The 61,186-nt window shown below is 50.1% G+C and overlaps 3 protein-coding genes across 6 annotated transcripts; all 3 read right to left on the reverse strand.

Annotated features, from left to right (window-relative positions):
- Positions 1 to 17,156: 17,156 nt before the first annotated feature.
- Positions 17,157 to 18,000, reverse strand: LOC100277705 (uncharacterized). The gene is made up of 2 exons (NM_001372520.1): positions 17,901 to 18,000; positions 17,157 to 17,769 (listed from the first exon to the last, which is right to left on the reverse strand). Exons 1-2 carry the CDS (start codon positions 17,948 to 17,950, stop codon positions 17,385 to 17,387), a joined length of 435 nt encoding a protein of 144 aa, NP_001359449.1. The 5' UTR covers positions 17,951 to 18,000; the 3' UTR covers positions 17,157 to 17,384.
- A 16,101-nt stretch (positions 18,001 to 34,101) lies between these two features.
- On the reverse strand, positions 34,102 to 41,221 carry LOC100501203 (uncharacterized). Of its 4 annotated transcripts, XM_035959808.1 has the most exons (9): positions 40,682 to 41,146; positions 39,904 to 40,500; positions 38,940 to 39,106; positions 38,809 to 38,855; positions 38,444 to 38,723; positions 37,951 to 38,058; positions 37,413 to 37,691; positions 36,536 to 36,679; positions 35,689 to 36,313 (listed from the first exon to the last, which is right to left on the reverse strand). In XM_035959808.1, exons 1-9 carry the CDS (start codon positions 40,827 to 40,829, stop codon positions 36,113 to 36,115), a joined length of 1,971 nt encoding a protein of 656 aa, XP_035815701.1. In that variant the 5' UTR covers positions 40,830 to 41,146; the 3' UTR covers positions 35,689 to 36,112. The 4 variants fall into 4 exon arrangements, with proteins under 4 accessions (XP_035815702.1, XP_035815701.1, XP_035815703.1 ...); XM_035959809.1 differs by lacking the exon at positions 35,689 to 36,313 and adding an exon at positions 34,102 to 34,174 and having other exon boundaries at positions 38,809 to 39,106; positions 40,682 to 41,221; NM_001195988.1 differs by having other exon boundaries at positions 35,915 to 36,313; positions 38,809 to 39,106; positions 40,682 to 40,990.
- Positions 41,222 to 42,447: 1,226 nt separating this feature from the next.
- On the reverse strand, positions 42,448 to 46,901 carry LOC100381434 (uncharacterized). Its single transcript, NM_001174275.2, has 7 exons — positions 46,102 to 46,901; positions 45,209 to 45,352; positions 44,975 to 45,127; positions 43,889 to 44,004; positions 43,613 to 43,780; positions 42,976 to 43,206; positions 42,448 to 42,876 (listed from the first exon to the last, which is right to left on the reverse strand). The coding sequence occupies exons 1-7, from the start codon at positions 46,760 to 46,762 to the stop codon at positions 42,727 to 42,729; spliced, it is 1,623 nt and encodes a 540-aa protein (NP_001167746.2). The 5' UTR covers positions 46,763 to 46,901; the 3' UTR covers positions 42,448 to 42,726.
- Between the last annotated feature and the right edge of the window lie 14,285 nt (positions 46,902 to 61,186).

The raw sequence follows: 61,186 nt of genomic DNA on the forward strand, positions 1-61,186 counted from the left end.
AGAGCCGGAGGCCCGAAGCGCGGATGGTGGCGGTGATCCCGTCGGCGACGGGGACTTCTCGAGCCGCCTCCGCCTCGGCACCGACGGTAGGGGCCATCAGCCCTCCGGCAGATCCCCACTCAAATCCTCCCGGACGAGTGGGGCGCCGGCCTCCGCGTGAAGATGCCACGCCGGTGCAAAGGCAGGACCACCCCAGAACACGAACACCGCCCTAGCAGCGTGCGGCATCTGGAGCGGTCCTCCCGTGCACGCGGCGCGGCAGCCGCCCTCCGGCAGAAGGGGCCGCCGAGAGCCAAGCCGACGAGCCCGACACGCTAGAGGTGACGACGTCCGCCGTCGACCAGCCCCGCGTTGTCGAAGTCCGGGCCGCCCGCAGGGCCAGTGAGCGCCCTCTCCCTCGAACGCCGCGGGAGAGGGTAACCCACGAACCCGCGCGGGAGGTAGAGCGCCGGCTCAGCCCGGCCCCCACCCCAGCGAGGATGATGAACATCCTTGAAGCTGAGGGTGGGACCAAGATCGCAGCCCGGCTTGCTTCTCCCCACCCAGGAGCTGGTGGTCACCGTCTCGAGTGACCGCCGGCGAGGGGGTACAGCCGGGCTGGCTGATGAAAATCCTTGAAGCCGAACGATGGCTGAAAGGTACCAACTCCCACGGAGTCGCGTTCCTCCAATGATGAGGCGAAAAGACGGCGGGTATCCCCCATCCGGGGGCTTGGAAGGTGGAAAGACGCGATGCATAAGGGAGCGAGAAGACATGGTCGCCTTCTGAAAGGGGTCGCCCTCCTTTTAAAGGCAACTCTCCCTACTTGCGCCCCCAACCGTCACGGGCTGAGTCTTCTCCAACACGCTCCAAGGCCCTCCCCTACGGCGCGGGGGCTGGGTCCCGCATGTCATGCAAACCGGCTCAGAGCAGAAGAAGCCAAACCGCCGCGCGTGGTGCACACAACCGCCCAGCGGTAACAAGTGACCCTCCACTTTTGCCCAGACCAACGGGCGAAAGAGGCGGGCAGCCATGCAGGCGGCATGCAACCGCGCCAAGTGGACACGCTTCTCCGACCCCCGACACGCCAGCATGGAGGCCCAGGCCACGCGTCATGCAACCGGCGCGTCGGATGCTGCATGCAAGCAACTGCACCGCCACTTGCGCCACCACCGCGCCTCCTCGATTGCGGAACCAATACCGCGACTCGAGGCGACCCAGCGCACGACCCAGCAGCGCTAGCCTGACGCGGCGGTCAATGCGGCCAAAAGTGGGCCGGCAGTAATGACGGTGGCAGGCGGGCGGGAGCAGCGGTCACGTCGTCAGCCAAGCTCACGTCCCATCCGGGGGCAGCAAGAGAACCCCCTCTCACGGCGTGACGACAACGCGCTCGTGATCCGTTCCTCGAACGGCTCGCGCACGCACAGCGGCCGCCCCGCCAACCACTCGCTCCGTCGCATTAACTCCGCGGCGGGACAGGCGGCGCTTCTGGCAGGAGCAGTGGGTGACGCTTCACCTTCGCCGTAATAACCGCGCCAAAAAAGGTACGCCGCGTCATTCAATTTTGTATCCTTTTCCTTTTTTCCTCTTTCTCTATCTCTTGCAACAGGGACTGGGAAAGGGGGATACCCCGAAAAGGATCCTTCCCCGTGAAGGAACCAGGCTCCGAGCCTCCCTACTGATCAGAGGTTCGAAGGCTGGCCCCCCGAAGGGTTCAACAGCCGCCTCAGATCGCGTGGGCCCTACACCCACTACTGGTCAGAGGTTCGAAGGCCGGCCCCCCGAAGGGTTCCACGGCCGCCTCAGGCTACCCGGGCTCCGCGCCCATTACTGATCAGGGGTTCGAAGGCTGGCCCCCGAAGGGTTCACAGCCGCCTCAGACGCCGAGCGAGGGATGACCAGGGGTACGTTCGATACATAACCAAGGCTCGGGCTGCGCTCCCGAGGTACCCTAGGACATTTCCGAGACCAGCGGGAGCGATCTTGTAACGGAATCCCATCAGAGGGAGGCATCGAGCCCTCGGACCCCGTCGCCAGGGGACCGGGTCCGGCAGATCACCCGCAGGTACTTTTGGGCATGCCTCCGGGCCCCTAGCCGACCCCTAACGAACGGGGCACGGACGTCCACTCGGATTACCCGCTTGCAGCTCACCAGAGACACCATGTTCAGCGCCCATCGAGGGTAACATGGCGCTTTCCCCCCTCCTCCTTGCGGAAAGGCGACGCAGGGGCGTATGTAAAAAGCCGAGTCTGTCCCTGATCGCCCTCTCGCCCTGTGCAGAGGCTCGGGGGCTGCTCTCGCAAACCCGGCTCCGGCCGAACCGTTGACAGCGTCAACATACCAGCCCGAGAACTTGGGCCCCGACCGTACACCCGGGCTACGGCCAGTTCGCATGAGGGAACAACCAGACCAGCCGAAGCATTACGCAAGGCATTAAGACCTCGAAGGAGTGAAACCACTCCTCCGAGGCCTCGAGGGCTACACCCGGCGGGTGCGCTCGCGCGCACCCACCGGAACAAAATGCAACCGAGAAAGGCTGGTCCCCTTGCAAAAAAGTGCGACGAAAGCCTCCAAGCGAGTGCTAACACTCCCTTCGAGGCTCGGGGGCTACTGTCGGGGACCATAATTAGGGGTACCCTCAAGACTCCTAATTCTCAGCTGGTAACCCCCATCAGCATAAAGCTGCAAAGGCCTGATGGGTGCGATTAAGTCAGGGATCAGTCCATTCGAGCGACTCGATCACGCCTCGCCCGAGCCTAGCCTCGGACAAGGACAGCCGACCTCGGAGGATTTCTGTCTCGCCCAAGGCCCCCCTCCGACGGCGGACACATCTCCGGCTCGCCCGAGGCCCTGCCTTCGCTAAGAAGCAACCCTGACTAAATCGCCGCACCAACCGACCGAATCGCAGGAGCATTTAACGCAAAGGTGGCCTGACACCTTTATCCTGACGCACGCCCCCCCGGCAGAGCCGAAGTGACCGCCGTCACTTCACCGCTCCACTAACCGGCCTGACAGAAGGACAGCGCCGCCTGCGCCACTCCGACTGCAGTGCCATTTGACAGAGTGAGACTAACAGGCAGTCAGGCCCTGCCAAAGGCACCATAGGAAGCTCCGCTCCGCCCGACCCAGGGCTCGGACTCGGGCTAAGTCCCGGAAGACGGCGAACTCCGCTCCGCCCCACCCAGGGCTCGGACTCGGGCTAGGTCCCGGAAGACGGCGAACTCCGCTTCGCCCGGCCCAGGGCTCGGACTCGGGCTAAGTCCCGGAAGACGGCGAACTCCGCTCCGCCCGACCCGGGGCTCGGACTCGGGCTAGGTCCCGGAAGACGGCGAACTCCGCTCCGCCCGACCCAGGGCTCGGACTCGGGCTAAGTCCCGGAAGACGGCGAACTCCGCTCCGCCCGACCCAGGGCTCGGACTCGGGCTCAGCCCTAGAAGACGACGAACTCCACTCCGCCCGACCCCAGGGCTCGGACTCGGGCTCAGCCCCAGAAGACGACGAACTCCGCTTCGCCCGACCCCAGGGCTCGGACTCCGCCCTAGCCTCTGCCGAACGACCTCCGCCTCGCCCGACCCAGGGGCTCAGACTCGGCCTCGGCCATGGAAGACAGACTCGACCTCGGCTTCGGAGGAGCCTCCACGTCGCCCAACCTAGGGCGCAGGCCAGCCACGTCAACAGGAAGCGCCATCATCACCCTACCCTGAGCTGACTCGGGCCGCAGAGAACAAGACCGGTGTCCCATCTGGCTAGCTCCGCCAGATAGGCAATGATGGCGCCCCGCATGCTCTGTGACGACGGTGGCTCTCAGCTCTCTTACGAAAGCAGGAGGACGTCAGCAAGGACTCAACCGCTCCGACAGCTGTCCCTCCGCCAGGCTCCGTCGCTCCTCCGACGGCCACGACATCACACTAGCTGGGTGCCAAAATCTCTCCGGCTGCCACATTGGCATGTACTTAGGGCACTAGCTCTCCCCCGCTAGACACGTAGCACTCTGCTACACCCCCATTGTACACCTGGATCCTCTCCTTACGCCTATAAAAGGAAGGACCAGGGCCCTCTTAGAGAAGGTTGGCCGCGCGGGGACGAGGACAGGACATGCGCTCTCTTGGGGCCGCTCGCTTCCCTCTCCCGCGTGGACGCTTGTAACCCCCTACTGCAAGCGCACCCGACCTGGGCGCGGGACGAACACGAAGGCCGCGGGATTCCCACCTCTCTCACGCCGGTCTCCGGCCGCCTCGCTCCTTCCCCCCTTCGCGCTCGCCCATGCGCTCGACCCATCTGGGCTGGGGCACGCGGCACTCACTCGTCGGCCCGAGGGACCCCCCGGTCTCGAAACGCCGACAAATAGGTACTAGTCCATGAATAAAAGAAATCCCCCATGCCTGGGGTGGTAGCCTCGATGCACCTTCCCGTCGAGGTGGGCTCGACGGTCGTGGCGGTGGTGCTCGTTGCCGAGGCGACCTGGGGCCGCAGGTGACGTGTTCTGCGTGCGCCTGGTGTGGACCGAGGCTTCCCGTATGAATCAGGAAGTCGCGGTGCGATGCTCCGGGGGGTACCCTTGCCTTCGGGAGGCAGAGCTTTTTGGCCCGTTGGACCGCGACATCCTCCAGGAGATTCTTGAGCTCTCCCTGGATACGCCGCCCCTCGGTGGTGGATGGTTCTGGCATCACTCGGAGTAGTATTGCCGCTGCAGCCAGGTTCTGGCCAACCCCACTGGAAGCTGGGGGTAGCCTTGCCCTGGCATCGTCGGCGATGCGGTGCTGGACGTCCTGGGCCAGATGACGCGCTTCTCCGGCCGGTGCTCGGCCTGCCCACTCCTGCCCGATATTCTGCCGGAGCTACACAAGTTGTCCTGCTTCCTCGTCGAGCCTGGCCTGCATCTCGCGGATTTGCTCGAGCTGTGCATCCTGACCCCCCGCAGGGACTGGGACCACAGCTAGCTCCCGAAAGATGTCAATGCAAGGCGCAGGCCTAGGGGGATCGCCGTCCTCCGGCATACCAAGGTGGTTGCCTTCGTCGAGACCCCCTAGATCGACGTGGAAACATTCGCGACTTGGGCCACAGTCCTCGTCGCCGAGGCTGTGGCTACTATCGGAGCAATCGGAGAGGCAGTAGTCACATACGGTCATGAAGTCCCGCATGGCACTGGGGTCACCGAGCCCGAAGAAATCCCAACCAGAGTCAGGCTCGTCATCTTCCTCGGAACCCGGGGGCCCGTAGGTCGAGACGACCATCAGTCGGTCCCAGGTTGACCACATATGATACCCCGGAAGGCTCGGATATGCCTTTATGAAAGCATCCACCAAAGCGGGGTCGCTTGGTGGGTCGAAGCTGAATCTAAAAGGCACAGGATGGGAAACGGATCGTACCTCCTGATCGACAGATGGTGACGAAGTCGCGTCGGGGACGGACTGCACTGTTATCTCAGGTACGAGGCTAACGTTCAGCAAGTCCTTCGCGAGTGTGCTGGCGTCGTCCGTCTGCTTGGGGTTGGCATGTTGCGGGAAAACGACGCTCGTCTTCGTCTCAGACGCGAGGTCAACGCCCGACGTATCCCCCGCTGGGGCACCGGTACCGTCGACTCGTTCGACAGCCAACGAGGTGTCGCCTCCTGCTTGGCCATGGTTGCCCCGCCTCCTCCTCCGTCGGCGGGGAAGGCGACGGGACAAACCCGAATGTTGCTCTTCCGCCACGTGGGGAAGACGTCGTCGATTCCGCCGCCGGCGGGCGGGCTGACGACCGCCATTGTCGTTGTCGCGCGGCGGAGGAAGGAGTATCATGTCGTAGCTGCCGTCGAGGGACATGAACTCGAGACTCCCGAAACGGAGCATCGTCCCGGGTTGGAGAGGTTGCTGGAGACTACCCATCTGGAGCTTGACGGGAAGCTGTTCGTCAACACGCAGCAGACCCCTACCTGGCGCGCCAACTGTCGGCGTTTCGACCCCGGGGGTCCCTGGACCGACGAGTAAATTGTCGCTGCGTGTCCCAGCCCAGATGGGTCGGCGCGAGACAGAACACAAGGGGGAAAACAGTAAGGGGAAACCACGACCTCGTGTTGTCCTACGCCCAGGGCGGATGCGCTTGCAGTAGGGGGTTACAAGCGTTTGCGAGGGAGAGAGAGAGAGCGAGAGCCTTGTGCGTCGGCTCGTTCTCCCGCACGGCCACCCTCTCGTACGAGGGCCCTGGATCTTCCTTTTATAGATGTAAGGAGAAGGCCCAGGTGTACAATGGGGGGTGTAGCAATGTGCTAACGTGTCTAGTAGAGGGAAGCCAGAGTCCTATGTACAGGCCGACGTGGCTGTCGGAGAGGTTTTGGTGCCCTGTTCATGTGATGTCGTGGCCGTCGGAGGAGCGCTTGAGCCCTGTAGGAACACAGCTGTCGGAGCTGTCGTGTCCTTGCTGACATCTCCTTGCTTCCGTAGGGGGCTGAGAACCGCTGTCGTCATGGAGCATGCGGGGTGCCATCATTACTTGTTTTACCGGGACGAGCCAGATGGGACGCCGGTCTTGTTCCCCGTAGCCTGAGCTAGCTAGGGGTAGGGTAATGATGTGCCCCCCTGCGACGTGGTCGGTCTGAGCCTAAGGTCGGGCGAGGCGGAGGCTCCTCCGAGGTTGAGGCTGAGTCCGAGCCCTAGGGTCGGGCGAGGCGAAGACCGTCGTCCGAGGTCGAGGTTGAGTCCGAGCCCTGGGGTCGGGAGAGGCGGAGTCCGTCGTCCGAGGTCGAGGTTGAGTCCGAGCCCTGGGGTCGGGCGAGGCGGAGACCGTCGTCTAAGGTCGAGGTTGAGTCCGAGCCCTGGGGTCGGGCGAGGCGGAGTCCGTCGTCCGAGGTCGAGGTTGAGTCCGAGCCCTAGGGTCGGGCGAGGCGGAGTCCGTCGTCCGAGGTCGAGGTTGAGTCCGAGCCCTAGGGTCGGGCGAGGCGGAGCTTCCTATGGCGCCTGAGGCCGGACTTGGCGGCTGTTAGCCTCACCCTGACGGGTGGCACAGCAGTCGGAGTAGTGAAGACGACGCTGTTTTCCTGTCAGGTCAGCCAGTGGAGGGGCGAAGTGACTGCGGTCACTTCAGCTCTGTCGACTGAGGAGCACGCGTCAGGATAAGGTGTCAGGCGATCCTTGCATTGAATGCTCCTGCGATCCGGTCGGTTGGCGTGGCGATCTGGCCAAGGCTGCTTCTCCGCGAAGCCTGCCCGAGCTGGGCCTCAGGCGAGTCAAAGGTGTGCCCGTTGCTTGAGGGGACCCTCGGGCGAGACGTGAATCCTCCTGGGTCGGCTGTCTTCGCCCGAGGCTGGGCTCGGGCCAGGTGAGATCGTGTCCCTTGAGTGGACGGAGCCTTTACCTGAATTGCGCCCATCAGGCCTTTGCACCTTTGTGCTGATAGGGGTTACCAGTTGAGATTAGGAGTCTTGGGGGTACCCCTAATTATGGTCCCCGACAACATCGTTGTCAAAACAAGGAAAGCCTCCGACCTCCTCTCTGACCTTGAAGTGACATTTAGGTGCCTATAAGCGAAGAGCGTAAAACTCAATCCAGAGAAGTGTGTCTTCGGAGTCCCCCGATGCATGCTCCTAGGGTTCATCGTCTCCGAACGAGGCATCGAGGCCAACCCGGAAAAAATCGCGGCCATCACCAACATGGGACCCATCAAAGATTTAAAAGGAGTACAAAGGGTCATGGGATGCCTTGCGGCTCTGAGCCGCTTCATCTCGCGCCTTGGCGAGAAAGGATTGCCCTTGTACCGTCTCTTAAGAAAGGCCGAGCGCTTCACTTGGAATCCCGAGGCCGAAGAAGCCCTCAGAAACTTAAAGGCACTTCTTACTAATGCACCCATCTTGGTGCCCCCCATTGCGAGAGAGAATCTCTTGATTTACGTAGCCGCAACCACTCAGGTGGTCAGCGCTGCGGTTGTAGTCGAGAGACGAGAAGAGGGGCATGCACTGCTCATCCAGAGGCCAGTCTACTTCATCAGCGAGGTGCTATCCGAGACCAAAATCCGCTACCCACAAATCCAGAAGCTACTGTACGCGGTGATTCTAACACGGCGAAAGCTGCGACACTACTTCGAGTCTCATCCGGTGACTGTGGTGTCATCCTTCCCCCTGGGAGAGATCATCCAGTGCCGGGAGGCCTCGATTAGGATAGCAAAATGGGCAGTGGAACTCATGGGGGAAACACTTTCATTCGTCCTCGGAAGGCCATAAAATCTCAAGTCTTGGTAGACTTCCTGGCTGAATGGGTCGACACCCAATTGCCGACAGCTCCAATCCAGGCCGAACTTTGGACCATGTACTTTGATGGGTCGCTTATGAAAACCGGAGCAGGTGCTGGCTTGCTCTTCATCTCACCCCTCGGGAAACATGTGCGCTACGTAATACGCCTCCATTTTCCGACGTCAAACAACGTGGCCGAGTACGAGGCCTTGGTTAATGGATTGCGCATCGCCGTCGAGCTAGGGGTTCGGCGCCTCGATGCTCGTGGCGACTCGCAGCTCGTTATTGACCAAGTCATGAAGAACTCTCACTGCCGCGATCAAAAAATGGAGGCCTACTGCGACGAAGTTCGGCGCTTGGAAGATAAGTTCTACGGGCTGGAACTCGACCATGTTGCTCGACGGTACAACGAGACCGCGGATGAGCTGGCTAAAATAGTCTCGGGACGAACGACGGTTCCCCCGAATGTCTTCTCCAGGGATATATATCAACCATCTGTCAAACTCAACGATGCACCCGAGTCCGAGGAGACCTCGGTCCAGCCCGAGGTACCCTCGGCCGCCGAGGGTGAGGCCCTGCGCGTCGAGATAGAGCAGAGTGGGGTCACACCAAACCTAAACTGGTGGACCCCGTACCGGGAATATCTCCTCCGAGGAGAGCTGCCCCTCGACAAGGCCGAAGCTCGGTGACTGGCTCAACGTGCCAAGTCGTTCGTTTTACTGGGTGATGAAAAAGCGTTGTACCACCGCAGCCCCTCAGGCATTCTCCAACGATGCATATCCGTCGCCCAAGGACGAGGGCTGTTACAAGAAATACACTCGGGGGCTTGCGGTCACCACGCAGCACCTCGAGCCCTCGTAGGAAACGCTTTCCGACAAGGTTTCTACTGGCCAACCGCAGTGGCCGACGCCACTAGGATTGTATGCTCCTGCCGATGGTGTCAATTCTACACGAGACGGACGCACCTGCCCGCTCAGGCCCTACAGACAATACCTATCACTTGGTCGTTTGCTGTATGGGGTCTGGACCTCGTCGGTCCCTTGCAGAAGGCACCCGGAGGCTTCACGCACCTGCTGGTCGCCATCGACAAATTCTCCAAATGGATCGAAGTCCAACCCCTAACCAGCATCGGGTCCGAGCAGGCGGTGGCGTTCTTTACAAATATCATCCACCGCTTTGGGATCCCAAACTCCATCATCACTGACAATGGCACGTAATTCACTGGGAAAAAGTTCCTAGACTTCTGCGAAGGCCACCACATCCGTGTGGACTGGGCCGCCGTAGCTCACCCAATGACAAACGGGCAGGTGGAGCGCGCCAATGGCATGATTTTGCAGGGACTATAATCGAGGATCTACAACGACCTCAACAAGTTTGGCAAGCGGTGGATAAAAGAGCTACCCTCAGTGGTTTGGAGTCTGAGGACGACGCCGAGCCGGGCCACGGGTTTCTCACCGTTTTTTCTAGTCTATGGGGCCGAGGCCGTCCTACCCACAGACTTAGAATACGGTTCCCCGAGGACAAAGGCATACGATGACCAAAACAACCAGACCAGCCGAGAAGATTCACTGGACCAGCTAGAAGAGGCTCGGGACGTAGCCTTACTACACTCGGCACGGTATCAGCAGTCTCTGCGACGCCACCACGCCCGAAGGATTCGGCCCAGAGGCTTCCAAGTGGGAGATTTGGTGCTTCGGCTACGACAAGACGCCCGAGGGCGCCACAAGCTTACTCCTCCCTGGGAAGGGCCGTTCATCATTGCCAAAATTTTGAAGCCCGAGACATACAAGCTGGCCAACGATCAAGGCGAGGTCTACAGCAACGCTTGGAACATCGAATAGCTACGTCGCTTTTACCCTTAAAGTGTTTCAAGTCGTTCATGTATCTCGATCCCTTTACATGTATAAATAAAAAGTCTAACCATCAAGGGAGGATCGACCTTGCCTTAGCAAAAACCGAACCTCCCTCGGGGGCTAGAAGGGGGGAACCCCCTCTGTGTCAAAATTTTCCTCGGAAAAGTTTTCTACCAAAACGACTTTTGTGCCTTTCGACTATATCGATAACGGAATCCTAAAAACGAGCTAGAGAGACCTTGAACGGCAAGGCCGACCGAGCCGAGGGACTCCTACGCCTCCGGGATACGGATACCTCACTCATCACCTTCCGCGAAAAGTAACTCACGCTCGGATAAGTGATTCTGCTACCGAACAAGTCCTAACGTTCGAAACAAGAGGAAAGAAAACGCATCTTTATACTCTAACACTAAAAAAGTTTAGGCCTCAGCGGCCGCAAGAAACATACACATACTTAAAACAAATTGTTCCCTATAGGCTCAGGTGTCGGCAGGGGAAGGAGCAGCACCCTCGGCGTCGTTACCGCCCGTGGCAGAATCTGGCCCGGCTTCGGACGGCGACACAAGCGGAAGGATCTCCACCTTGAAGAAGGAAGCCAATGCCGCGCCTGGGCCCTCGGCAGCCGCGTCAAGCCTTCAGACCTCGGACAGGGCAGCCTCCTCTTTGTCGGGTAAGCAGTAGCCCTCGCTGACCCGCTCCAAATCCACGTCATAGTGGGAAGCGAGGACGGCGAAGGCCCACCTAACACCGTGATGCAGCGCCCCGCGGAGTCTGCTACGCACGTGGTCGCCCAAGGCCCACAGATGACTCTGGGGGGAGCTGCCCGAGGGGACGTCTTCGAGGCCGAAGGTCCGGCAAAAGGCCGAGATGGCCTCGGACATGGCCACGCGGTCGACCTCCTTCTGCTTGGCCGCCTGGGCAAGCGCCTTACAGTTCTTGACAGACTCGTTAAGAGCCGTCTCGAACCCTGAAGACAGCCAGACAATATCCTTCAGACGCAAGGAGAAGAATGAAGCTAAAACAAAGTCACAAAGCAGGCAAAACATACCTTCGGCCCAGGCACGCTGCTGTGAGGCCACGACTCAGGCGGACCAGGCAGACCCAACGGCCACAGCCAGGCCCTCCGCAAGGGTCCCGGCCCGAGCGATCACCTCGGTTAGCCACTCTGTAACCTCAGCCAGCTGTCCCCTAAGGGCCTCAGCCCGACTCACAGCCTCGGCAGCTTGGCTCTGTAATTGGTCCCACTCACTGGTGACCTGGCCAAGCTCCAGCTGCCACTGATGCATCTCCTCGGCCTGAGAAGCCACCTGCTCCTGTGCCGACGAAGCCTCCTTTCGTGCCAACGCCGCCTCTGTCCGCGCCGCCGCTGCCTCCGACTTCAGCTCATCACAGAGCAACCGAAGGTCTGCCACCTCGACGCTCCGTTGGGCGAGGTGCTCATTGGCCTCGGTAAGCGCGACCCACTGGGACCACAGCGACTCCCAAACGTCGCTCTCGCGACGGATGAACAGCGACTTAGCGGTGCTCACGTCCGCAAGCTCCTGAGGGAGGAAATAGGATATCACAAAGAATGCCCTGATCACACAAGGCGTACGTCTAAATCCTTACCTGTAAGACCCTGGGAACGTCCCTAGAAAGGATTTCCATGGTCGTCCGAAGCGACCTCATCGCCGCCTCGGTATATTCATGGAAATTATCTTGGAACTGCTCCTCCAGCTCATCGTTAAGGGAAAGGAGAGGCTCCGAGGTGTCGCGGCTCCAGAACAGGAGTGGCTGCCCACACCACTCATTGGGATTGAGCTGCGTGGGGATAAGGCCGCTGCTCCCCAAGACGGGCCACGGTTCTGCGTGCCCCGTGACCGAGGCGCCGGGTCCCCCTGCAGTTGATGCATCGGGTGCCACCACAGTCAACGTATCGGGCCTCCGCTCACCGACCTCGGCAACAACGGTCGCCCCATCCTCATGGTCGAAAATGGGGAGATTGGGGATGACCAAGGGCGGAGGCGCCTCAGCCGTCTCAACATCGGCGATGACGAGCGGTCCACGGGCGAATCAGCGACGGCCCCGGTAGGAATCGATGCCGGCGCCGGCAACAAGACAGGCAGACTCGGGGCCGCAGCTGCGTCAACTGCCTCCCCCGGTATGACGGCCGCTCCAGCAGGGGGCTCGACCTGGGAGGCTTGCCCCATGACATCCTGTGCCGCCTGGGCCCCCCGCCAGAGGGCGCCTTGCGCGGAGGCCAACCAACCAGCGTGGCACGCCGCAACCCCGGCTGCAGAGGTCGGCCTCATCTTAAGGGCCTTCGAGGGGGCCAGACCAGCCGAGCCCTGCCTCCACTTGCTGAAAAAGAGAAGGGGCAAATTCAAGACACACAGCGAAATAACTGAAATAGGGGTACCCTCAGATACTTACCCGCTCCTGGGCAAGACCAATCGTGCCTGCGGGGAGACGCCTCGGGCCCCGGTCTTCGCAGGCGCTTCCAAGGGTTGTCCCGCAGCTGGCTTCGACGCCGCTTCCACCTTGGACGCCGAGGCGCCGAGGGGGCGGCCTGCCCAGGCGACATCGCGACAGCCGGGGGACCAACTTCCCGTACGGCCGGCATAGGCACCTACTCTTGGGGGACATGCGGTTCGGTCTGACCTCCCGGAGTCACCCCAATTATCTCGGCCAAGGAGTCAAGTACCCCCTCGGCCCGCCTCCGCTCTTCGGACCGGGACCCCGGCGCCCCAACCCCGAACGTTGGTGACGCCAGCCCACCTGGAAGCTGGCTCGACGACCTCTAGCCCAGCCTCGGATCCAGACTGAGGCCAAGCTGGGCCGCCATGTCATCGTCTTCGTCATCATCATCATCATCGTCGCCGTCGTCGTCAGGCGTGTCCGGCGACGGCTCCAACGGGAGCCCATCCCTTGCTTGCCTCCAACGACGCTTCTCCAAAGCTTCCCGAGCTCGCATCCTCTCGCGAGCTCGGGCCTTTTCTGCGTCCTTCTTTTCCTTGTCCTTCTCCGCGGTGAGCCTACGCGCGGTCCGGCCCGCTACATCCTCCAGGACCGGTGGTCGGGAGAGTTTAAAATTCCTCAACCCCTGGGGACGAACGAAAATCCCAACAGTAAGAACTAAAGACGTAAGAAACACGACACAAAACAGAAGGAGGGTGAGACACTTACCAGGGACACATACCATGGTCGGGACGCATCGGGGGTTGGCTAAGGACGCCAGCGTCCAGCCTCCCTACCGTGCCCGCTACCCGTCTGAGGAGGTCGTCGGCGGAGAGGGAGGTCGAGGACATCCGTGAACCCTCCAAATCAACCCCCGGCTTCATCTCCGAAAGCCGCAACCGCCGCTCTGCCAACGGGAGCACCCTCCGGCGGTGGATAGCGGCGATGACCCCCGCGGCGATAAGGCCCTCGGTTTATAACTTCTACAGGGCACGGAGAATGGACTGGAGCTTCTCCTGGTTTTTGCGTGTGCCCCCCCAGTGCCAGTTGTCACCGGCGGCGGTCACCACTCATTGAGAAAACGGCGGGAGCATCTCGTCGTCGTTCCGGAGATAAAACCACCGGTTCTGCCCCCTTGTTCGAAGACACAAGGGAGGCAGGGATGTACTGTCGTGCCCGCCCCGACCTCAGCTGGAGGGTGCACCCACCAGCCCGCACCGCCATACGGACCTTCTTCACGTCCGTCAACGCGGTGAAGAACTCCGTGGAGAAGAGATGGGTCCACAGGTCCCAATGGGGGTCAATCCCCAGAAACCCCTCACAAACCACCACGAAAATAGTCGCCTGCATGATGGAGTTGGGGTTGAAGTTATGCAGCTCCACCCCGTAGTAGTGCGGGAGCGCCAGCATGAAGCGGCACGCCGGCATCCCAAACCCCCGCTCATGGAAAGGGGTGAAACTGACCACGTACCCCGGCGGCGGAGTCGGGTCGGCCTCGCTCCCGAGGGCCAACCACTCAGGCTACGACCCGTCGGAGAGAGGATGGAGCAAACCCTCGGTAACAAGGGCCTGCAAATTCTCCACAGTGACGGTGGAGAAAGGCCACGGGTCGCGCGGCGGAATGACGGTCGCCTTATCGGCCATCGCCGAACGGGAGCGGTAGGAGCAGAGGAGACGAGGTGCACGGTTTTCTCTTCTCTGTCTACTCCCTCAGGTTGCGAAAACAAAGGCAGAAGGCAAGCGCAAATGGCAGGGTAAGAAACAACTGTCGGCCCCTCTTCCAGGTATATAAAGGCCCGGGCGAGATCCACCCATAACTTCGCCTGAACCCTTCGTGAATTTCAAACTCGAAGGCAAAGCGGTTTTTTCCATCCCTCGAACGACTCGCGCACACGCAACAGATACCCCACGAGTCGCCCGTCCCGTCGCATTAACTCCCTGGCAGGGCACGCGACACCTTTGGCAGGCGAAGCGGGCACCGTTTCGCCTCCGTCATGATGACCACCTCAAAAAAGGTGCGCCACATTGTTTAAATTTATATCCTTTTTCCTTTTCCCTCTCTCTCTCTTGCCACAGGGATCGGGAAAGGGGATATTTCGAAAAGATCCTTCTCAGCGAAGGAAACGGGCCCCGAGCCCTCCTACTGATCAGGGGTTCAAAGGTTGCGCCCTGTGGGGTTCGGCAACCGCCCAAGAGCACTCGGGCTCTGAGACCTTTACTGATCAGGGGGTCGAAGGCTGGCCCCTCGGAAGGGTTCGACAGCCGCCCCAGAGCATGTAGAGACAGGGATGACCCTGGGTACGTCCGTTACATGGCCGAGGCTCGGGCTACGCTCCCGAGGTACCCTAAGACATTTCTGAGACCAGCGGGAACGGTTTGTAATGTAATCCCACCGAAGGGAGGCATCGAGCCCTTGGACCCTATCAAATGGGTCTAGGTCCAGCTAATCACCTGCAGGTACTTTTGGAGCGCGCCTCTGGGCCACTAGCTGACCCTTATCGAACAGGGCTCAGGCGTCCGCTCGGATTACCTAATAGCAACTCACTGGAAACACCATGTTCAGTGCCCACCGAGGGTAACATGGTGCGTTCCCCCCTCCTCCTTGCGGAAAGGCGACGAAGGGGCATACAATAAAAAGCCGAGACGGTCCTCGATCATCCTCTCGCTCCGTGCAGTGGCTCGGAGGCTGCTCTCGCACTAGGCTATGGCCAAATTGTTGACCACGTCGACAAACCAGCTTAAAAACTTGGAGCCTGACCATGCACCCGGGCTGCGGCCAGACCGCATGAGGGAACAACAAGGCCGACCGAGAAATCACAAAAAGAATTAAGACCTCAGAGGAGTCAAACCACTCCTCCGAGGCCTCGAGGGCTACACCCGACGGGTGCGCTCGTGCGCACCCATCGGAACAAAATATAACCGAGAAAGGCTGGTCCCCCTGCAAAAATTTGGCAGAACCTCCAAGTGAGTGCCTACACTCCCTTTGAGGCTCGGGGGCTAGGGTACCGTAATTAGGGGTACCCCCAATACTCCTAAGCATGGCTGGAAAACATCTTCAAAATAGACCGTAAAGACTGGTAAGCACAGCTCAAAGTTAAAGCCTCATCTACCAAGGGACGCGATCTCGTCTTGCCCGAGCCCAACCTCGAGCAAGAACAGTAGTCCCGGACGGATTCACGCCTCGCCCGAGGGCCTCCTCAGGTAGTGGGCGCACCCCCGGCTCGCCCGAGGACAAGCTCGGGCAAACTTTGTCGTACAGCAACCTCGGCCAAATCGCCTTACCACCGACCGTATCGCATGCGCATTTAATGCGGGGATCACCTGACACCTTATCCCGACACGCGCGCCTCAGTTGGCAAGGTCGAAATGACCGCAGTCACTTCGCCCCTTTACTGATCGTTCTGACAGGAAAACAACACTATTCACCCCGTTCTGACTACTGTGCCAACCACCAGGGTAAAACTAATGACAGTAAGTCATGACCTCCCCTGAGTTCAGCCTCGGGCGCAACAGGGAGCTCCGCCTCGCCCGACCCCAGGCCTCGGCCTCAGCCTTGGCCCCGGGAGAAGGTCTTCGCCTCACCCGACCCCAGGCCTCGGCCTCAGCCTCGGCCTCGGGAGGAGTCACAACCTCGCCCGACCTCAGCCTCGGTCTCAAGAGAAGTCACCGCCTCGCCCGACCTCGGGCTCGGACCGACTACGCCACAGGAGATACATCATTACCCTATCCCTAGCTAGCTGCCTCAGGCTACGAAGGAACAAGACCCGTGTCCCATCTAGATTACTCCGGCAACAGGTAATGATGGTTCCCTGCATGCGTCCATGACGTCGATTGTTCTCAACTCTCTACGAAGGCAAAGAAACGTCAGCAGGACCCAAGGCCGCACCGCGAGCTACGCTTCTACAGGGCTCAAGCACTTCCCCGCCTGCCACGTTAGCATATAGCTACACCCCCATATGTACATCTGGATCATCTCCTTGTATCTATAAAAGGGGATGCCCAGGGCCTTCCTCGAGGGGGGCGAAGGCGAAGGAGGCTAGCTCAGACGGCTCACTCCAAGGCCAAACCCTCTCCCGCGAAGCTTGTAACCCTTACTACGAGCACCCCGGTGCAAGATAATATAAGCCTCATCCCACCTCTCGTGTTTCATCTTGCATCAACCCATCTGGGCAGGGACATGCAGCGTCAAATTCACTAGTCGGTTGAGGGTCCTCGCGGGTCCAAAACGCCGACAGTTCCCTCGCTCATATTAATTTGAGTGTGCTCTCAAACGTTATCCTCATTGATTGAGCAACTCTAAGCAAGGAGAACCATCTTCCGTACTCCGATTTAATTCTAAACGCTAACCTCGACTTTAGTACGTGTTTAAAGTTTGTAAATTTTAGGTTTCGTCTATTCACCCCTTGTAGGCGACTTTCACACCTCCTATGTATGTTTGGGCGCATGACATACATCATGGTGGTGAAGCCACACCTAAATAAGCTTGGTGATCATGGTATTTCAACTATCTTCCTTAGGGTATCTGTGAAACCAAACGCCCTGTATATGTGTCCTCACTTCTTAGCGACTAAAGCAGTGAGGATACGTCTAAATAAAAGTTTTAAGTTTGATTTTAGTAATCAAATGATAATTAGTGAACTAACGTTTTTTAATTAGTTGTGATTAATCAAATGAAAAGAAAAAAACTGACTAGCAAACAGGAACATCAATGCTAAAGCTAGATGTCTATTATCTCCATGACCTAATCATAAACAAGATATTACATCAACCACACCTTATTACACAAAATAAATCTGAACATGATGTAACTTGTAACGTATAATAAACCAAAAAAATTCTGCTCACGAAGTAACTGAAGAGAACCACTATCCCTTAATTTACACATGGTTGCAGCTCAGAATCCAGATCGCCATCACGGGGAGAGGAGAGCACCAGAGTCGTCTGATGACGGCCGCAGCGCACTGATCTTGATAACATACTTCTTCCGAGGGGACGTGCTGCTTCCCCTGGAGCTCATGTCCAGGTCATCTGCTGGCCCCTCGTCTTCGTAGGCATGACCAGTGTGGCCACCGCACTTCCGGCAGAGCAGCCGCGTCCTGTTCCTGAAGAAGCCCCACGAACGGCTGGAGCGGAAGTACGGCGTGCAGCTCACCTCGTCGGCCTGCGTGAAGCGGCTCTCGTCGATCGCGAAGAAGGAGACGACGCCTTTCCTGATGTGCTTGCCGTACTTGGACCCAATGTTGGCCGTGTTCCGCGTGGAGGAGCTCAAGTTCAACGCGAAGCCGCAGTATCCACAGCTGGCCGAAAGAAAGTAGAATTGTCGCCAGATCGATCGAGCAACGTGCTGTAAGAATTGAGACTACAACGACACCCGACCCGAGCATACTATACTAGAGAGAGCAGCCAGCCGGGGCCGAGGGCGGCGAACCTGTAGGCGACATCCTTGCCGGAGGAGTAGCGGTCGAGGGCCCTCACCATGCTCGCCCTCCGCTCGGCGGACCGACACCCCCGCTTGGTTGCTTGGCTTGGCCATCCCAGCCGAGGGAGGAAGTCGTCTGGTTTGGGTCGGCTTTCCCACTTCTTTTCTCTTCCTTTCCGTAGGGAAAAAAATAAAAAAGAGAAGACGAGGCGGCAGCCGGCAGGGCGCGAGGCCACGACACAATGACGGAGACGGGCCACATCCGACGCGGCAGCTGGTGGTGGTCTCGCGTTGACCACAGCGGCGGTGCCGTGATCTCTGCCCTGCTCGTGATCGTACCGATGATGATGGTACGTGTCCGCGAATGGGCCACAGGGCATTCGTGACGTTGGAGTGGACTGAACGTGAGCATGAACGAACAGTGTGTTCACTTACAGTTGATGAAATTAAGGGCTACTTTGGTAGGGCTTATTTTTCAGCTTCGGATTTGGCTCATGTAAAAGTTGTGCTAAACAACTCTTTTTCAAATGGCTTCACCAGTGAAGTGCTTTTTCAAAATGAACTAGAGGGCATGAGCCAAAAAAAGTGGCTCACCCGGCTTCAGCTCACGTCATTTTTGCACAATAGCCCTCCCATCAGTCCAAATTATTTTTTTTGGTCCTGCCCTCAATCCCTAGCCACGTACAGGAGAGATAAACTATACAAGGGTCTTTCTAAAAAACAACCTATAAGCCGTTTTGCCAAATGATTTTTCAGAATGGCTTTGGCTCATCTAAAGAAGTGGCTTCACCTCATGAGCTAGAGCTAAAGCCGTTTTTGGAGAAGCCAGAGCCCTGCCAAAGAGTCCATAAGTGTTAAGGACACGTGTCACTACGTTAAAGATGGACCAGCCTGATCATAGAGCCCTGACGTAGACGGCAAGTCGGCAAATGGCCCACGCGATGCAACACCCGAATGCTTAGCTGACACAAACCTGATCTTTGTTGGTTGTAGCGCTGTGTTGTGGTCTATATATGGAGAATTAGGAATGATTTCTGAAACAACAGAATTCTGGTTGATTCCCGCTGAGGCTATCCGCACTCATTTTACCTTATTTCTCTACTGTAAAAGAAATATTCTGTCCTGGTCAGCGAGATTCTTTACCCCATACTAAAATCATCTGCAGCCATATTTACCCTATATCTCTACTCTATACCAACCACTACAATTTTTATTTCCAATTTAATATTCTCCCTCTCTCGTCCCATGGCGGGAGATGGAGCCGTTGGCCACGTGCACGAAAGAGAAGAAGATAGGGTAGGAGAGAGAGGACGCTGGATATGAGGTAAGAGAAGAGCAAATTTACGGTAGGGATGACTTTTGAGTTCGCGCGTGCAGGGCTTCAGTCTACTCTAAATATTTACGGTACCTTTTCGCGTTTGCGAGTGCGGCCAGCCTGATGTTATTTTCCTTTGTTGTGGCTGGCTGGAGTCTTGGTCTTTGTTGGAGAGAAAGAGAGACGGAAAAAAAATGAACGCTGTCTCTGCTGTTCGCGGCCACGGTTTGTGATCAGTCTTAGATCGAGTATTGTCTTAGTTGCAGATCTTGGCTTCTTCCGGTGCAGATCCTGCTTGTTCAGAGGTCTCAAGTCTGAATAGGGTTGTCAGTTCGGTTTCCCCTAGCCTCGTTCTACTTAAGACATGTATGTTTGGTTCTGTAAAGATACTCGTCTTCTGAAGGGGCGGCGCCAGGGCCTTTTATTGGAGTCACCTGACCCCTATAAAATTTGGAAAATACTATATATATGTATTGTTATCTAGTGCATCTAGATGATGATTAGTGAAACTGACCTCAATAACTTTATTATCTGGCTTCGCCCTGCTTCTGATACCTATTTCATTACAATCAAATGGGGGTACACCCTTTTTTAAAAAAAAACAAGAATGGTACGGCGATGCCGGTTTTTTTTTCATTTTTCTCTACTTTTGTTTTAAATAATTTTTTTGACGACTTTGTATAACAAATTAGTCTAAGTAAATTGTTAGTTCCGTAATTCATTATTTATCTTTATATTGTAACATGTCATTTTTTGTCTTTGTCTTGCCATAAAAATAATTGTAAATTGTTAAGTGTCTTTGTGCCTATATGAATCAGATTTTGTCGAGTTTACGATTTTGTCTAACGATTTTTTAAATATATTTAATAATTTCCCTAACTCAATTTTGTTTATTTTAACTAAAGTTAGGAGAAGAAAATATCAACACCAACAATAACTAGATAACTATACACTGGTATTATATTTATAGTGTATTTATTGTAGACTTTATCAAAGTTATAGAAATTTGATTTAGCATAAAAAACAATTCATTTATTTTTGACAAGGAAGGGCGGTAAACTAGGACCTTGAATGATTGGAAGTTGGAAGGAAGAATGTTAGCAAGAAACCCAAAGTGCAAGTGTATTATTATTCTTTACCTAATTCATAGGTAGTTATTTAAAAAATTTATTAGCAAAGTGTCTATACATTACTGGTTACTACTATTTTCATTTATAAGTATAGGGTATAAAACACAAAGACATGCGAGTTTTGTTAGTTACATGTGTGTGAATATGGGTAGAGTCACCAACCATGGTTTGAATTCTCATTTATGCATAATTTTAGTTTTTTTTACCATTTAATTATGGAAACGGCTATGGAAATTAGTGCTTTCTACATTAGAGATGTTTTTAAGAGAACTTATTTTCGTTTAGTTGTATTATAATTTATTACAAGTTCGAAGGTTTTCTATTGTAGATTTGTAATACAAGGACTCTTGTCATTTCTAATTGCATAGGCGTGGAGATATGTGGAGGAACTGAAAGTCACTGACGTGTGTGTTGGACGAAGCTCGAAACAGACCTTGAACCAACCATCGAGTGACTTCGTCTAGAACCAAGCTGATCGTCTGTGAATGCAGGACACAAATGTAATCGGAGACCTGGGGACCCTTCACACTGTCGGTGCAGGCCATGGTGTCGGGGAGCCCTCGCACTCCCCCTCACGCAACACAACACCAATGGCGCAAAGGTTGTTCGTCTCAGGGGCTCGCCGCCTTGATGACGTAGGGCAATGAGGGTAATCACGCGAGCGTCGGTGTCGCCCCCCCTCGCACAAGTGTTAGGAATGTGAGCCCAAATGGCCCATACGGCCCAGGTTGCTAAAGGAACACTACAAAGAGAGACAGTCACCAGAAAGGCAGGGGGAATGAGATTACGCAGTTCATCTTGCTTCTCAAGTTTACTCCCTCCCATATATTCTCTACTTCCCTCTCTAGGATCTTCTAGACCCTTGTAGAGTGGCTTCGGCATTCTTCTCCCATCCCTAACCTCATGTTGTTCTTCTTTCCGGGATTCTAATTCTCTGTAATCGCTACTGTTAAGTTGAATCAATACACTCCGGTGGTGTGGTTGTTGACAATTGGTATCAAAGGTCACCGATCTCGGAGTCCATGGAGCCCAACCTGCAGTCCGCAATGGAGGAACAGTCGAAGATCCTTCGCGAGATCAGTGACCGCCTCGCTGCCCAGGAAGCGTGGTGGCACGGTCTGGAGTCGACAGTGGCGCAACATTCGGTGTCGATCCACAACCTGACGGTAGCTGTGGCCACTGCGCCTTCCGCGACATTGAGGACGGAACTCGACTCTCAGGTCGCCGTGACCTACGCGCGGCTGGATGCACTGGAACTGGAAGCGGCCCCGGCAGCACGCGTCGGTGCCCTAGAGTCCGCCAAAGCAACCTTCGAAAAGCTGTTCGACGACTCCGACGTTGTTGAGCAGTTCGATACAGAGGTGGTCGTCGATGGTTGGGGTGAGCTGTTCGAACAACCTGCTCACCCTCTGGAGGAGCGTGTCTTCGATTCTTCCACTGCTCTCCCCTTCGCGTCTGCGGCCGATGCTGCCTTCTCCAACACTGACGACGTCGAGTGTGGCGCGATCCGCAGTTATGCGGAGGATGATTTTGCGTTGCTGCTCGCGGAGTTGGCAGCATCCGAGAAGCGTCTCACTGCTTGCATCAGATGTATGCCTGCCAAGTGTTCGGCAAAATGCTTGAACGTCTCGTCGACGACCAAGCTGGCGCTGGCCGTCCCAGAGGAGCCGGAGAATAACGTCGCGTCGGAGACCATTGTGGACAAGCCAGTGACCAGCGCCAACACCAAGGCGCTGGCGGACTACGTCCACGGTAAGGGCTCAAGCTCGGGATCTACTCCAACGCCTGGTTCGAGACCTGCGCCAAGGCCCAGCCCGGGTCCCTCGGTCATGAGGAGCAGGACGCCTGCATTCAACAACCTTATTTGTGGGCATGCAAAAGGAATGCCGAAAGCAGCACATGAGGTTCCTACCATTATGACACGCTCTGAGGTCTCAACTGACTCTACATCACATGAGCTCCTAGTTGATAGCTTTCAGAAGAAGAACAAGCCTGCTGATGCAAAGACGGCATTGGACAGCATGACGCGACAGGGTCATCTGCCAGGCCTAGCTCTATTCAAGTCTGTTATGGAGGACGCCGTGAAGGTGTTCGACGAAATGCTGATTAAGGGAGAGGTGTCACCATCAGCAGTGATGTACACTGCTCTGATCAATAGCTACTGCACATGTGGAAATATGGAAGGTGCATATGAGATCATGCTAGAGATGGAGAAGAAGAGGATTTTCATAGATGATGTGACACACAATATGCTGATGAGGGTGTTTTGCTGGCTTGGGTGGCTTGATGAAGCTCGCAGGCTCATTGACGAGATGAAAAGGATGGGTATTCATCCAGACTTTGTCATCCATAACATGCTGATCAGTGGCTATAGCTTGAAGGGTGGCAGGAGCAATGTGATAGTGGAAAGCGCTGTCACACACTTCTTTGGTGCTTTAGAAGTTGCGTACAAGCGTAATGGGGTGCCTGCATTGCTTGCTGAGGTCAATAAAGCATCCCCGAGTAGGGGCGTGCTCAGGGAGGACTTTAATCCTGTTGAAATTGTTCAACCTTATGAAAAGAATGGAACTGCATGTTTGAGCATTTTAACGGATAAAAAAATACTTTCAGGGAAGCCTTGAGAATCTTGAGAAGATTTGTGAAGAGTTGGGAATAACAGCTCTTATTGAGGTTCATGATGGAAGAGAGATGGAGCATCTGCTGAACATAAATGGAGTTAAGCTTACTGGTCTGTTTACTCCAGAAGATGTTGCTTATGTTCAGAATGCTGGCCAAGTCTGCAATACTACTTCGTGTCTACAGTTGCATAAGGAAATTGCAAAGCAATTCTTGGATAGATTGGTTGGATGGGCAAAGAATATGAACGTATCAGATCCAGTTGAGGACGGCTGCAGACTAGGTTCAGTTGTCAGTGAAGAACAATGCGAGAAGATAAAGAAGTTGATCTCGGCTGTAAGAAGTGAAGGTGCCACAATTCTGTATGGAGATGACCGACCACAGCATCTCATAAGAGGGCTCTTTCTTGCACATACAATTATAACAGCTGTTAGTACGTCCATGCAAATTGGGCAAGAGGAAGTTTTTGGACCAGTCATCCGTGTTAAGGAGTACAAGACAGAGAGTGAAGCTGTGGAACTTGCAAATGATACTTACTTTGGCTTAGCTGATGATGTGATCTTCCATGACCAAGAGAGGTGTGATGGGATTCGTGTCTTGCACTTGCAATGGGATCCCGGTGGAAACAATGCTATGTATCGGCTTGAGGGCAAGCCGATTTTTAAGAAGGGGGGAATGTTAGGAATGTGAGCCCAAATGGCCCATACGGCCCAGGTTGCTAAAGGAACACTACAAAGAGAGGCAGTCACCAGAAAGGCAGGGGGAATGAGATTACGCAGTTCATCTTGCTTCTCAAGTTTACTCCCTCCCATATATTCTCTACTTCCCTCTCTAGGATCTTCTAGACCCTTGTAGAGTGGCTTCGGCATTCTTCTCCCATCCCTAACCTCATGTTGTTCTTCTTTCCGGGATTCTAATTCTCTGTAATCGCTACTGTTAAGTTGAATCAATACACTCCGGTGGTGTGGTTGTTGACAACAAGTGGCACCTGTAGAAATATGCGAAGACGCTGGATCCCGAAGCTGGCAAAGGTCGAAGGTAACCGGACTTAGACCCTCGGTCAGAGTCCCTGAAATGACAGGAAGGGAGGCAAAGACCGAGGGACAAAGAGGGCCCACTCGTCGGGCCCACAAGTCAGGCTCCGAGGAGGGTAGGAATCTCAGTGTAATTAGGCGCGGTCTAGCACTATATTGTAATTACCCCGTTGCATATCATGTTCTTCGAATATAGTAGGTAACCAAGGTACAAATGTGTTTAGATCTCTGTCTCTCTAGTTGTCCTATAAATATCCTCATCTTGTAGCTGAATGGGATACGCTTGACAAGACATTTTGAGCTCTGAGCCAACCGTTTTGTTGTGCCATCCATCTCTTCTGTTCTCGAATGCTTGGGCCCACGATTCCGGTCCCAACAATATGCACTCACCCATTCGACTCGCAAGTGTTGCTTCGGATTCTCTTTTTACTCTCCATTCTATAGAACACATTTTTTGCCTTTTAAGAATTTAAACAGAGTAAACTTTAGCTAGATTTATTAAAAGTACTAGTGTTTTATATATTTTTATAATTATCATAAATTTACTTAGATAGATAATGTTAATACTATTTACTATAAATTTGTTTAAATTTGATTAATCCGGCCGAAATGAATACGGTAATTTTCTGGACTGTTGGCTCGGTATCTTCCATGTAAGGGCTTGTTCGGTTAGCTCTCAATCCATGTGGATTGAGTGGGATTGGATGAGTTTGAATCCCAAACAAGTCAAACTTCTTCTCAATGTTTTCCAATCCCATCCAATCCATATGTATTGAGAATAACCGAACAAGCCCTAACTGTCGTCTCCCTTTAGTATATAAAAGGACGACTGAGTAACCCCTATAGATCAAGGTACAACAGATCCACCATATATAGGATGTAGGGTATTGTCTTATATTGAGAATCTAAATCGTCTCGTGCTCTAACATTTAACTTTTGATCTCGTGACATACCTTGTGAAATCAACGTTAAACAATCGTCAATAGTAAGTTGTCATTGGCATTTCCATAAGCTATTAGTGATGGGTTGTTAGTAGGGCTGGGCAAAAAACTCGTAACCCGAAACCCGAACCCGGAATATCCGAATCCGAAATACCCGAAACCCGAATTTTGTTCGGGAATTTCGGGTAGCAACTTACAAAACCCGAATTTATTTCGGGTAATTCGGGTATCACAATCGGGTACCCGAAATACCCGAATTACCCGAACGTTCATGTGTCATGTACTCATGTCATGCTTAATTATTAATTTGTGCATTAATAATTATGTGTAAGTGTGCATAACTTGTGATTGTAGATTGCTTGTGTTTTATATGTCCATGTATATCATTATTCAAACTATATTTTTATACTAATTTAATAGGGTGTATGTGTTTTTATGAAGCCGACACAATAGTTCGGGTAGTTCGGGAATACCCGAACCCAAAATTCCGGGTACCCGAATTTTCGGGTATTGCAAAACCCGTTGTAATTTCGGGTATCGATTGTCAAAACCCGAATTTTTAAAAATCTGAAATACCCGATCCGAAATTTTTGGGTAACCCGAACGCCCCCTAGTTGTTAGTACTAATTTTCATCTCCCTAGTGATTCATCAACAGCATATTAGCATTATAGCACTCTGTTCATGTCGATTGGTTAGATTCAGTTCATCCTTTTTTGTTTGCTTTTTTGATTTGCTGCTGACTTCAGTATCTTATGTGGTTATTTTCTTGTCCATATCCACTTCATGTGAACATAGCACGTGAAGGAATACAATTAAAATGATGATAGTGTGACTATTCAAATTTGAACACAAGAATTTGATCAGTTGTTTGATGAATTAGATGAAGTACCTCATAGGTCAAGAACCAGAAATTTGGTTGAGAACACACAAAGTGCATCAGATTAAATGTCAAAGGTAAATCTATGAATTCCATTTGCTATACCATGAGTTGGATCAACATCGTAGTGCATGGCAACTGAAAAAAAGCAACTTTTCTCATATTTACATGCACGAACTAGTGTGTATACACGATTGGTTCGCCTTGCAAAGCAGGGTTTTCGATGCCAAGTGTTGACCTAAAAAAACACGAAGCCAAATCCTGCGGCAGAATGAATGTAACACCCGGTTTTAAAGAACAAAGCCGGGTGCATCTCATACATGCGCCAAAGAAGACAACATATATAATAACAGAGTGTATAGAGATAAATGTCATAAAACATCAGAGTATTTATTACATAGCGGAAGACTTATTACAAAATAAAAGTGTAAACATAAAACGAACTAAGGATCGTCGGCGCCAATGTCGACTGAGAAACGTCACCTAGATCAGATCAAACTCCTCGCCTTGTAGCTCCTCCTGAACCACCTGCTCTTCTCCTGTGGGGGGGGGGGGTGTGAGACAGCAAGAGTGAGCTCACATACGTTCATCGCTCAACAAGTTGTGGGGAATAATGTGGCATAAACTCACCAAAGGTGGGAGTTCATGTAGTGTAAGGCTAATCAATGGAATAAAGGCTGAGGCTGAGCATTGCTTTTATAAGTTGGTCAAAATTTTATTAGCAATTACTAAGTGTAAGTAAATACCAAACCTTAATAATAATAAAGAACAGTAATAGTAAAATAATCCCAAATGCGATGCAAATGTCAAATTGAATTTAAGTTCCATAATTAATCATGTGAGGGTCCGAGCCGCTCTTGACCGTGAGCACGGCTAGTATACTAGTTTTACACTCTGCAGAGGTTGCGCATCTTTACCCACAAGTCGTGTATCCCATGTCGCCTGGGTTTGCAAGGCCCTTAGACACTACCGAGGTGAATGGCTAGGGATCCACTACGAGGCCTTTACAAAGTTCCACTAGCTTCCGAAAACCCGCTACAGTTTATGGGAAGATCCAGTAAAGGGTTCCTGGCTGATAGCCATCGCAGCAAAATCAACCAGGGACCTCCCCGCACTGACCTCTCCCCTACTGCCCTTGCCCCTTTCGGGTAAGGTAGTCTTCCACTAGCTTTCCTAGTTAATCAGCCAAGGGCGTCCCATTAAACCCTTGTGGTAGCACTGTTTTCCCGGGTGGTCGCTCCATGTTCCCATTAATTTAATGATCTTAACATGAACAATAATAATAACAAGATCATAACAGAATAATCATGAATAATGAATCTCCATACCCAATCCACATAAAGCAATAGCAAGTACTACCCAAAAATATTCCAGGGGTGAACAAGGTATAGAGTAATCAAAACTGGGGTACATAAAGGATCCCATCAAAATTAACCTATGCAGATCATTAAAATTAATAAGAACATGGCTGGGAAAGTAAGTGATCAAGGGCACAACTTGCCTGTAATGAGCTCCTGCTCAGCTATCTCTACTTGCTGAACCTCAGTTTCCACAGTAGCTTGCTCGTCTACTCGCATCAACACAATACATACATAGTATAGCCAAAATCAACATCACACCAAACAGATGAATGAAATATACAGTAAAAATCTACACATTAAAATGAAACCATAGAAACTGGAATCACTGAATTTGGAGTTTTAGAATTTAAGTTATGAATTTCCTAAGATTTAAGGTGATTATAATAGGATTAGATGATAAATAAATTTTCTGACAGAGTTCTTGTCAAAACAGAGACACTAAATGATGAAGAATATTATTACAAAATTTTAGAAATTGGAATGACTCAATTTGGAGCTAAAATGAATTTTCTATGAATTAACTAAGTTTCTAGATTTGTTTTTGTATTAAAAACAAATTTTTATAATAAATTCTCTGTTTTAATTGTCTCTGGACTGGGCCTCGATTTCTAGAAAAGTCAGGGGCTACGGGGTAAAACTCCTAAGACTCAGGAAACAGTGGGGAGGACGGCGGGTTGAATACTTAAAACTATAGGGTCTCTTTAGAAAAATTGCCACGGCGAAGGGTTACGGGCGATTCTCGGCCGATGGATCGCAAACGAACGGCCACGATTAGATCCACACCCGGCCGAAACGGTACATAATCTACACCGTCAGATCTGAGTTCAACGGTCGCGATTTAATTATGCTAGATCTAACCCCATCCATTAGATCTGAGATCGACGGTACCCGAGCAACGAGACGAAGGGGTACACCTGCTTCTAATCTGAGCCGTTCACTGGGAGATCGACGGCCACCGCGTGTTCCCCCAACCCCCAGCTCGGGACGGCGGCGCCGCCCAAGCCACACGGCGGACCATCGCCGGAGGAAACCCAATCCGACGACCAGGCGCGTTATTCTAGAAATTAAACGGTGCGCCACGCAGCCGAGGGTATGGCGAACAAGGTAGAAGGGTTATTACCGACAATCTCGGCGCGCAGAGGATCCGGCGACGACGAAGGCGGATCCGCGGCGGATGACGAAGTGCGACGAGCAATTCGGCGCTCCCGGGACGAAGACGAGCCCAGGCAAACTCCGCACCGGCTTCAAGGGGTCCCGGAGATGGATCCCGCACACCAAATCGAGGATGAGTCGACGGCGAGCGAGTCTTGGCGCGCGGCGGATTTGAGCTCTAACCTGGCGGCGGCGCTCTCGGGTTTTAAGGGGTGGATAGGCGGTCGAGGTGGCACGGACGGGTCCCAGGGACGCTGATATGGGCACGAGTGCGGCCGAGGAGTCCGGGAGGTGGGCGTTAGCTGGTCAATCCCGGAGGATTCGCGACGGCCGTTGCGGTCGGGTTGGTTGAAGACGACGCCTGACTTCCCGGGCCCACGCGTCAATGAGACACGCGAGAGCGAGCGCGATTGTGAGGCTGTGTCGTGGGGCCAGGGTGTCGGCACCCGATCGCTGGGCTGTGTGCACGCGAGAGGGAAACAAGGGAGTGGGCCGAATTGGGTTCCTGCGGCCCAGCTAGGATTTTTATCTTTTTCTTTTTATTTTTCCTTCCTTTTTCTTCATTTTCAAACTCAATTTGAATTACTTCAAACTTTTGTGGATCTTTATTTATAAACTCTAGTTTTGCACTTAAACATACTAAGGCTGAAGATAATTATTTATACATTTTATTTATATTTTCCTATCTCTTCTCTTCTCCTTATTTTCAAAACCCTAATTTCAAATTTTGGGTTAAATCAAGTTTCAAATAATTAATACCTCATTATTTTATTTAATGCACAACACATAAAACTCCAACAAATGCACTTTTTCTTTATTTTAGAATAATTGTTTTATTTAGTCACTCTCCATTACATAGGTGCTCTTTTTATGATGCAAATAAGACACACAAAATGAGGAGCTCTCTTTATTATTCTTGGTATACAACTTGAGTATTACAAATCCTACCCCCCTTAAAAATAATCTCGTCCTCGAGATTTAAGAAGAACTAGAGAAAAGGTGGGGAAAATCTATACGAAGCTCTTCTTCTCTTTCCCAAGTTGCTTCATCTTCACCGTGGTGGCTCCATTGCACTTTGCACATCTTTATAACCTTATTCCTCGTAACTCGAGTCAAAGTATCCAAAATCTTGATGGGGTACTCAGCATAAGTCAAATCCTCTTGAACACTAAGGTCTTCCATTGGTAACTGTTCTTCAGGCACCCTGAGACATTTCTTCAGCTGAGATACATGGAATACATCATGAACATCCGCGAGATGATCTGGTAACTCCAATTGATATGCAACCTCTCCCACTCGCTTTAAGATTAAGAAGGGTCCAATAAAGCGAGGGGACAACTTTCCTTTGACTCTGAACCTTCTCATGCCCCGGAGTGGTGACACCTTCAAATAGACATAATCTCCCTCCTTAAACTCAAGTATTCTTCTCCGGGTATCAGCATAACTTTTCTGCCTGGATTGTGCAGTTCTCAAATTCTCCCTTATTTGCTGAACTTGTTCTTCTGCTTCTTGTATAATCTCAGGTCCAAACAACTGCCTTTCACCAGTTTGATTCCAATACAAGGGAGTCCTGCACTTTCTGCCATACAAAGCCTCAAACGGTGACATCTTCAAGCTGGCCTGATAGCTATTATTATATGAGAACTCCGCATACGGTAGACTCTTATCCCAACTCCCACCATGTTTAAGAGCACAAGCTCTTAACATATCTTCCAGTACTTGGTTAGTCCTCTCAGTCTGCCCATCAGTCTGGGGATGGTAAGCCGAACTAAAATTCAATCTCGTATCCAATGACTCGTGCAACTGCTTCCAAAATCGAGAGGTAAACTGTGATCCTCGATCTGACACAATCTTCTTTGGCACACCATGCAGGCATACAATCCGTGCCATGTACAACTCCGCCAACTTAGCTCCTGAATAAGTGGTCTTCACTGGAATAAAGTGGGCTACTTTAGTTAGCCTGTCCACAATCACCCATATAGAATCATATCCAGCAGACGTGCGGGGTAATCCAACAATGAAGTCCATGCCAATCTCTTCCCATTTCCACTCAGGTATCTTCAGTGGGTGCAATAGTCCGGCTGGCCTCTGGTGTTCAGCCTTAACTCTTTGGCATACATCGCACATAGCCACATGTGCAGCAACATCTCTTTTCAATCCATACCACCAATATTTTTGCTTTAAATCCTGATACATCTTAGTGCTCCCAGGGTGGATAGAGTAAACTGAATCATGTGCTTCCTTCAATATGGTTTCCCGCAGACTATTAATATCGGGAACACAGATCCGATTCTTGAACCATATCGTGCCTTGCTCATCTTCCGTGAACTCTGGGCCTCTACCTTCAGTAATAAGATCCTTGATCTCTTGAATCTTAGCATCACCAATCTGACCTTTACGAATTTCTTGCTCCAAGGTAGGTTCCAATTCAATAGTCACTCCTTCCGTATGTGTAACAATTCCCAGGTTGAGTCTCTCAAAATCCTTTGCTAATTCATCAGGTAGTTGAACAACGAAAGCGGAGTGAACATGCTCCTTCCGACTCAAGGCATCTGCAACCAAATTCGCCTTGCCTGGGTGATAGTGAATCTCCAAGTCATAATCCTTAATGAGCTCCAACCAACGGCGTTGCCTGAGGTTGAGATCCTTCTGAGTGAATATATACTTCAAACTCTTATGATCCGTGTATACTTGGCACTTAGTTCCCATAATGTAGTGTCTCCAAATCTTCAGTGCATGGACAACGGCAGCCAATTCCAAGTCATGGGTGGGGTAGTTCAGTTCATGCTTCCTCAACTGACGAGATGCATAGGCAATCACATGTCCCTCTTGCATAAGCACACATCCAAGTCCTTGGCCACATGCATCACAATAAATGTCAAACCCCTTCTGCAGATCTGGCATAATCAATACTGGAGGTGACATCAATCTTTCCTTCAATTGATCAAAGCTCTCTTGACATTTCTCATCCCACTTAAATTCTCTTCCTTTCTCCAAAAGTGAGGTCATAGGCTTGGCAATCTTAGAGAATCCCTCAATAAATCTCCGATAATATCCTGCGAGTCCCAAGAAACTCCGAATCTCAGTAACTGTAGTGGGCACTCTCCACTCCATTATCTCCTTCACTTTAGCAGGATCCACTGCTATTCCTCCATTAGAAATAATATGACCAAGGAATGGCACCTTGTCAATCCAAAACTCGCACTTGCTGAACTTAGCATAGAGTTGATTATCTCGTAACTTCTGTAGCACCAACCTCAGATGTTCCTCATGATCACTTTCATTCCTAGAATAGATAAGAATATCGTCGATGAATACCACGACGAAACTGTCCAAATACTCCATAAACACCTTATTCATCAAATTCATGAAGTAAGCTGGTGCATTGGTTAGTCCAAATGACATAACAGTAAACTCATATAATCCATATCGAGTCGAGAAAGCCGTCTTGGGAATATCCGATGGTCTAATCCTCATCTGATGGTAACCCGATCGGAGATCAATCTTCGAAAATACTCTTGCACCTCTCATCTGATCAAATAAATCCTCAATACGGGGCAATGGATACTTGTTCTTCACTGTAACATCATTAAGAGATCTATAATCCACACACATCCGTTGCGATCCATCCTTCTTCTGTACAAACAAGACCGGTGCTCCCCAAGGTGAGGAACTCGGACGAATGTACCCGGCCTCTTGTAACTCAGTTAACTGCTTCTTAAGTTCCTTCAACTCCTCTACGGACATCCTATATGGCCGTTTAGAAATAGGGGCGGTTCCAGGTAAGAGGTCAATAACAAACTCAACTTCTCTCTCAGGTGGCATCCCTGGTAACTCCTCTGGAAAGACATCCGGAAAATCTCTAACCACCCGGATATTGTCACCAACAAACTCCTCAGGCATAAAGAACATTGCACGCATAGATGAGGAGGTTACTGCAACATTAACTTGAAACCTTTCTCCTTTAGTAGTAGTGAGTTCTACGGTACCTCTACCACATGCTATAACGGCCTTTGCCTTTCTTAGCCATGACATACCAAGGATCACGTCCATAGTGCTCTCTTCTAACACTATAGGGGTAGCCCATCTGGGTTAGAAACACAGGGTAAGAAAGGAAGAATTGTAGACAAGGCGAGTAATTACGAGGAATGTTACTGCGGAAGATTTATTAGCTAAGTAGATTAGTGTGTTATCCACTAAAGCTAATACATTACCTTATGGTGGTACATGCTAAGATGCCCGTCTATACTATTTCAATCAATCAAAGAAGCAAATCAAACATTGATCATCAGTACAATCAACCAACATTTTTAATAGAGAAAATAATTTTAATTTCGTCTTAGGTTCCCTATCTCTGAAAAAGTTCATAGTTGTAGGATTCCAAGGTGTGCAATCCATCTTGTCTCAGAGTAGAAAAGGTAAGAATGATCAGAGTAGAGTAGCAAAAGGTGAGACAAGATCAAGATGAGATAAGTATGAAATGAATCAGAGTAAGGTAAGTAGGAAAGGTTTGTCCATTTCTATCTAGGTTTCGTCCTACAGTCAACATTTCCTCTGATACCACTTCTGTAACACCCGGTTTTAAAGAACAAAGCCGGGTGCATCTCATACATGCGCCAAAGAAGACAACATATATAATAACAGAGTGTATAGAGATAAATGTCATAAAACATCAGAGTATTTATTACATAGCGGAAGACTTATTACAAAATAAAAGTGTAAACATAAAACGAACTAAGGATCGTCGGCGCCAATGTCGACTGAGAAACGTCACCTAGATCAGATCAAACTCCTCGCCTTGTAGCTCCTCCTGAACCACCTGCTCTTCTCCTGTGGGGGGGGGGTGTGAGACAGCAAGAGTGAGCTCACATACGTTCATCGCTCAACAAGTTGTGGGGAATAATGTGGCATAAACTCACCAAAGGTGGGAGTTCATGTAGTGTAAGGCTAATCAATGGAATAAAGGCTGAGGCTGAGCATTGCTTTTATAAGTTGGTCAAAATTTTATTAGCAATTACTAAGTGTAAGTAAATACCAAACCTTAATAATAATAAAGAACAGTAATAGTAAAATAATCCCAAATGCGATGCAAATGTCAAATTGAATTTAAGTTCCATAATTAATCATGTGAGGGTCCGAGCCGCTCTTGACCGTGAGCACGGCTAGTATACTAGTTTTACACTCTGCAGAGGTTGCGCATCTTTACCCACAAGTCGTGTATCCCATGTCGCCTGGGTTTGCAAGGCCCTTAGACACTACCGAGGTGAATGGCTAGGGATCCACTACGAGGCCTTTACAAAGTTCCACTAGCTTCCGAAAACCCGCTACAGTTTATGGGAAGATCCAGTAAAGGGTTCCTGGCTGATAGCCATCGCAGCAAAATCAACCAGGGACCTCCCCGCACTGACCTCTCCCCTACTGCCCTTGCCCCTTTCGGGTAAGGTAGTCTTCCACTAGCTTTCCTAGTTAATCAGCCAAGGGCGTCCCATTAAACCCTTGTGGTAGCACTGTTTTCCCGGGTGGTCGCTCCATGTTCCCATTAATTTAATGATCTTAACATGAACAATAATAATAACAAGATCATAACAGAATAATCATGAATAATGAATCTCCATACCCAATCCACATAAAGCAATAGCAAGTACTACCCAAAAATATTCCAGGGGTGAACAAGGTATAGAGTAATCAAAACTGGGGTACATAAAGGATCCCATCAAAATTAACCTATGCAGATCATTAAAATTAATAAGAACATGGCTGGGAAAGTAAGTGATCAAGGGCACAACTTGCCTGTAATGAGCTCCTGCTCAGCTATCTCTACTTGCTGAACCTCAGTTTCCACAGTAGCTTGCTCGTCTACTCGCATCAACACAATACATACATAGTATAGCCAAAATCAACATCACACCAAACAGATGAATGAAATATACAGTAAAAATCTACACATTAAAATGAAACCATAGAAACTGGAATCACTGAATTTGGAGTTTTAGAATTTAAGTTATGAATTTCCTAAGATTTAAGGTGATTATAATAGGATTAGATGATAAATAAATTTTCTGACAGAGTTCTTGTCAAAACAGAGACACTAAATGATGAAGAATATTATTACAAAATTTTAGAAATTGGAATGACTCAATTTGGAGCTAAAATGAATTTTCTATGAATTAACTAAGTTTCTAGATTTGTTTTTGTATTAAAAACAAATTTTTATAATAAATTCTCTGTTTTAATTGTCTCTGGACTGGGCCTCGATTTCTAGAAAAGTCAGGGGCTACGGGGTAAAACTCCTAAGACTCAGGAAACAGTGGGGAGGACGGCGGGTTGAATACTTAAAACTATAGGGTCTCTTTAGAAAAATTGCCACGGCGAAGGGTTACGGGCGATTCTCGGCCGATGGATCGCAAACGAACGGCCACGATTAGATCCACACCCGGCCGAAACGGTACATAATCTACACCGTCAGATCTGAGTTCAACGGTCGCGATTTAATTATGCTAGATCTAACCCCATCCATTAGATCTGAGATCGACGGTACCCGAGCAACGAGACGAAGGGGTACACCTGCTTCTAATCTGAGCCGTTCACTGGGAGATCGACGGCCACCGCGTGTTCCCCCAACCCCCAGCTCGGGACGGCGGCGCCGCCCAAGCCACACGGCGGACCATCGCCGGAGGAAACCCAATCCGACGACCAGGCGCGTTATTCTAGAAATTAAACGGTGCGCCACGCAGCCGAGGGTATGGCGAACAAGGTAGAAGGGTTATTACCGACAATCTCGGCGCGCAGAGGATCCGGCGACGACGAAGGCGGATCCGCGGCGGATGACGAAGTGCGACGAGCAATTCGGCGCTCCCGGGACGAAGACGAGCCCAGGCAAACTCCGCACCGGCTTCAAGGGGTCCCGGAGATGGATCCCGCACACCAAATCGAGGATGAGTCGACGGCGAGCGAGTCTTGGCGCGCGGCGGATTTGAGCTCTAACCTGGCGGCGGCGCTCTCGGGTTTTAAGGGGTGGATAGGCGGTCGAGGTGGCACGGACGGGTCCCAGGGACGCTGATATGGGCACGAGTGCGGCCGAGGAGTCCGGGAGGTGGGCGTTAGCTGGTCAATCCCGGAGGATTCGCGACGGCCGTTGCGGTCGGGTTGGTTGAAGACGACGCCTGACTTCCCGGGCCCACGCGTCAATGAGACACGCGAGAGCGAGCGCGATTGTGAGGCTGTGTCGTGGGGCCAGGGTGTCGGCACCCGATCGCTGGGCTGTGTGCACGCGAGAGGGAAACAAGGGAGTGGGCCGAATTGGGTTCCTGCGGCCCAGCTAGGATTTTTATCTTTTTCTTTTTATTTTTCCTTCCTTTTTCTTCATTTTCAAACTCAATTTGAATTACTTCAAACTTTTGTGGATCTTTATTTATAAACTCTAGTTTTGCACTTAAACATACTAAGGCTGAAGATAATTATTTATACATTTTATTTATATTTTCCTATCTCTTCTCTTCTCCTTATTTTCAAAACCCTAATTTCAAATTTTGGGTTAAATCAAGTTTCAAATAATTAATACCTCATTATTTTATTTAATGCACAACACATAAAACTCCAACAAATGCACTTTTTCTTTATTTTAGAATAATTGTTTTATTTAGTCACTCTCCATTACATAGGTGCTCTTTTTATGATGCAAATAAGACACACAAAATGAGGAGCTCTCTTTATTATTCTTGGTATACAACTTGAGTATTACAATGAAACATGTTGTTTCAAGGGCCAATAGCTTCAGAAAGTGAAGCCTACTTGTCAGTAACGAGTTTGATTGGCCGTTGGACTATATTTGAACGAAAGCCATCGGTGTTGCAATGCTTCGCTAGCCGTTGGTCTGTTTCTGGGATTTATTTGCAGCAGGTAAGACAGAAATTCAACAAATTTCTTGTCCGGACACTGCAAGTGGCGCCGCAAAGAGGATTTCTCTGGGATCAAATACTCCAACTGACCCGTTTCCTATTTTTTAGCAGGAAAAGTAATAGGAAAAATAAGTATCCAGTGATGCATGAAAATTGCACAAAGAACAAACAACTAAAACTCTTATGCCAAAGATCTCATGGTGATAACAAACTACTGCCTTTAAGGACAAGTGCAGTGCTAAATTGTCTTACTGCGCCTCAACTAGTGCATACTGAAGCAAAGTTATGTTGGTAATCTTGCATATCATCCAATAATTACCTCGTCCTTGTGGAAAAGGTCATAGTCATCTGTGAAGTACTTCTGGGTCTCCTGTCCTGAGGCAAGCATTTCCATATCAATTGGACCAATTGTCCCAATCATACGAGCAAGAATGATTGGTACTGATTCATTAGGAAAGAGCACCTGTGACATGCCAAAGAGATCGCAGTCACATATATGACTTCTTTCAGAAAGCAGGAGAACATGTTAACCAATACTAGTTTCAGTTTCAAGTTTTTAAGTCGTCATTTTAATCACGATTAGCCGCGATTGATCGTCCAAGTCGGTTTGGACCAATCACGATTAATCGTCCAAGTCGTCCGACTAATCGTGATTAATCGCCCTAGTCGGTCAGCCAGAACGACCAGCAAGTCGTCCGACTTGAAAACATTGGTTTCAATAGACAACGATTCACCATTATATGTATTCTGAAATTGCAAACATTTTCCAGATGTTTAATAATACAAGCTTTTGAATCCGTGGGAACATAACTACCACCCAAGCTTAGAATCTTCTTCCACTCCGATTTGGGTGTATTTCTTCCTAATGCAATGCCACCTAAGGTTCAACCAACATGTCAAGCACCTACAGAGTTCAGGCATATATTCACCTCCTCTCGATGAAATGATTAACAAAACAAGGTAAAACAACATAATGAGAACCTCAAATGCCAACAGTTATTTAGCACAGTAAATACCAACACAAAGGCAAATCAGGTTTTGTAGTTTCACAATAAGCTTAAAAGACATGCAAAGATTTAACTGTCAGCACAGTCTTATTTGACATTTGTTTTTTAATCATCTCAGTTGGTTCACATGCTGAGATTTCAATATTATACCAAGCAAACAGAGAACAGGAAGTCAAGATATAAACTTACTTCCCCAGTGTACAGTTCAGCTAAGATGCAGCCAAGAGACCAAATGTCAATTTTCTGATCATATGGCAAACCCAGGATGACCTCAGGAGATCGATAAGAACGTGACTGAACATATAAGTTTAAGTTGTCTGACAAGAAGCAGCTGCTTCCAAGATCAATGACTTTGATTTCACATCTGCTGTAGCTCTTCAGAAGGATATTCTCTGGTTTCAGATCACAGTGAACTATGTTTAGATGATGCAAGTACACCAAAGCCTCCAAACATTGTTGAGCTATAGCCTGAAAGCAAGAGAAAAAGGTGTTATTTTAGCAGGCCTTTTTTGTTTCCACCTAATAAAATTTAATGACACTTCAGTATTTATTCCAACCTTTTAAAAAGTATGCTGAGATATAGATGATCAACAAATACCAAAAAAAACTTTATAGAAGTTGGGCATTACAAGGGTAGCTGTAAATGCTTATCTGATTACTTGAATTAGAGTAAACTAATCCATATGACAGCTGTAAGGAGTGATTTGATCACAACAGTTGCATATACCTGTATTCTGGGCAGTGAAAAGTACACCTCATCACCAGACTGCTGATTATATTTCTGAAACTCATAAAGGTTTGCACGTAGTAATTCAGTGACAATGAAGAGATGTTCCTGTCAAAATGTTTCGCCATTAGCAGTTTTTAAGTTCAAAAATGAGCTTGAACAAATATCAAACAGGTAAATTATTGAATAATACATAACGGACAAGAAAAACTTGTATCTTTATTCTTTAATGGATCTTTAGGACTTGGAATGAATAACCTCACTAAGATTATCTCCAGCAGCTTATCTATCCACATCCTTGTATTAAAACTCTACTCTGCGAACAATGTAGTTTACATTGCAGAATAGTGCAAAACAGTGTTTTGGGTAACCATATAGGTAAACAGCTCGACACGGTCTAAGAGCAATATGACTGACTGTTCATTGAATTCTATGGTGTAAAGGACAGCACAAGGCCTAGTTCACTGAATCAGTGAATATGTTCAGCACACACCTGATAATAAAAATAATCATAGAGACGCAGTATATGATGATCATCATCTGGATCATATTTATTGACAAACTTGAGGAGCTTTATCTCATCCAAACTCTGGTCAAAGAAATCCTTGTCATTTTTTATTATTTTAAGGCATACATCAACTCCAGTGTGGAGGTCGTGTGCCCGGACAACCTTGCTGAATGCAGCAGAACCAAGATACTCAGTGATACGATATCTTCCAGCTACAACTGAATCCATGACAATAGCGAATTCTTTGTTTTCCTCAAAGCCTGTCCTGCAGTGGACATCTTAGCATGAGTACAGTACCGCTAAAAATATTTGGCAGAAGAAGAAAATAAGAAAGGTATCTGATGGTGAACCTGCTCTTCCGGTGGAAAATTTTCAGGTCAAATACCTCATACTCCTGCTGAAACTTAGAGACTGCAGGATCAGTTTTTGGATCTTCCTGAAATTTGTGAGTAGTAGGGTTTTGAACATATGTATCTTCTACCTTGAAGTCTTCCACACCATAAACATCAAAAGGGATTGCACTCTCAGGTAAAGAATGTATGCAGTAAGTATCTTTTAGAAATTCTTTGCCATCAGCATTTTTCTCGTTTGTTACCATACAGACATCTAGGTTGATATTCCCTCTCAAGTCATCTTCAAGTCCAGTATCTGAAAAAGATAACTAGAGTTAAAATAAAAATCATTAATGCCCCGTTTGGATCATTGGAATTTAATTTCATTCTAATATTAGTAATTTAAGCATATATTTATTAAGCTAATTCGGTTTTATGCAAAATATATTTATATACTATTATTAACAAGATGTCGGAGATATTTATGTGCTACATTTTTAATATAGATGAGTGAGACGAAGAGTGTCATGTAAGTTATGGATTAGAAACAAATTCTACTAATGCATAAAATTATTTCACATCCTCCACCCCATGAATTTGAGATAAGCTTATATATGAACTCTGGAAAGTGGTGGAATGTTAAATTCCAAACTAAATAAGTTACTTTATTAAGTGAATTCCAATTTTTCTAAAATGAAGGGATCCAAACGTCCCGTAAGAAAAAAAATCCTTAGGGTTAGGTGAATGATGAATTTCAGATTTATAAAGGCATACAGACGTGGATTAAGAAGCAAATTTCATCGTGGACATGTGGAACTAGATTCAACGTTCCCTTGTTACAATAATACCCACTGTTGCGTATAGCAGTGACTCTAAACTCAATTCACCATTACAAACCCTGAACTTAATGCCAAGAAAATTCAGGATTTACTTTATATTATGAGAAAAGGCACTTATGTGAAGCAAATTGGCAGCCATGGATTAGCGTAAAATTCCAATCTATCAGAGTGATCCGATTACAATGTCATGAAGTGACCTCCACTAAATTAGCTTAGAAAATTACAAATAAGAGAAATGAAACTGAGCAAAAGGAAAGAGGTCAGAACTACTTACTCTCAAGAGCATCTGCATCAGCCAAGTGCGGAGTAAGCATTTGAAGTTCCTTCTCCAGAACAGTAAGATCCAGCCAGTCGTCCTGTCCTTTCTTGGAAGCCACTGACTGGTCGCCAGCATCAACAAACGCATTCAGTCTGAACCGGAACGCTTCTGCAACGCACTCATCAAGCCCCTCCGCGTGGTCCTCCATGATCTGACACCTCCCATAAACAGCGGAGCAAGAATCTCTCACCACCAACTCCTCATTATAGCAGCAACCGCAAGGTGGCGACGAGCAAGCATTCGCATCTGTGCACCCATCAGAGTCCGCATTGCGGTCTGTACGTACGTGCCCGCGACCGCATCCGTCGCCAAGCTCCCGCACCTCACTCCGCTGCAAGCTGACGTCAGGACCAACAACGAACTTGTCCTCCCCTTCGCTGCCGTCGCTCTCTAGCTTGCTGTGGAACAGGTGGTTGTCGTACAGCCAGTAGTCACTGAAGAACGGATCAGTGGTGTCGTACTCGCGGGCCGTCCCGAACTCCATCTCCGACGAAGACGCCTCCGACGGCGTGCGAGGTGGAGACCGTAGCCCGCCGCACAGATTCGGCATACCTGATGCCCACGGGGAGCAGCGAAGACAGGCATGACCGACCAAAATTAGGATCAGAAGTAAACAAACTTAGAGCATGCAGCCAAGCAATCACGCGAGGTATCGAGGTTGGGAGCGGGGTTGTCAATGAGGGCCTGCACGCATTGGGGGGAAAACACTGTCGCAAGCACGCGGAAGCGGTACCTGAGGCTGAGGGCGTGGAACGCATGCTGACGAAGGTATCAGAGGAGGAGCAGGAGCGTGGGCTGGCGATCACGCCGCCGCTGCCGCCGCACGAGGCGCGCAGCCGCAGCGGCGGAAGCTGGGGGTCATCGAATCCAGGCGCCGACATGGCTGGGTGCGACAGTGCGAGCCGACGTGCGCCCGGGTCAAGCTCGCGGTCGCTCAGCCTGCCCCAGCTCTATCGTTTGGAGCGAAGCGAGGGCGAAGCAAGCGCAGGGCCGCGCAGGCACGCAGCTACAGTGACGGGGTCGCTGGCGTACCGAGAACGGGCGAGGCGAGGCGGCGGCACGGGATCCAACAGCCGTCGCGCCCGCCGCAGGCCGCAAAACTTTTCTAGTGTGCGTGTAGCTCTGACGTCCGGGGCCCGCCGCCCCAGAGGCACAGGCGGCAGGCCCAGCCATCGGCGTCCGCGGGGATGCGGGGCGTCGCTGTCGCGTGGCGACTGTCGATGCGGTAGGTGCTCTGATGTGGAGGGGCAGGTCAGGTCAGGTCGGGAGTGGACTCCGATGTTGAGTGCCGCCATTATTGTCGGTGGCTGTCGCGCGGGCCCGCAACGTAGCTGGGCCGGGCGCCGTCCTCCGTGCTCTGGTCTGCTCTGCTTCGCTGGGAGAAGTGGGGATTATCTGCGCCTGCATGGACAGGGCCGGCGGCGCCCCCCCCCCCCGTGAGTACACCGTGGCAGCCAGCCAAATGTTAGGGCATGTACAGTGGTATTTAATGTGGGGGCTCTTAAGGTGTTTTAGGGGTTATTTGCAAAAAAATCTTAGAGCCGTCTCTCCGTGAAGAGACGCCTCTGGCTCGTAAACTAAGTAACAACAGACGCCTCACTTCCCACTGTACGAATTTGTCGTCTGTTCTATCGATCTGATGCTATACAAATACATTTAATTCTGTATTTATTAATAGACTACGTTTAGAGACACTCCATTGTACAATAGAGTCTCTTAGTTGTCTCTTGTGCTTGGAGAACCGTTTTGGTGTCTCTCCACTATACATGCCCTTACGGGGCGGTGGCGTCAGGTTCAAATCCCAACAAGGGGAAGGGGACACCAGATCTGCCAATGGGGAGGCCACTTCGTACCCCTGTCGTCTCGACATACAAGAGCGCAAAGGATTGGGCACACCTGACGAAACCCTAGGCAATTTCGTTGTCACGGTGGTTAGAGAACTACTAGTGGATAAAAGCACCCCTTTCTCTGTCACCGAACCTCTAGAACTTGGCTACAATGCATTGCGTGCACTGAGTCGTGTACTCGTATTTTATTTATTTATGCCCGTGATATAATTTATTTAAGGTGGATGCAATTTAGGTGGCAGCGGACAGGGATCATATATAGGATATCCGATATCATACCAGAAAAAGGGCGATCGGAATAAGATAGATGAACAGGCAAACAGTCCGCCTCGCTCCCACATGGCACATCCGATCGGTGACTGACGACTGCGAGCTTTTCTGCGTTTCCAGTCGGTGCTGCTGGATCGCGTCTATCCATCATCTGATTTTCTTTATCGCCCGAGATGAAGCAATTAATGGTATTTTGGTAGCTCTGGCTAGAGTTAGGTACTGCTCCTACTCCGCAACCCCAAACTCGTTGGAGTTGGAAATAGAAAAGGATTAGAAAGTCAGCTTAGCCCTTCATCATTTCCTCTTCGGCTGTTCTAAACTGTCATAGTTACTCTTCACCGATTTGTAGGTGCAAATGAGTATAGGGTGACAGCACACGGTACCAGCGAGCAAATTGCATTATATTTGAGGTCAACACCAAAACATTTTTACAACATTTTGAGCGTCAGGTACTACACCGGAGGAGATGAGCAGGCGTGCAGGTGTGCAATCCTTCAGCAGATGCTCCCCAGCGACACTGGAAAAGGCTGCTAATTACACGAGTAAACCAATCAGGGAGGCTCCGACTATCTAAATCCCGGACCACAAATAATCATTAGTGGGCCCGAGGGGCAATGCGTGGAGAAGAGAAGAGAAGAGCATCGGTTGCAGAGCTGCAACCTCACCCGCTACCCAGCTTTACAGACCCGTCTTTTATCAGCTTTATGCTAAGGCTATTGAAGCGCCCTCTTGAATAGTGCCGCGATGCCTTCCTCCAGTCCGTGCCAGTTTTCATCATCGCTACAAATTCGTCGTAGCTAATTTTCCCATCCTGCAGAAACAACGGGAAGTTATTGCGGCCTGACTAACGATAGGATTTGAAGGCACAGCCACAAGCTATCGCAGGAGCCTTCGGTGGTGGATCGTTAACCTTGTCTGTGTCAACTTCTTGCAATATGTCATTGACCACGTCCATGGTATCAGCTCCCCCGTCCTCCATCAGGGCTTCCTGAAGCTCCTCGGGCTCGATGAAACCGTTGCCATCCTTGTCGAAAAATAGGAAGGCCCGCCGAAGGTGCTCGTCATTTGCCATCCTTTGTAAATGGAGCGAGACAGCCAAAAATTCACCGTAATCTAGTGCTCCTCTACCATTTGTATCCACCTAACATTCAAAGCACAGAGATAATAATATGCGATCAAATGGTCTTATATAAATCTAAGCAACCAAGGGGAAATTAAAGGCGTAAGCAAATTCTAAACAAATAACTTAGTTCAATGGCATGTCACCTACGAGGCCCTATATTTATCAGCTTTCAAGAACATACAAACAACTCCTTCAGGGAAATTGGAGTAAATGTTTCATTATGTGTAGAATGCCACATTGACAACCTCCAAATTATCCAGAACCAAGTACCAAGCACCACCTGATGCAACTACAACTAAATTGCTGTGTTCCATTGAACACTAACAATCCAACATATTAGACATCAATGGTAGCAGAAATCATGTGATTCAGATCGATAACAACAGGCGATAGTGACTCAATCAATTAAACCAAACATACTTACAGCTTCGATAAGCATTTGCACTTCTGATTCTGCAAGATGAGAACCAAAATTTGCGATCCCGCTCTTTAACTCTTCATAAGAAACTATACCATCATTATCAGTATCCATCACCTTGAACATCTCCTTTATGTCCTGAACCTCTTCAGCCGACAAGTGATCAGCAATAACCTAGTCAAGTACCAGTTTGTCAGTAAAGTGAATCGTTTCCATGGTAGCTAGAAACAGGATGCATTAAAGCACATTAGATCAGTTTCACTATAAAGAAAGATTTCGAACCCTTAGAGCTCTTCTTTTGAATCTGTTCATCCTTGAAAACTGTTTCAGCCTTGACTTTACAATGTCTCCAAGAGGAACGTTTGGAGCTTTCTTAGCATTTTGAAGCCAGGGATGCTCTGAGATAACAGAAACAAAGAAGAGGGGGAGGGGGGACTTTAGAGTACCTACCTGAACCCCCAAAGAGGGGAGGGGGCAATGGGATGCTAGGTAATTCGATAAGGACTTTGAACATTATCTATGATGTACACAGTGTGAAAACTTAAATAGCTCTTGGTTACAATCCGATATCCTGATAAATAAAAGCATGTAGCTCGAATATTTGAAGCATAAAATAGCAAAAAATCAAACAGACTTTGTGGTACATGATTCATCCAAGTGATCTGTATGTATAGAAGTGCAGAGAATGGTATTCTCTCAATTGCTAAAACAATACCAATCATCTCTTTTTTTAGATAAACAACAAGCTTCTTTTACCAGCTTTTCCTTTTGAGAATGAATACATCTGCAATTAACTGCTAACTAGAGTTGCCATGAGGTGCAGTAAGAAAACACATCTGACTCCAGAGACTGTCTAGAAGTATGAGCAACAGAAGAGCATTTACTTCCACTTTTTACTTCAACTTTGATCCATCAATTTTTTTGTCACTAGTCACTTTCACAATCATAGAATTACGTGACTGTACCCTCAGATTACCTAAGCAAGTAGTAAACACGCTTGGAAGCTAAAAAAAGTGGCCCGAACTATAGTTGCATCAACTTCTCCAACAAGGATACAGAGTAGATCCTGAAGAAGTTGCACCAACTACACTTCAAAACTATGTTTGATCCATGTTACATGGACATCTGTGTGGTATCAGTGTCCGATTCGGGTGAGGGGGTCCGATTTGCCAGATTTTTTTTGCGACCCTCCAAATGGCACTTGGAATCCAAGTATCCAAACATAGGTGTTGGGTATCTGACTTGGCAAAAAAAGGACATGGTGTCTAGGTAACACTGGTGTTGATCCTTTCAAGTGAACAGATCTGATGCAATGTGCCATATAATGAAGCACTGAGTTAATAAGTTCGATATACAGATACAACCTACCAAGAACTTGCTTTGCTGTTAGCCTGAGCTTTGGATCAGGTTGAAGCATCTGCCGAACAAGATCTTTAGCATTATCTGAAACATTGGGCCAGGGTTCTCGCTTAAAATCTACATTTCCCCGAAGAATAGCTTGTGCAACTCCTTGTTCAGTCTCTGCAATTATTACCTGGTAAGCTCATTTGCACAAAAGTAATGCTAGAGGACAAGGTGTTCTCAATGATGAAATCCCTTTACCAGCCCAAAATGGAGGAACACCACATAACAAAATATACAAGATAACACCAGCGCTCCATATGTCTATTTCAGGTCCATAGTTCCTCTTCAAGACTTCAGGAGCCATGTAGTATGGGCTTCCCACAATTTCCGAAAACTTTTCGCCTGGAAAGGAAAACAATGCTTTCATTTTACAGCAATTGTTGGTTGTGGCTATATGTGGACCACAATTTATAGCAATTGCAAAAAAATAGTTGCATTGCAGCCAAAGCAAGGGAGCATTTGTTTAGGTGATAAGGAGGCAAGGAGTTACCCGTGAGTGCAGTTAAGACAGCTAAAGTCTTAATGGAAGTTGCTTGAAACATACTCCTATACGCAAATTTTATTTCAAAATACTTCTGTACATAATCTGAGTTTCCCAAAACGCCTGACCTCAGTAGCACCTGAATAAGTATAAAACGGCATAGACAAGTCGCTATGCTGGGAAACAGCTTCGTGACGTGTGCTCCCACTAATTATTTCCAAATTCTTAAAATAGGAGGCAGGCAGCGAGCCAACAAGGCAACCTAGCTCCTAGATTCGAATCTCTGAGCTCACCACACCGTCTGCAATAAAGCTGGCAAGAATGCCGTCAGATGCAACAGCAAGAAGTTGCCTTTGGCTGATAAGCAAGTGGTGTCATGTCCACTGTCAGTATCACAACTTGTTCCAAACTGTATAGTAGCAGAAGAGGAAGACCAATTCTGCCTCAGATTGCGCAAGCATAGAAAAACAAGTGGCAACAGAAACGACCGCTACAGATAATCCGCCCGAACTACCAACCCCACGGATCCAGCCTGAATCGACGAAAAAGTCCAAAATTGCGGCCAGCGGTTCGCCCAAATCAGGAATAGATCTCGGTGTCCGGAGCTCACCGGGCTTGAAGAAGATGGAGAGGCCGAAGTCGATGGCCTTGAGCGGCGAGTTCTCCTTCTTGTTGGCGAAGAGGAAGTTCTCGGGCTTGAGGTCCCGGTGGATGACGCCGTGGCGATGGCAGAGCTGCACGACCTCGAGGATGGTGCGCGTGACCGCGGCCGCCGCGCGTTCCGTGTAATGGCCCCTGGCGACGATGCGGTCGAACAGCTCCCCTCCCTCGCAGAGCTCCATGACGAGGTGCACGGCGCCGTCGTCCTCGCACGCCTCCCGCAGGGACACGATGGTGGGGCTCTTGGGCAGGTGCCGCATGATGGCCACCTCCCGCCGCACGTCCTCCACGTCGACGGGCGTCCGCAGCTTCCGCTTGGAGATCGACTTGCAGGCCAGCAGCTCCCGCGTGCCACGGTCCATGCACAGGTACGTCACGCCGAACTCGCCGCGCCCGAGCTCCCGGTCCAGCGCGTACTTCTCTTCGATCCCGGCGCCAACGTCGCACCCCTCCTCCCCGAGCACAGACAGCCGCTTCTTCTCCCCGGCGCCGCCCCCGCCGCCGTTCCGCGCCTGGTGGGGCTTCTTCTTCCCGCCGGCGGAGGCCGGGAAGTGCGACGACTTGACGTCTTCCCGCGCCGCGGCGGCCGGCGAGCGGCAACAGTTTCCCATGGCTGCCACGCGAGACAGGGAGTGGGGGCACTAGGGTTTGTGCGGCATTGAGCACTGTGCGAGTGGGGGAGGAGCAGGAGGTGGGCTAGAGGAGGCGTGGCGCAGACGAGGGCAAGCTACCAGCGAGACCTGTGTCGGGGGTGAGGACTGAGGAGTGAGGACGAGGCGTGCGGGATGGCCGGATCCCGGATGGGTTTGAGGACACTCCCATCCCACGTCGGGCTGTTCTTGAGCCCAATGGTCCACTGGAACGGGCCCGGCGTGGGGTCTGTCTGGTGTTCTGCGAAGAAGTTCGGGTGGTGGGCCCCACGGTCGCCGGGGACGGGGAAGTTTGACTGCTGGATCTGAAGGCGGTCCAGGGAGGGAGAGTTTCGATCGACTCAACAGGTCAGACATGCCGTATAGTGGACAGAGGAATCGGATATAATCTGACAAGATTTATTATATACAAATAACAATATAATAGTAATATTAAAAGCAAGCGCTTCAGTGCGTTGGTGATTAGCGATTTGTTTAATCTCAAAGATTCCAAGGCAAATTTGTTTGCACGCACAGTGTTGTGATTGTCAGATTGTGATTGTCAGGAATTGATTTTGTTGGTGGTTAGGGCATGTACAAGAGACCTACGATTTTCTAGGTATAAGACGATCTCCCAAGTCCCACGTATTCTCTATCTTCTATCTTATTACCTATTTCAAATCCGTCTCTGCAAACATTATCAAACAATATATCTACAGTTATGTATCCTCTATTTTGCACGCTCTACTGAAGACAGTTAAGAGATAGCACGATACAACTATGAGTCTATAAATAATTAATGCGACAAAATACAATATACATAGAGAGTCGTAAATAGACAAACTCTTGTTTTTCACTTAGCCCCCTATAGACTCATCAAGAGATCCCTCATTTAATTGAGTTGTACATGTCCTTAGAGCAAGTTTAATAATACGATCTGCTACTGGCTGCAAACCAATGTCATGTCACTTATAGCTAACATTTTAGCCTTCTCATAAAATAGCTTGACTATTAGATTGGATAAAGAATGGTTTAATCAAATATGCAATTACTTAATGCTTGCATGTTCTCAAGTTGGAAGCGTCTGCCTTCACTTTTGTGCCAAACTCCTTTGGCTTCTTTTGGCTCGACTTAAGAGGTCCTCTAAGCACTCAGAAAAACATAGTTAGCAAGTAAAGCAATTGACTAAATGTTAGGATCATACCTTTATCACTCCATTTTAAAATGATTTGCAATATTTGCAAACTCAAGACCAAAAGGTGTTTTTCTCTAAAAAATATGTTAGAGCCCAAACACTACTAGAAACATTGTAATGGACATATGCAACATATTTACAAGTGCAAACCTTACACGTGTACCATTTTACATCAAGTTGCTCACTTGGGTCCATGTTTGTGCTCTTTTGAACTTGATATCTTCAATTTGTTTTCTTTACATATGTGCTCATGCTCTTATCAACATGGTTAGTTCAAAATGGTGTGTTGGGTATTTAATCACCAAAACAACTAGAAATGGTCTAAGGGCACATTTCTCTTTTAATAGACTTGTCTCAAATAATGAGAGATGATGCTCGAATCATCTTGGTAGTACCACTATATCGTGAAGCTACAGAAGGCTCCATCATCAATGGTGACAAGAATCTTGAAGCATTAGAGCTTGTTCGTTTCTACCCCAATCCATATGGATTGAGGGAGATTGAGGGGGTTCCAATCCCTAGTAAGTCAAAATCTCTCTCAATCCGTATCAATCTCCTTCAATCTATATGGATTGAAAATAACCGAACAAGCCCTTAATGGGTTGTTCTTTCACCAGACATTATTGAGGACACGACACTAGATATAATTGTTGCCACAATAATCTTTATTCTAGCTACATATAGTAGTGAGTATGGTTTTGTATAGATAATTCATTCCGATGTCGCTAGGACCATCCACAAAAAAATGTATCCCCCAATTGTTAGCTATAAAGTGCGGGGAAGTACCATGTGCCCATCATCAAAATAGTTGAAGTTGCACGTTGGGTGGGGCCCACTGGCCACCATAGAAAAATGGTGTTATTTGGTTCACGAAATATAACGTAAATGATAATGATTCACACTCGAATACCGGCGGTAACAAATTTGAATAAGCTGGTATCCATTTATAGTGTGGTATCGATTACGGTTGGACTTAAACAAACATGATTTAACGTTATCGGTTACCCATTACGTTACCAATATGTGAACCAAACGACACCTAGGTTCATGGCAATCGACATTGTGGTCATCACTCATCAAATAAGGCCTTTTTAGGTAGAGCTTTTGTTTGTTTTAAAAAATAGCTTATGTGAGAAGGTGGTCTAAAGCAGCTTATGATTATTGTCTGTTTTTAGTTTATTATGGAAAACAGTTGAACTAATAAGCTATTGTAGAAGCCTACAATTTGGTAAAACTGTAGCTTACATTTTTGAAAAGGCGTGCCAAACAAGACCTAAGACGGAGGAGGGATTTGCATGGTTAGCCCATCATTTTTATGTTCATAGTTAGATGCTCGTGTATTGCTCTGGTTTCTATATATCACATGGGTAGACTCTATTTTAATAAAACACAAAAATATGTGTGTTCTGTTGTTAGGAGCCGAGTCGAGCCAATTTTTCGGGCTCGTCAAATGAGAGAGCCGAGCTCGGTACATGATCGAGCTGTAACGAGCCGAGCCAAGCCCACCTCGACTCGTTTCCACCCCTTGGATAACCCGCTTGAAGCTCAATGGCCTCCTCCGCGCGCCGACTAGGTCGAAGGAGGAAGGCCCTCCCCTTAAAGGGGGCTTAACGGAGAAGCCTTACAAGGGGAGATGTGTGCATGGCAAAAGGCAAACAGCAGGATGAAGCGTCCCGATCCTTTGGGACTCAAATGTGATACAATTACTAGTCCCAGGAGGCTAGTAACCACATTCATTACTTCAAATAGTTACAAAGTCTGAATAATGTTATTACAATACCGGGAGATACAAGCTCGAAAGTGAGCCGAAAAACATAAAGCGCAGTGGAAGATAAAATAGCCCAGGCCATAGGCAGAACTGGGTGAAGACACAGTCCCATCAATCAAGCATAGCAGAAAAGAAGTCTTCAGCTGCTGAAAACATAAATAAATCTGGGTGAATACACTAGGTATTCCGCAAGCCCACCCGGCTCCCGTAAAGAGAAAGTGACCTATATGGTACATGCTTTATATGGTGGAGTTGAAGTCACTCATACTTTTTCAGAGAAAGGCAGTATTCGTTGTTTATGGTTTTCCCAAGACAATAGAAGTAACACTTGCTTGACCACCACTGAGCTTCCCGCTCCCGTGGTACCACTTTCTTTTCAGACATACACACACATTTCCTTGTTCCCGGTTGTAGTATAAACACTAATTGTCCTACCATACCAGACTCGTCCATACCAGTGGACACGGACTATTCGAATAGGTTTAGACTCTGCGCAGAGGGGTACACTTTATCCACTAGTCCGGCTCTGCGATCTCATGGCCAATGAGACCCGAATCCGAAACTCTTTCCTTCCTTGTACGTCCGAACCTTAACGGTTATACCGGAAGGAGTTAGGCCACCGCCATGTCCAAACCGGACAAAACATTCCCCCTCCTTATCCTCCCGGTGCTACCCCAGCCTTCATAACCCTGGGGTTGGACCGTACGAGTTTAGATCGAGTGGCTGCCCACACAGCCTCGAGTGGTTGTACTTTTTGAGAGTACAGGTAATGAAAGATGACAAACCGGTCCTTATACGAGAGGACGATCCTTCTGCTCACGCCTAAACCAGCTGAGCCAACACCTTAGGCCCTCCCCTAAACCAGGGAGTCCCTGATCATCCTACTCACCAGGGGATGAAGGTGAGTACCCTTCATCGCACATTTTTGGAAAATATTCCACTTGTACCCTTTTCACTTGCCCCATATCTTTTAATCAAAGTAATAGTTAATGCAGGCTCTCTCATGCTCACCATGCAATTCGATTCCCATCCCATAATCCAGGCTTAGGCAGTGGTAGAGAAAAATAGGTACATAATGCATCAAGGAAAGGATGGACTTGCCTTCGTCGAAGCTTTCCTGGCACAAGAGGTTAATCTCGGAGGGGTTGAGTTCTTGCCCTTCTTCCGGAGCTAAGAGTTCCGGAGGATCGGATCCCTCTTCCGCTAATCAAACGTAGATAATAACAATACATCAAACATAGTGACCTTTGTGGGGTGTGCAAATTTTTATACTTTATTATTTTTGTGCCCTAATAATTTATTTAGACAATTTTTGGTGCATAAAATATTAGCATCTAAATATATATGTGAAAATGGGAAAAGAAAAGGGAAAAGAAAAAGAGAAAGGATTTTCCAGCCAACTGGGCCGGGGGGATTTTGGCCCAGAAGGCGCGAGCGCGAGCGGGCGGGCGCGCTTTCGGCCCACTTGGCCCAGCCGCGCGGGGCGACGGCGGGGGAATGGCACTGCGGCGCGGGCCCGCACGCCAGAGAGAGGGGGGAAGGGAACGGCGTTAACGACACGGAGGGAGGGGCGAGGGCTCGACCGGGGCCGGTCGGCGGCGAGCCCCGCGGCGGTTCTCCGCCGTCGGTCCGGTTTTGCGGTCGAGAAGCGGTGGCAGAGCATGGGCGGTTAATGGGGGTCACGGGGGTGGGGCGAATTTCGCCTGCGGGGGCCTATGGCGGCCGGTCCGTGGCACGGTGGCGGGTGCCCGCGGCGGTGATGCCGCCGGTGAGGTTGCCGGCCACAATAGCACGGGGGAAGTGGCGTGTCGTGACCGTGAGAGTGTGGCGGAGCTCTTGGCATAACTTAATTGAACGGAAGATCGCTAGAGAGGGAGAGGGGAGCTCACCGGAGCGATGAAGGGAGCACGGCGGCGCTAGCTTGAACGGCTCGGGGAGGAGGGCAGTGGGGGTGGCCGGAGCTGTGTGGCGAAGACGGGGCTCAGGCGGGTCCTTTTATAGGTGCTCGGGGGAGGGAGGGTGATGGAGGAGACGGCGAGCACCGGCGAGCTCGCCATGATGGCAGGAATGGCGCTAACGCCGATGCGATGGCTCGGGCAGGCGGGGGTGAGGGGTCGGCTCAAGCACAGTGGCGGGGTTGTCGCGGAGGCTGGCGAGCATTAATGGTGAGGCGACGAGGCGAGGGGCGCTCGGCGGCGGATGCGCCGGTGAGGGATGGGCGAGGGGGATGGAACTGACGAGTGGGTCCTGGCTGCCAGCGAGAGGAAGCTGCGCGAGAGGGAGGGGTGAGGCGCTGACGGGCGGGGCCCGGGTGTCAGCGGGAGGGAGCCGCGCGCGGGTTGGGCCGCCTGGGCCGGGGAGAGAGGGGGGAGAGGTGCGGGCGCGCGCGGGTTGGGCTGGAATTCGGCCCAGCCGAGGGAGGGGGGGAAATTTTTCTTTTTCTTTTTCTAATTCTAATCCCTTTCTTCTCCTTTTTCTATTTTTGTTTCTTTTTTATTCTTTTTCTTTGGAGACCAAAAATATTTTCTAAGTGATCTTGAGTGAGAAACATAGTCTATGTGAGGTGCTCTAATTATTTCAAGTGTATGCACATGAGAAGGGGTTCTAAGGGGAGGGTTAAGGGGGAAAGGTAAAATAAGGGGGGGATTAGGAGGTTAGGGCTTCAAACCTTAGGTGGGATTTTGGGATGTTACAAACCTACCCCACTTAAAGGAATCTCGCCCTCGAGATTTAGGCTGGATTTGAGAAAAGATAAGGGTATTCCCTCCTCAAGGAGTCCTCACTCTCCTAGGTAGCTTCCTCTTCTCCTTCTCTGCTACACTGAACTTTACAGAGCTTCACTTCTGAGGTGCGGGTCTTTCTGACTGCTGAATCAAGAATCTTCACTGGTTTTTCACGGTACTGAAGGTCTTTCTGAATTTGTATTGTCTCTTCTTCGAGGTGACTTTCTGGTGCTTGCAGGCATTTGCGGAGCTGGGATACGTGAAACACATTATGGATGTCGGACATGGATTCCGGTAATTCCAGACGGTATGCTGCGGGTCCTACCCGACCAATGATGGGATAGGGACCTACGAAACGCGGGGCTAGCTTCCCTTTTACTTGGAACCTCCTGACACCACGCATTGGAGAAACCTTGAGGTAGACAAAGTCTCCTTCCTCAAATCGGAGTTCCCTCCGCCTGTTATCTGCATAACTCTTCTGCCGACTCTGAGCTTCAAGTAACCTTCTGCGGATCAGTGCAACTTTCTCTTCCGCCTCGTTGACAAAGGCAGGTCCTTCTAGTGCTTTTTCCCCCACGTTGGACCACATGAGAGGGGTCTGGCATTTTCGTCCGTACAGTGCTTCGAATGGCGACATCTTGATGCTGGCCTGATAGCTATTGTTGTATGAGAACTCTGCGTAGGGTAGACTGGATTCCCAACTTCTATCAAAAGCTAGCACACATGCTCTTAACAGATCTTCAAGGACTTTGTTGACTCTTTCTGTCTGCCCATCTGTCTGAGGGTGATAAGCGGTACTGAAATCTAGCTTGGTGCCCATAGCTTTCTGAAGGCTTGTCCAGAATTTGGATGTGAACTGGGTTCCCCTGTCTGACACTATCTTCCTTGGGATGCCATGGAGTCTGACTATCTTCTTGAGATAAATCCGGGCAAGGGTGGCTCCTCCAAAGGTAGTTTTCACTGGGATGAAATGGGCTACCTTGGTGAGGCGATCTATTATTACCCAGATGGAATCATTCCCTTTTTGCGTCCGGGGCAGTCCGGTTACGAAGTCCATGCCTATTTCTTCCCACTTCCATTCAGGTATCGGAAGGGGTTGTAATAGGCCTGCATGTTTTTGGTGTTCGGCCTTCGTCCGTTGGCAGATGTCACATTGGGCCACATACTGAGCTATTTTTTTCTTCATCCCTTTCCACCAGTATCTGGTTTTGAGGTCCAGGTACATCTTGGTAGTTCCTGGGTGGATGGAGTAGGCCGAGTCGTGAGCTTCCTTGAGTAGGACTTCTCGGGCCTCCCCTTTTGGTACACACAGACGGTATTTGAACCAAAGGACTCCTTGGTCATCTGTCCTGAGGTCCGGGAGTTGTTCCTTGCGGGCTTTCTCCACAAGTCTTGTTGTCTCTGAGTCTAGACGTTGAGCTTTGCATATGAGGTCTTCCAGCATTGGTTTGACTTCGAGAATGTCGTTGTTTCCCAGACATGCATTTAGTTGCGCTGATTCTTTCTTCCAATCCTCTAAAAAGTTGGTTCCTTTTATTCCGAATGGTTTTCGACTGAGGGCGTCGACTACCACGTTGGCCTTCCCGGGGTGATAGTGAATTTCTAGGTCGTAATCCTTGATCAGCTCTAACCATCTTCGCTGACGGAGGTTGAGATCTGGTTGAGTGAATATATACTTCAGACTCTTGTGATCGGTGAAAATGTGGCATTTGTTTCCGATTAGGTAATGCCTCCAAATCTTCAAGTCGTGCACTATGGCTGCCAATTCCAAATCATGGGTGGGGTAACTCTGTTCGTGCGGCTTGAGTAGGCGCGATGCGTAAGCAATGACTTTCTCGTTTTGCATTAGCACACACCCTAAGCCTTGCCTCGAGGCATCACAGAAGACCACAAAATCTTGATGAATATCTGGCAGTGATAGAACGGGCGCTGTTGTGAGTTTCTCCTTTATGACCTGGAAACTCCCTTCACATTTTGGGGTCCACACAAATTTATGGTCTTTCTTGAGAAGTTCTGTCATTGGTCTTGCTATGCTGGAGAATCCTTTGATGAAGCGGCGGTAATACTCTGCCATTCCTAGGAAGCTTTGAACTTCACTGACGTTGGTTGGCTGCCTCGATTTCGATACTGCTTCCACCTTGGAAGGGTCCACTTCTATCCCTTCTGCGGTTAAATATGCCCAAGGAAGGCTATCTTTTCCAACCAGAATTCACATTTACTGAGTTTAGCATAAAGTTGGTGTGCTCTGAGTTTTCCGAGGACGATTCGAAGGTGACGCTTATGGTCTTCGCGGTTCTTGGAGTAGCTAAGGATGTCGTCAATGAAGACTACGATAAACTTATCTAGCTCTTCCATAAACACTTTATTCATGAGGTTCATGAAAAAGGCGGGTGCGTTTGTCAGTCCGAACGGCATCACTGTGAATTCATATTGCCCGTACCGGGTGACAAATGCAGTCTTTTGGATGTCTGCTTCCTTAATCCTCAATTGGTGGTAACCAGACCTTAGGTCTATCTTGGAGAAGTACTTGGCTCCTTGAAGCTGATCGAAGAGGTCGTCAATCCGAGGAAGTGGATACTTGTTCTTGATGGTGACTTCATTTAACGATCGGTAATCAATACACATCCTCATGCTTCCATCTTTCTTAGAGACAAACAGGACTGGTGCTCCCCAAGGTGATGAGCTGGGACGAATGTATCCCTTTTGCTGAAGATCTGCGATTTGAAGCTTCAGTTCTGCTAACTCGGTCGGAGCCATGCGGTATGGTCTCTTCGCGATGGGTGTCGTTCCAGGGATCAGATCTATGTAGAACTCCACTTCTCTTTCTGGTGGCATTCCTGGCAATTCTTCTGGAAACACGTCCATGAATTCTTCTACTACTGATATACTTTCCGTTGCTAGATTGAACATCATTGGGTCACTGGCGGGTGGCTGTGCCTGACAAGAGACTAACTTTCCCTGCTGGTCGGTGAGGAGGACTGTCTTGTCTGCGCAACTGATGATGCCTTTGTGTTTAGTTAGCCAATCCATCCCTAGGATCACATCAATTCCTTTGGATGGCAAGACGGCTAAGTCTGCCAGGAATACTACCCCACTTAAAAGGATTCTGACTTGGGAGCATTTGAGCTGGCATAGAAGGTCGGACCCTGGGGTTCGGGTGACCAAGGGAATCTCTAGAGGAGTAGAGGGAATGCCATACTTTTCCACAAAGCTAGTGGCTATGAAGGAGTGGGATGCTCCAGAATCGAAAAGTACGGTAGCAGGAGTAAATTCAACAAGGAACTCACCGAGTACTACTCTCGGAGCCTGCTGAGCTTCCTGGGCATCGACGTGATTTACTCGTGCCCTTCCTTGGTACGGAGCCTTGTTCTGCTGGCTAACGGCGGAGGGCGCCTTGGGGGCGGATGCCGAGGTATTCTTGGGGCCATTCACTGAGTTGGAGTAGGCGGGTCCTGGTGGCTTCAACTGCGGACAGTTGTTCTTGAAGTGACTGGGATCACCGCAGTGCCAACATGCATTTGCGGGGGGTTGGTTGCTTGCCACTGAGGGGGAATGGAAAGAGCTCTGACTCTGCTGGCTGAATCGTGACGGAGTGGGTCCAGCTGGTCTACTGAAGTTTGGCCCCTTGGGTGGAAACCCAAATGACCGAGTCTTCTGGTGCCGGTCCTGCTGCTGTGCCCGGAGAACCTGGAACTTTCTTTTGAGATGCCCTTTTTCTTCCTCCTTTGCCCTTTCAACTTGCATGGCCTTGTTGGAAAGGTGAGAGAAATTGAGGAAGTCTTGGCTAGCCAGGATTGTCTTGAGTTCTGGCCTGAGTCCCTTCAGGAAACGGGCCATCTTCTTGCCCTCGGTACTGACATCATCTGGCGCGTAGCGGGCTAACTCTGTGAACTTGTGCACATATTCGCTGACAGATCTTCCGTCTTGAGTCAATTCTCGGAACTCGTCCTCCTTAAGCTGTACTAGTCCTTGGGGCACATGGTGCTCCCGGAAAGCTGCTTCAAATTCCGCCCAGGTAGCATCTCTAATGGTGACGTTGAAGGTGTCCCACCAGGCTAAGGCCATCCCAGAAAGTTGGTGGGCAGCCAGTTGAACACGCTGATTTTCTGGGCAACCAATGGCTTCCAGTTTCCTTTTGATCGTGCGCATCCAATCGTCTGCATCGAGGGGGTTGCTTGATCCGGCGAACGTGGGAGGTTTGAGTCTCAGGAAATCCCCCATTCTGTCTTGTGGTCTTCCACCATTCGACCGTTGATTTTCTAGATTTCGAGTGAGGACCTCGATGAGTCGGGTTTGATTGGCTAGAACTTGGGCTAGGTCTAAGGGTAGTGGTGGAGGTGCGGGGAGGTGGGTTTCACTTTCCTCTCTAACAGCTTCCCCTTCAGCTATCAGGGGAAACCCTGCTCCAATCCCGGAGGCGGTAGGCGTGGTTTTATCCGAAGCCATCTGCCAGGGAAGAGAGTTACTATTATGCACATGCAAATTGTTTTCAGCCAAGTTATTTCATTCATTACACCATCACATTACAAGCATAAGACTACTACAGGTGGAACTACACGAGAGCGTTCCCCGAGGTACTAACGAACTCCTTCTCTAAGGTGTCCCCAAATGCCTTGAGAAGATCATCAAGGCTTGCTAGGGATATATCCTCATCGTCGGACCAATCATCTATTCTGGGGGGAGGTAGGGCTAGAGGGGCCTTCTTCTTCTCTGTTTGGCATCCTTGGTCGGTGGTCTTCTTCTGGATTTTCTTTTTGGGGGCGAGCTTCTTTAGCTTCTTGTCATAGTCCATCTTCAAGGTTCGATAGGCCTCACGGGTGTTGGCTTCCTCGCCTTCTGCTATGTCGAGACTCTCCTGGAGGGATGCCTTCTCTTGCTTAAGCTCTTTGACTTGCTGCTCTAGGCTTTCCACTTGGGAGTTTAGGTGGGTGCAGTGGGAGGAGAGCTCATCGTAGTGGTTGTCGAGGGTGTGGAGGTATTCGGCCATGTAGACGATAGTGGGGTCATCTTCTGTGGGATCTCCTCCTGACAGAGCCTGGAGTCTTTTCATCCAGGTGGGGGTGTTTTTGTTGCTGGGTGGGAAATATCGGAGGGGGGTCTCAGAGATCTCTCGGCTATAGTTTTGGCACAGTTGTTTAAGGGCTTTTTGAGCAACGCCCTGGCAAGTGTCTGGGAAGCGGTGCCCGATGAAGGTAATTTGGAAGGGAGGGTGGTTTGGGTAGTTCCGGCTTTCTCCCAAGTAGACCGCCATAGAGCACTTTTCTATTCCATTTTCACAGTACTCCTTCGAGACATATTCGGGCTTCTTGCGGATCCCCATGCGTAGTGCGCAACTCCGAAGAAGGTGAGGAAAGCCTTCCTCCTCTGAGCAATAGGATGTCCTAATCACCAAGGGGTTTTCCATCTGGTAGACGAAAAGAAAGGTCTATTAATATCGGGGAAAAGGGGAAAGAGTGTTTCTTGGGGGGTAAGAGGTGTTTTCTTGTTAAGGCAACTTTTAAGGTCAGGGCTGTGGTCTACGGCCAGTCCTATAGGCTCTGATACCACCTGAAGCGTCCCGATCCTTTGGGACTCAAATGTGATACAATTACTAGTCCCAGGAGGCTAGTAACCACATTCATTACTTCAAATAGTTACAAAGTCTGAATAATGTTATTACAATACCGGGGATACAAGCTCGAAAGTGAGCCGAAAAACATAAAGCGCAGTGGAAGATAAAATAGCCCAGGCCACAGGCAGAACTGGGTGAAGACACAACCCCATCAATCAAGCATAGCAGAAAAGAAGTCTTCAGCTGCTGAAAAACATAAATAAATCTGGGTGAATACACTAGGTATTCCGCAAGCCCACCCGGCTCCCGTAAAGAGAAAGTGACCTATATGGTACATGCTTTATATGGTGGAGTTGAAGTCACTCATACTTTTTCAGAGAAAGGCAGTATTCGTTGTTTATGGTTTTCCCAAGACAATAGAAGTAACACTTGCTTGACCACCACTGAGCTTCCCGCTCCCGTGGTACCACTTTCTTTTCAGACATACACACACATTTCCCTGTTCCCGATTGTAGTAGAAACACTAATTGTCATACCATACCAGACTCGTCCATACCAGTGGACACGGACTATTCGAATAGGTTTAGACTCTACGCAGAGGGGTACACTTTACCCACTAGTCTGGCTCTGCGATCTCATGGCCAATGAGACCCGAATCCGAAACTCTTTCCTTCCTTGTACGTCCGAACCTTAACGGTTATACCGGAAGGAGTCAGGCCACCGCCATGTCCAAACCAGACAAAACATCCCCCCTCCTTATCTTCCCGGTGCTACCCCAGCCTTCATAACCCTGGGGTTGGACCGTACGAGTTTAGATCGAGTGGCTGCCCACACAGCCTCGAGTGGTTGTACTTTTTGAGAGTACAGGTAATGAAAGATGACAAACCGGTCCTTATACGAGAGGACGATCCTTCTGCTCACGCCTAAACCAGCTGAGCCAACACCTTAGGCCCTCCCCTAAACCAAGGAGTCCCTGATCATCCTACTCACCAGGGGATGAGGGTGAGTACCCTTCATCACACATTTTTGGAAAATATTCCACTTGTACCCTTTTCACTTGCCCCATATCTTTTAATCAAAGTAATAGTTAATGTGGGCTCTCTCATGCTCACCATGCAATTCGATTGCCATCCCATAATCCAGGCTTAGGCAGTGGTAGAGAGAAATAAGTACATAATGCATCAAGGGAAGGATGGACTTGACTTCGTCGAAGCTTTCTTGGCACAAGAGGTTAATCTCGGAGGGGTCGGGTTCTTGCCCTTCTTCCGGAGCTAAGAGTTCCGGAGGATCGGATCCCTCTTCCGCTAATCAAACACAGATAATAACAATACATCAAACATAGTGACCTTTGTGGGGTGTGCAAATTTTTATACTTTATTATTTTTGTGCCCTAATAATTTATTTAGACAATTTTTGGTGCATAAAATATTAGCATCTAAATATATATGTGAAAATGGGAAAAAGAAAAGGGAAAAGAAAAAGAGAAAGGATTTTCCAGCCAACTGGGCTAGGGGGATTTTGGCCCAGAAGGCGCGAGCGCGAGCGGGCGGGCGCGCTTTCGGCCCACTTGGCCCAGCCGCGCGGGGCGACGGCGGGGGAACGGCGCTGTGGCGCGGGCCCGCACGCCAGAGAGAGGGGGGGGAAGGGAATGGCGTTAACGACACGGAGGGAGGGGCGAGGGCTCGACCGGGGCCGGTCGGCGGCGAGCCCCGCGGCGGTTCTCCGCCGTCGGTCCGGTTTTGCGGTGGGGAAGCGGTGGCGGAGCATGGGCGGTTAATGGGGGTCACGGGGGTGGGGCGAATTTCGCCTGCGGGGGCCTATGGCGGCCGGTCCGCGGCACGGTGGCGGGTGCCCGCGGCGGTGATGTCGCCGGTGAGGTTGCCGGCCACAATAGCACGGGGGAAGTGGCGTGTCGTGACCGTGAGAGTGTGGCGGAGCTCTTGGCATAACTTAATTGAACGGAAGATCGCTAGAGAGGGAGAGGGGAGCTCACCGGAGCGATGAAGGGAGCACGGCGACGCTAGCTTGAACGGCTCGGGGAGGAGGGCAGTGGGGGTGGCCGGAGCTGTGTGGCGAAGACGGGGCTCAGGCAGGTCCTTTTATAGGCGCTCGGGGGAGGGAGGGGGATGGAGGAGACGACGAGCACCGGCGAGCTCGCCATGATGGCGGGAATGGCGCTAACGCCGATGCGATGGCTCGGGCAGGCGGGGGGGTGATGGGTCGGCTCAAGCACAGTGGCGGGGTTGTCGCGGAGGCTGGCGAGCATTAATGGCGAGGCGACGAGGCGAGGGGGCGCTCGGCGGCCGATGCGCCGGTGAGGGATGGGCGAGGGGGATGGAACTGACGAGTGGGCCCTGGCTGCCAGCGAGAGGAAGCTGCGCGAGAGGGAGGGGTGAGGCGCTGACGGGCGGGGCCCAGGTGTCAGCGGGAGGGAGCCGCGCGCGGGTTGGGCCGCCTGGGCCGGGGAGAGAGGGGGGAGAGGTGCGGGCGCGCACGGGTTGGGCTGGAATTCGGCCCAGCCGAGGGAGGGGGAAGTTTTTCTTTTTCTTTTTCTTTTTCTAATTCTAATCCCTTTCTTCTCCTTTTTCTATTTTTGTTTCTTTTTGATTCTTTTTCTTTGGAGACCAAAAATATTTTCTAAGTGATCTTGAGTGAGAAACATAGTCTATGTGAGGTGCTCTAATTATTTCAAGTGTATGCACATGAGAAGGGGTTCTAAGGGGAAGGTTAAGGGGGAAAGGTAAAATAGGGGGGGGGGGATTATGAGGTTAGGGCTTCAAACCTTAGGTGGGATTTTGGGATGTTACACAGGATCACCCTCGAGACAACAACACGACATTAAAATGGACCCACGCCCAATGTGTGACGACCAACGCGAGAAGCACCTGTCCTAGAATCACACACATACCAAGAAACCCCCCGAACAATCCACATCGATTGCTCGGGGGCTACATCTAACAGATGCGCTTGCGCGCACCAGAACATGCAAAAGAAGAAAGCCTCAGTGCCACTCCGAGGAGTGACCCAAAGGCTCAGGGGCTGGTGTCGGGTACCTAAAAATAGGGTACCCAAAGTAAGCCCGAAACCTCTGTTCTAGCCTGACTCACCGAGCAAGCCTGCAAGGTGGGACGACTAGAGATGGCCAAACGGGCCGCATGGCCCGGCCCGG

Source organism: Zea mays, chromosome 6 (assembly GCF_902167145.1).
Source record: "Zea mays cultivar B73 chromosome 6, Zm-B73-REFERENCE-NAM-5.0, whole genome shotgun sequence".
Classification (NCBI taxonomy): domain Eukaryota; kingdom Viridiplantae; phylum Streptophyta; class Magnoliopsida; order Poales; family Poaceae; genus Zea; species Zea mays.

Excerpts from the sequence above, each read along its gene's own strand:
- LOC100277705 (NM_001372520.1), bottom strand. The coding sequence starts at position 17,950 with ATGGTGAGGGCCCTCGACCGCTACTCCTCCGGCAAGGATGTCGCCTAC. Across the intron at positions 17,770-17,900 it reads GGCAAGGATGTCGCCTACAG|CTGTGGATACTGCGGCTTCG; the intron begins GTTCGCCGCCCT and ends TCTTTCGGCCAG.
- LOC100501203 (NM_001195988.1), bottom strand. The coding sequence starts at position 40,829 with ATGTCGGCGCCTGGATTCGATGACCCCCAGCTTCCGCCGCTGCGGCTG. Across the intron at positions 38,724-38,808 it reads ATTTTCCACCGGAAGAGCAG|GACAGGCTTTGAGGAAAACA; the intron begins GTTCACCATCAG and ends TGTCCACTGCAG. Across the intron at positions 38,059-38,443 it reads ATGATTATTTTTATTATCAG|GAACATCTCTTCATTGTCAC; the intron begins GTGTGTGCTGAA and ends ACATTTTGACAG.
- LOC100381434 (NM_001174275.2), bottom strand. The coding sequence starts at position 46,762 with ATGGGAAACTGTTGCCGCTCGCCGGCCGCCGCGGCGCGGGAAGACGTC. Across the intron at positions 43,781-43,888 it reads TCAAAAGAAGAGCTCTAAGG|GTTATTGCTGATCACTTGTC; the intron begins GTTCGAAATCTT and ends GTACTTGACTAG. Across the intron at positions 43,207-43,612 it reads TGCAAATGCTTATCGAAGCT|GTGGATACAAATGGTAGAGG; the intron begins GTAAGTATGTTT and ends TTTGAATGTTAG.